The sequence below is a fragment of the Mytilus californianus genome, unplaced genomic scaffold (assembly GCF_021869535.1).
Source record: "Mytilus californianus isolate M0D057914Y unplaced genomic scaffold, xbMytCali1.0.p SCAF_1, whole genome shotgun sequence".
Classification (NCBI taxonomy): Eukaryota; Metazoa; Mollusca; class Bivalvia; order Mytilida; family Mytilidae; genus Mytilus; species Mytilus californianus.
The window spans coordinates 71,575,971-71,648,059 of NW_026262581.1; the positions used below are offsets into that span (position 1 = coordinate 71,575,971).

At 32.2% G+C, this 72,089-nt stretch overlaps 1 protein-coding gene across 1 annotated transcript; it reads left to right on the plus strand.

The window, feature by feature from the left end:
• The first annotated feature begins 44,087 nt into the window (after positions 1-44,087).
• On the plus strand, positions 44,088-59,901 carry LOC127723534 (metabotropic glutamate receptor 4-like). The gene is made up of 6 exons (XM_052230184.1): positions 44,088-44,389; positions 45,256-45,543; positions 46,586-46,888; positions 49,415-49,541; positions 56,811-57,747; positions 59,142-59,901. The coding sequence occupies exons 1-6, from the start codon at positions 44,278-44,280 to the stop codon at positions 59,493-59,495; spliced, it is 2,121 nt and encodes a 706-aa protein (XP_052086144.1). The 5' UTR covers positions 44,088-44,277; the 3' UTR covers positions 59,496-59,901.
• Positions 59,902-72,089: the final 12,188 nt, after the last annotated feature.

The window sequence follows — 72,089 nt, forward strand, 5'->3', positions numbered from 1 at the left end:
GACATGGTCAGTTTATCTAAAAAATAAATAAGAAAGATAATGTGATCCTCCATCTTTTACATCTACACACTTCAGTATTATTGAAATCGTACCAAAAACGTCGAAGTTATTATAACTAAAAGTACATATTGTACTACAAAACTTTTATAGAACTGTATTTGTACTGCAATTCTGTACATCTATATGTTTAAAACTATGTATTTGCTAGTTCTCTTTTTCAGTCCTGTTTTTGTTTTCCAAAAATAAAAAGCACCGAAGTACAAAATCTGTTTTGAAATCATAGCAATAATCCTATTGCTTGAGTTATATACAGTTTGCAGAGATGGTACATTAATGTTTAAACAATACGATTCATTATCAGTATCATGATGAAATCCATTTTTGGAGTGTATGGGTTAAGGATTATGCAATATTTTGTTCTCAATAATAAGGGTGAAATCATTAATTTCTATTAAGACAGGAGATTACACTATTGATCTTTTGTGATCATTAATGAATAATAATGAGGAGTTCCGGACAGCAAATATGGCAACTATGCAACCATTAGTGCCAAAAAGGTTCAATCTGTATGCTAAACCATTCGTTACAATTAACATTGGTTTATCTTTTGTAACTTATTGATGTTGGTCAGTTTTGATGGAAAATGTTAACAAATTTTCGTAAGCATTTTGTTCTTTTTGCTAGTGTGAAAACAGTATTTGTATTTTGGATTAGATAACTATCGTTAATCTCTCTTTAAAATAAAGTAGATATTTTGCTTTGATATACGTACCTACAAGTGTTAGTAAATTGCACAAAAGTCAAAACCACAATCCTGCCCTTTATACTTATTTTTGCTGTTGTTACGACAATTTCTAGCATTTTTGGATTAATTGACAGCTGTTGTAACGACAGTTTCTTGTATTTTTGGATTAATTAACTATCACTAATCTCGCTATATTGTTAAGAAGAGATTTCACTACTTGACACGTGTACATGTAGGTGTTTGCACAAAAGTAATAACTACAATTCTGTCCTTTCATACCCTTTTATCAAATCGCAAAATAAGACATACCATCGGGTTTTGTACCTCCCACGAACAACACGACAAGTCAGTAGGAACTGCTCACCGTTTCGGGGCACTTGATTTCAACAGTTATAGGTGGCAGCCATGATGCTTGATCTGTTGTTTTCTGTGCAGTGTATTGGTAAAACTTCTTTTTACTTTTCTCCTTTTGGTCGTTGCAATGTTTGTCTTTTTCGAAGAGCTACAGGTTTTCTATTTCCTGTTACCTTTTCTTCTAAAATTTCGGATATAACCATTATTCAATTAGTACTTTTGTTGCTGACCAGAAAAAAATAAATCAAAATGCATTCTGTCTTTGTTGAAGTGTGTTCATTCTTGACCTTTTGGATTTTCAATTTTTCTCTTCACGAATCCCCGCACAATATGACTCTAATAAAATATCTTTCAATCACAAATTGCTGTCATAAAAAACTGCCTTCATGTTATAACATTGTCGTTTACCTGTTACTGGCTATGTGCTTTTAAATAATAAAGCTTTTGTTTCTTGGAAATATTGTAATGCAGTTGATGTTTGGTAAATCTCAATGAAACCGCAACTTAAAAAATATTATATGATTTCTGTACACGCAACTTGTGTTTCGTAATTCGTTATCTACGACTCTTTTCACAAAAATATCTTACGATTAAAAGTTATACTTAAATGTTCATGACTTACGAGTATTTTTACTCGTAAGATTTTTTGTGAAAAGAGCCTCAGGTTTGTATGTTCAAATCGGATTTAGGAGTTTTGAACATCGGTAAACGATTACTGTCTCTTATTTAAGTATCGGCTCTGGTGCGTGTAATTCAAATATTCCTTCTCATTTTTTACATGTTATTCTACAATATTTTTTAAATAGTATATTGCTTTTGTTTTCACTATCGGTTTATTATATATCAGTTTATTTGATATATATATAAAAAACCAGTGGATTATAATTCTATTTGTGTTATTTGTATTACAAATTACTGTTTTTCTTCAAGCGGAAACAAATGAATTGAATATGTAAACTAAGAATAATCTAATGTTTTGTTTCTCTTCAATGGCACTTATAATATTTGTTTTACTGATTCCTTGTTTTAATTTGCAATACACAATATATTTGAATGCAGGAGAATTGTTATGTTAAGCAACCCTTTTGTTTACTATATTTGAATTAGGAATTTCATGTCAGCTTGCTTGCGTTGAGTGCAGGAGTTCATGGTTAGATCTATGAATCAGATAAAACTGTCTCTGTTTGATATTTGCTGCTTCTCCTTCAAGCATGCGGCTGGCATTCATAAGTAAGATAAACAATGATGCAAGTCAGGAAAATATTCCCGTCTATGAATAATGTGTCTGGGTAAGGAGACATATCTTCCTATGGACAGTTTTCTTGTGATAAACCTTCACATAAGAAACCCTGTGATAAACCTTGACATAAGAAACGTAATAAAAAAGAATTATCGATAACTGGTCGAAAAGACTTGTTGATTTTAATGCGAAGAAAACAAAAGCCCTTATTGGCATGTGGTATACATGTATATGTAAATAATATAATGAGAGGACTAATTTACGTTTACTGTTCATCTGCAATACAATGTTATGCTGCGTTCACACGTAATTCGAATTCGATTCGCATTAACTAATTCGAATTAGTTTAATTCGCCGTGATTCGAAACGTTTAACGTCCAAACGTAAATTCTAATTCGAATTGCAATGCGCGTCAAATTCGCTTTACTGTCCTAACGACGTTAACTTTTAATTTGTATTAACAAAAACGCATTTCTAATGCGAATTGGATAATGCGATTTAGCCAATTCGAATCAATTCGAATTAAAAAAAGAAGAGTGTGTGAACGCGATTAGCGAATTCGATTCGCATTCAATTCGAATTAAATGTACGTGTGAACGAGGCATTATTAAACTAAGTTACCATGTGATCTTCCCATTTAAAAATAAGAAGATGTGGTATGATAGCCATCAACTATGATCAAACCCCATAGCGCATAGCAAGCTATCTATGGCCCCGACATGACAAATGTAAAACATGCAATTAAAACGAGAGAACTATCGAACTGATTTATGTACAAAATAATAAATAAACGGAAAACAAACATGATATACAGCAACTGAATAACAGTCTCCAGATTTGGGACATACAGAATGTTGTGGGATCCAACCCTCCTCCTAATTGAGGGCAACCCTTGTCAACCTGTTTTTCAAGTATTTATTGAAAACGAGTACCTTGATTTCTGGTTACCTAACATGCTATTGTCCTGAATATGCATGTTGTGGTAGGTCAACTCATTACTCTTTTTTTCATAATTAAATCTTATGGAATATTTAAAATAATCAAATGTAAATATTAAAGGATGGAATACTTAATCCGATACACACTCACTCACACTTGTGCTCCGTAGTTCCTGAAATATGAAAAAAAAACTTCAGTAATTCAATATAAAATATAAGAAATCATTTATAACTTATACTACCTGTATTTATATTTCCACTAGGCTAAGCCCCCCAAAAAGAAAGCCTCGATAAACTCATATTAAATGTCGAGATATGCATACATATGACAAAAAGGGTCCCCTCATCCCCCGTCAAATAATCTCGTATGTAATGCATGTTTTGATCTTCGTAACTGTCAGACAAACCCTAAGTAATCTGATATACGGAATCAAGATATTTTGCATAGAGCATTGAAAAATCAATGTAAAAATGTCGGGATAATTTTTACCATTATGTTGGTGAAATTGTCATTGATACATGTACTATACAAGGATTTAATGTCCTTTTGAGGCATGAAAAACATTACAAAAATCCTATTTGCATATACAAAGAAAGATTTGTTTATCCCTAAAGTAAGGTGAACATCTTTGTAACAGCCATATCTTTATAGCAATAAATAAATTCAAACTTTCAATAATCCCATATAAAATGTAATATGATGTCTATTGACTAGCCAATAAGGATTTGTATTCTGAAATAAATGTTATCTTCAACAATTATTGCTCACAGTTGATGCACAAATAGTCCTATCTAGAAAACATATTACAACTTAATTATCAGCTGGCTAATAAAACGATCGCTTCTTTATATTGATTTGTTTTAATATCGGCTTATTAATTGTTCAATAACGTTTAGTGCACGCTTTGTTCACGAAAAGATACATTCTATAAACGTCAAGTAATAAGTGAATAAAGTGTGCCATTACCGTGTGACTCGATTGCTTGTAATTTGCAATTTACAATGCACGGTAAAATTATGTTGAACAACGGCGACCGTTTCGGATTTTCATACCATACATGCGTAATTTGGCGTCATTGTTGCTAATACAAAGATCTTTCAATACTGATATGAATTCAGGGAAAGTATACTAAGATCAAGTGATCAGATATTTCTGCTAAATTACATTGATTTGTATTAGATTTTTACGTGGAGTGTTATAAAATCTTTCATCTTGAAAAGAACAAAGTTAAATCTGTTTTTATCATGTATGTACATCGTGATACAAATTGCATTGAATTCTCTACGTGATACAGGTCAGAACCGTCGTATTTTAACACGTGAAATGATCACATTCCTTTCTCTAATCGCCATTTGCATTGCATTAGTTTCCTTTTTCAGATTGCCGTTTACTCAACAGTACAAACTCTTGGCAAGTTAACTATGTAGATGAAGAACTACCTTTAATAATATGTAACTTATTTTGAGTTTGCTTGTCAAAGAAAAACCATCTATTGTATATTGAAAAATTCTGTCTAATTATGTTATGTATCTCAAGACAGGCAACCAGTAGTTTGTACTATTCAGATATCACTTTGACGTTGATAATTTTTCAGCGGCAAACACTTCATGCATGTTCAGGAGGAGACAATCCAATAATCAGTTTATGTAGAGTGGTCGGAACGAGATGAAGTGCAGGACATTTGGGTGGTTACTGGAAAACAGGGCATGTTGGAAAGGTGCAAAAAAAAATCATTGCGGATGACCATTTGCGGACTCCTAAAACAGTTGTTTTACGGTTCTTTAACATGCAGAGAGCGTGACAGTCTCTCATGCACGAGCCGTCAGATCAAAAGACCCAATTGTGATCGTACGTGATTGCGTATTTATACATCCCATACAGAGAAGCGGACACCCCTCATTTACATACAGGTGATAGGAGTCCAGATGACTGGATCTCTATTCCTTATTCAACTTTGGGTTAAATAGATATTTGAAATGGTTTCAAATCCCAAAACAGATGTAAACTTTGTTAATATTTAGCTGGTAACAGTTTGAGTTACCGTTCTTAACTTTTGATATTTCGGATTTCAAATAATTGATTTCGAGCACTTCCGTCGAGAAATACATATCTGGAAATACGAATATAGTATATCAAACTAATATCCGTATTTAGTATATGATACAATGATACAATCTATGTTCTATCTTATGTATTGTGCTGCTACTGACAAGGTTCAATAGTTTTCTTTTTTTAACGAAGTTGCACTTCTTTTATCCCTCGATTTATAAATATGCTCGCACAATTGTTTGCCTTTCGAATACGACGCATCCTAAACTCGTGGGCTATGTTGTATACATGTGGCAAAAACAAACTAAGCCAGTAGCGTATTTACGTAATTCTGCTCGACTTCACTGTAATAGAATTACTCCCTGAACAGTGATCATGCAATGATTTGTTTCGGGATTGGTATTCTAATATCAGTCTATGGTACTCTTGAGATATTGAGATCACTTAAAGATAATTTAGGTCGATGGATAAATCATATGCAGAACACGATAAAAATACATTTATTTCGTGGTAAAATAGACGATCATCATTCGTAATATTGAGACAAATTATCGTGAAAGAATAACTAAAGGGGGTCAAGTATTGCAATCGAATTGTGAAAGATCTGGTATTGGATCGCGAACGAAATTTTATCGAGAACACAAAAGTCATTGAACTGTAAAAACGAAGATGTCTTATAAAGTCGTTCAACATTATGCTTAGTATCTGAGAAAAATGAAAGTATAACCATAGATTTCACCGTTCGTGAATAAAGGTATAATGCTGTAAAAAAATCACCGTTCGTGATGTTTTTTTTAAATTTTGCACTCGAAAACATTTTTAAAAAATTGACAAGCTACACGATCAGACTTAGGTGTCTGTGATGTGATATAAATCACTACAAAATTTATAGTAATTGTACCCTAATGTTTCATTTCAGTCTGAAGTTATTTGTGTTTTAAGATCAATGTGTCATGTCCATAGTGTTTACTATATAATTAATTACCTGTGCATTGATTTCAGATGGTATTACTTGATGCGGTAATGACTTCAGAAAGGTCACATTCTTCGTAGACCTCATGAATAACATTGTCTATCAAATAATTATTACTTTCGATTTTTGTGCGTGTTTTTTTTTTTATAATTATTTACCTTGGTTGACGGTGGAAAATACTAGTAAGCGAATAGAAAAATAGATGTGATAAAAAAAAAATGGAAATTATTTAATAAATCAAATGTTGTGTAAACTGAATTCCCTGTACAGAGCATGACAATTTATAGGCTTTCAATTATTAATTTTTATTCCATATATAAATTCTGTTTTAATGCAATGGCTGAAAGATTTTTGTCATATACTTTTAATTAGTGTTCTTGAATTGTCAATTTGTTTTTATATTCTTTGAAAGGAAAATAATAGATGTTTTTCTTATGAATTTTAAGGATTTGCTTTTTTCTTCATATTTTAAAAATTATTGCAAATTTGTATCTGTGTAGGAAATGCTAGCACTATAACTAAAGCATTACATATGTAAACACGGGGGAACTCTTTCATCTTCCATCAGGAAGCTAAGGGCCACAGAAAGAAGAAGCTTGAAGGACCTTTCTTCCGGTTTTCTGACAATTTTAAATTCGTACTAGCATCTCACAAATACTGTCAATTTCAATAGTATTTTTAACAATAATAAAGTATTAAAAATCTCATTCCGCTTCCCATGTGCCTGTTCCTACCTGCAATTTCTTCATTTCGTGATTTGTTTTCCAGTTATGTAGTATAAATGGTGCTTACACATTAACATAATACCTCATAAGTTTTATTCATAAAAAACATTGCGAGCAGCAAAACTAAAGAAAGGCTGTAGCTTGAATACAGTTGTTTTACACCAGAAGAAAATGAAAATGACTTTATAAATTTGGTGCGTCTGAATCAACTGAGAATCTCAGAAAGGCATGGTACAAATGATGTCAGTACCGAAGCACAGAAAACTGAGCTGATGATACTCTCGGGGAGTCCACCACTAAGCAGCGACACACAGCTAGAAACTGAGCTGATGATACTCTCGGGGAGTCCACCACTAAGCAGCGACACACAGCTAGAAACTGAGCTGATGATACTCTCGGGGAGTCCACCACTAAGCAGCGACACACAGCTAGAAACTGAGCTGATGATACTCTCGGGGAGTCCACCACTAAGCAGCGACACACAGCTAGAAATGGAAATAACAATTTATAGATTTGATGCGTCCGACGCACTTTTCTGGATTTACCTTCATCAGGAACGCTCAAACTAAAAACTTGGATATCTAAGTTCTTGATTACGTGAGGAGTTATATGATGACCAAAAGGGAACATGGTTACAAAGTATAAGTATTTCAATGCTTAGATTAAATGGTACATCTTTTTCTGTTTTCTAATCATCTCAAAACGAAAGTCTCAATTGGTTATAGAACATAAGTTAATCGGAAACCGCTTTTGATTATTACAAGTCAAAACAATAGGAATTTTACACTGTTGTCTATGCAAAACCTTGAAATCTTAGACCCCCAAGGGTAAGATTTTACTTGTAATGTTTGTTTGAGTCAGACAAGATTTAATCTCACTCGAATGTGGTTAAGGAATACGTTTTGTACTTTTAGCTGTATTCATTTCCAATTTCATAAAAAGTTCGCGTCAAAATAAAGGCAGGTAACGTCAAGATAGTGTTAGGTAAAATATCCCCATGCTATTTGAACACGTCCGTATATCTTTTCCATAGCATAAAGTAACTTTATTATCATCCATTTATCTCGCTGATATATTGTATGCTTTTCTATGTAAATGCCCCTAGGAGGCGATATATATCATTTTGTTTGTGAAATATTATCTTGTATCGTAATAAATTCGTTTTTAAGTGAGAATACGCATGATATTTGATAACATTCGCATATATATAAGAAATAGAAAGCCTGTGTTTACTAAACAAGTATAAATTGATTACATTTTTGTAGCAAGTTATTTAACCAAATGTAATCAATTCCTAACAATTAGACATGTTTGATTGATAAACGTTTTTGCATTCATTATTTCATTACATAAATGACAACGTAGTACTACGTTAACTATGGAATAGCAGATCTCGAATTTTTATTTAATGAACTCGTTTTGTCTGAATTTGGATAAGTAACCGTTTTGTCATATAGTTTTAGAGATTCATCAAACATTGAAACCGTATTTGAATATTCTCTAACTTAAAATTTGTTCTTATATTTATTTTCTTCTTTGATTGGTTTTGTTACACTGTTTCTCATTTTAAATACTGATTATTTAAAGAACGGGGTTTGATTTTTTTTTTTTTTTTTTTTTTTTGCGACATTATTATATGAGTGCTTTTACCTTAGTTTATTTATTTTATATTTACATTGTACCTTTGTTAGTCTAGTATGTTTTTAATTTTAGTTCATTTATATGTTTTGGAGTTTAGTGTGACGTCCAGTTTCACTGAACTAGCACACAATTTTATTTAGGGGCCAGCTGAGGACCACCTCCGGGTGCGCGATTTTCTCGCTGCATTGAAGACCCATTGGTGGCCTTCGGCTGTTGTCTGCTCTATGGTCGGGTTGTTGTCTCTTTGACATATTCCCCATTTCCATTCTCAATTTTATCGTAGATTAAATTTATTTGTTCAGTGTATGTTCACTGGTGTTAATATGTCTTTTGATTGAGTTAAGCCATTTCAATTGATATTTTATAGTGTGTATTTCTATGTTGTGATGTTACACTATTGTTTCAGATAAGGGTGAAGGTTTGGTACCATTAAAACGTTTAAACCCGCTGCAATTGTTTGCACCTGTCCTAAGTCAGGAATAAAGTGTTTCTCGTTTCTCGTTTTTTTTTATATAGATTAGACCGTTGGTTTTCCTTTTTGAATGGTTTAACACTAGTAATTTTGGGGGCCCTTTATAGCTTGCTGTTCGGTGTGAGCCAAGGCTCCGTGTTGAAGACTGTACATTGACCTATAATGGTTTACTTTTATAGATTTTGACTTGGATGGAGAGTTGTCTCATTGGCACTCATACCACATCTTCTTATATCTATTTTGTCCATAAAACATTTAAATGTAACTTGTTGTGGAACTTCCTACTGGATATTTGTGAATTGAATACTTTTTCAAAGTTTTATTTTGGGTTTACAAGTATTGGGGTTAAGTATTAACCTGCGGAAGTTTACATGTAAAAAATGCTTAATTAGAGGTAATTTACCGGATGGTCTAATCATAAATCCATTAAACAGATGCATATCAAGGTTAAAAAAATGAAGGAATTGCATGAACTCCTAAAAGTGTTAGACTGGTTGCGTTGACACAGTTATGGTCTCCTGCTATACATGCATCGTCCGCTATACGAATCCACAATTAGTCAAAATTCCACCATCGGAAATAAAGCATAATTGGTAAATTTCTGTTATCTACATGTAAAACTTATGTAGTGTCGATTTCAGTTTTTTTCTCGCATAACTCTGTTTGAGCAGATTGTGTGTCAGAAGCACATCCGTAAATCAAGTCCGTGTTACATGCATAAGCGTAACTTATTAATTGAGATATGTATACACTATACGATGGGGCATCTAGTGTATCTTACTGCCGAGAAATAGGAATTTAACAATTGGAAAGTTGAAATCATAGAGTCTACCACAATTTAAAGGTTTTAAACAAGAAAATGACATTCAAGTTAAATCGAGCTTTTTGCTTGTTTTAATTTGAATATTCATTCGTAGGGTTCAAACATAGGCATGTAGAGCTCGTGCATTCGTTGATGTTTCGTTTTATTGGGATATACACAATCGCATCAGAAAACCAAATGATTGTTGTCTGCCAATAAATGTGACGCAACCCTTATGAATCAACTACCTTATATAGTAATTATTGTAAATATGTGATTGCTTGATGAGTGATCTATGCATAGCAATAGATCTAATCCTGTCGATGCATCTGATCTCACACCATTTACACATTTCCCACTACTCCATTCCCATGTTTGTCTCTTTTTGCCTACACAGGGAAATTTCACTCTCATGTAAAATTCACACGTGAATTTCACCTCAAACGAGCTTAAACGTGAATCTTACGTGAACTGGTTTTTACATGAGTTTCACTTGAATCTAATGTAAAACTCACGTGAAAATCACATGAACTTTTTTCAAGTGAAATTCCCATGTTTGTCTTTTTGTGCCTACACAGAAAAATTTCTCGCGTGATTTTCATATGTAATTCACGTGCAATTCACCTCAAACGAGCTTATACGTGAAACTCATGTGATAATTTTCACATGAATTTCACGTGACTTGAGCTACACATGAATATTATGTGAAAATTTTCACATGAATTTCAAATGAAAATTACAAAAACGAGCTTATACGTGAAACTCAAACGAGCATGAGATTCATGTAAATTTTCGAAATATAGTTATTCAAATAACATCTAAATTTTCAAATTTGATTAACAACACGAAAACATAACGACCTAATACGATATATATGGGGTCAGTAAATTCCATATGGGGTGAGAGCGAAGCTCGAATACCCATATGGAATTTACTGACCCCATATATATCGTATTAGGTCACTAGCACACTATGTAACGAATTTATCTTACCGACTATCTTAACATATGGTATTTAGACAAGTGGCCTATCAAAGTGATCAAGTCTTCATTACCGTTAGTATTAAGAACCTACTTCCATTGGTCTATACAAAAACAAATGCCAACAATAACAACTTGTTAGCTTTAAATGTGTTTTATGAATTTATTTCAATCGTTCATCATCAATTTCTTCGACTGTTGAAACCTTTAAGAATTTTCCTCAACACCGTGTTCTTTTTATAAAGGGACGTAACACCACAACTAACCGTGTATTGAACTAACTCAAGCCCCGTCTACTAACCCAACATGGAATATACACGGTCTCCACGCGATTGCTTTTAATCAATCATACTCCTAGAAATGTATAGGAGGTAAGATAAACTATTTTCGATTTTGCTGTACCATCTGGTGATTTATTCATTGGTACGTTTTTAACCCAGTCTTGTATAAAGTGTAGACTAAAACGTTTTGATTATTAATCGACACTTCGTCCCAAAGAACAAATTATCAAGATGTGTTGACTTTTATCGTTACAATTTTTGTTTATTGTCATATTTTAAATAACTTCTGAACTAAAAGTAGTAAAAATAGTGAAAAGAGATACCCTTTTAGTGTTTTTCAGTTCAGCTGGAACCGTTTGTTGTTTGTTGAACACATATTGCAGTCGATTTGCGGCTTAAATAAGGGAAAACTATAAAAGAAACAATTAGTTTGTGTGTATACTATTAACAAGATGATATTTTTTTGTGGTTTTAAACGAATTTTTATATAGATAATAATTTAAATTTAAATACTTAGTATAGATACAAGGCTTAGTACACAGTCTTACCATTGAATACTGACATTTGAGTGCGTAAAAGATATGAACTGTAAACCTTGCAAAAACAATGGACCAGATATATTAAGAACAATTGCTTAAGATATGGCAAGGTATCATAATAATGGATGATATATTAACAAAATATTATACGGATTTTAAAATGAAAAGGTTGTAGACATCTAACAGGTACACACAACAAGACTTACTTCTGTTCCATTTATTCTAATAGAGTAACTTTATTCATCAGCTTGAAATTTGAAGAAACAACCGAGGTATGAAACTAATTTCCGTGCGTTTGACTCGTGTTTATAGAATTCACTTTATCGGGTACACTCGAAACCAAATGTTGTGAATTAAGAAAAAAATCTGATTGAAGTATAGATGTTGTGATCTGGCAACCTTCCGTTGTACTTTCTGTTGTGGTCATTATTACATCAACAAATGAAATTTCAGCCTTCAAATTTTTGAAGCTGTGTATTATTACGTCAAAGCCAGATGATCTCGAAAGGTTATTAAAGAGCCATTGTCAGATCCATGTAAGCGAAGCGTGGAATCAGGATTTATTCCAGTCAGATTGAAAAAATCCAACGTTAAATGTTCACTTAAAATATGAAATAAGGATTTTTTAATTAAAACCTATAAGTATATTTCTTATCATCTTGCAATTCTTTATTTGCTTAACCCATATCAAAATTTAAAATCAATCATTGATGTAGTAATATGCTTCAGCACAATAATCACACATTCCGTATCTTTCTGCTGAGAACACAAACGACAAAACAACTTATTCTTATCATGAACGAAATTCAAAAATACCATTCTACAGGGAAATTTTCTGTTGCAATTTAAATACTTTAGGTAACAGAAATGTAATTAATTTTGTTATGTACTAACTCCATTTGAAAACTCACTGCATTTAATTTAATTTGATATATCGAAAATGCTGATGGAGATATATTTGGAAATAAATCGTTGAAAGATTACTCTCTAGACTTCATATGACTTGGTAAAATAAATGTTCTTTGCGATATATCATTCTAAAGACTATATAAAAAAAAATGTAATTAAAATGTACATTTATCAGTAGGTTTGGAAATTGCAATTGTAAAAACAAAGAAACATTGGTGCTGTCAAGTTTATCTTCATGCTAATTTCTAGCTTGATTTTGGATGGGTAATTGCAAAATACAGCATTAGAGCTATCAATAAGATTAATGAGGAGACGTCGTATGATTGGCAATGAGACAACTATCCACCAGGGACCAAATGACGAGGATGTAAACAACTATAGGTCGCCGTACGGCCTTCAACAATGAGAAAACATACTGTAACGTAAGCCATAAAAGGCCTGACATGACAAAGTAAACAGTGCAAAACAGAAAACCAACGGCGTGTATTATGCTTAAATCTGTAAACCAAACACAACTATGGCAGACAGCAGTCAACGACAACCACCGACTTACAAGATCCTTACGTTTAATAACTTCCACTGGGTCGGTGCTGCTCCTTGTGATCTCTCTGTCCACTATGTGACTGGACAGCAGTATTTTTGTATATTTATGATTGAAATCGTGCTTTCTTACTCTTTCTATTTTCTTAGACAAAGTTGACACTAGACGGTTTTGGATTCACTTTTTGATTTGTGGAAGAAAAAAAAAAAAAAAAAAACGTTTTATGTGTTCAGCTTATCAATTGAAAGTATAGAAACAGGTGCCGTACCTGATGAAGTCAGTTTAATAATTTTTTTAATAATTACATTGAAAACAATGTATAAAAAGGCCTCAAGCGAATAGCTTAAGCCGTTTTATGAATGGACTTCCATTTTTTTTTTTTTTTTGTGTAATAAAAAGTATATTATCCAACACGAATTTATATTATATATTTCATTCTGGTGTACAGAAGTACTGAAAAATTGATTGTAGATATCTTTAGACGGGTTTTATAGAATTTGTCTTGCCCAATTTTTAAATTTGAGTAATTGAGGAACAAATGTTGCTTTTCTTTTCTTTCTCTTTCTCTTAGCCATGGTGTTTTCTGTCCATCTTTTCGGTTTTTGTTGCCCTTTATTTATCAGTTTGACAAAGCTTTAATTTGTGTTCTTTGTAAATCATTGAAAATTAAATCCAAATGGAGGAATTTAATTAAGTATTGAGGATGTACCCTTTCTAAATTCAGAATGATTTTCATCAAACAAGCAGAAGTTGTATACCTCAACAAAATTATTGGAAAGCATTCCTGTGTGTTTTTGAAATATATCAAATTCTATTACTCAAAACTATTGACACAAAAATGATTTTTGCATATGAAAATGTGGAAAATGTATGTAAAAAATAATAAAAATGTTGAAGTATAAATAAGAATTTAAAAACAATTGCCAGTAGTGTATTTGAGATTTGTTTTTTTAATAATTAAATATCTTTTGAACAACAAAGGAATCAAAATAGAATAAAGAGACGTCTTATTGTCGCATTGAAATCGCATTTTTGGATAATATTGTCATCAGGAAAACCTAGAAAAGGCTAAGGAAGTCATAAAAGAGGAATTTTGGAGACGTTTAACCATAGCGGCATAAAATAGCGAAACCATTTATCTATTCCTTTGCTTGCGTGAGTTATAAACTTTTTTGTTTAAACCTACATGTTTCATCAATATTGCATTATGCAATGTCGGGCATTAAATACAGTGCGAAGAATAAACACTGGGACTAACAGCCCACCATCGGTGGCATGGGACAAGTAGTAGTAATCAAAAGTAAAACATCATGCATTCAACAGAAATGTTTTGACCCTAAAGTTTGGGTCTTCAAAGAGAAATAGAATTAATACAAGGGCAAACACTTCAAACTCATTGCTTCCGTTTCTGAAATCATAGTGATTCCAGTATGTAAGACATAAATAGAAAATATGAGTGCCTTGTGCAAAGGGTATCCATAAACTTGAGTTCCATATTTATACAATTGACATGCGTTCCATTTTATCCACAACTGAATATTTTACGAATATGAGTTAGGTTTTCATTGCTTAATTAACTAATTATGCAGCTTTGCTTAAAAATTAAAAAAAGACAGGCTGTTATTGCTTTTTATATGCACTTCATAAATAGGAATTACAAACCTGAACATTTAGTTTGGCCAATATATAACCTCATTTTAATACATCTTGACTGATGAAATGTTATTCTTTTTATTTGCTGTGATTGTTTTCTCGTGTTTTGAAACTAAATGTGATAAAATTGCATTCAATAAAGAACATGTAATTCACTTCTGTTATGAAATTTCAAAAGTAATGTTGCCTCTCGTAACATAATGGTTCTATAAGAATAAATTGGAAAATTTCAAAATGCCAAAGGTTCAATAAATTCTCGACATCTAATGGGTAATACTACTTCTGTCTTAAGTAATGTTACCATTTAAGGTCAAAGTATAGTGTTTCATTTGAAATAAATCAAGATACATTGTATTTTTTAAAGCTTGAAGTAGAGTCTTGCTGATGCATCGACCTGCTCCATGAAACATTTAATTCAGAGTACAACTATGTCATTGATAGAACGATATAAAATCCAAATTAAGTCGAAATATCGTATTGCAGTTTAAAGACGGGTTTGCCTGGAAATTAAGGGATTTATTGCATATTTCTGCAATGAAGATTCATGACATTGTACGAAGACGTGGATAACCTTTTGTTTAAAGGCAAACATGTTCTGAAGCATAACTAGAAAATGGAATTACTGTCGAGTTTGTTCGGTTTATCTTCTGCTAAATTTAACATAAGTGTATGGCGGAGATGTTAATTTTCAAGTTCGTGTTCCAGTGTTTGCTGGACTGACAAATATTCTACATTTCCATAGCTAATTAATTGATTTTACTAGTTTTTTTAAAAAGTTCATTTCAAATTAGATATGCACACCACTTGACTCAAACATGTAAATTAGTTTTTATAAACGCCTGTGAAAATTATATTTGTTTCTTATTGCAGTAAAAATATATCAGCTTAATTCAGACGTTTTAGTCCGCAAGTTATTCTATAATTTCAATTGAAAATATATTTTACGAAAACTAAACAAATAATGAAAATGTAAAGAACAATAGACAAAATGTTTGGCCTGAGATTTTTCGAAATAAGATTTTCGACCACTTGTAACTAGACACCATTGCCATAACTTGATATCGAGGCTCAGATGCATACGTACAGAATTCCGAAAATTAGAGTAGTATACATTTAATGTTGTTATCAATTAAAAAACTCCTGTTGATCATAATATACATTATTGAATTATGCTATCAAGGAATCTTTCTGATTGGTCCAACTTCTGGTCAAATGACGTTGACATTTGCGAGGTTTTCTTTGACACCTTCGCCTACCAATGGAGACAATAGTATAACTGAAATTCTATACAAATTTTAATCTAATTAGAAAGAATTTAATCAGTGATATTTCAGTAACTTAAAGAGATAAATGCATTATTTTTTCGATTATCAGTATAGTTCAACTAGTTGTATGCCAAAATTTACCAAAATCTTAGACTTAGCCCATTTACTGTTCCTTGACCTTAATACCCTCGTGACGACAAACTTAAATTTTCTTCAGCAGGTGATTACAGGAAGCAATCTTATTAGAATTTGTTCTCCGCACTTGCTCCTCATTTTCGTTCGGTTGTTTATATGTCGGGCGTGGGAGCTCCAACGAGCGACATATTAAAAATGAGGACCAATTGCGGAGAACTAATTTTAATTAGATTGTACAGGAAGTCATCTTAATTCATTTGAAAATTCAATATCAATTGTTTGCTTGTCTCCTTCGTAATATATCTCGTATCAATTGCACATGTCTGATAGTTGTCGTATTCCTCCTGGTTGCTTCTCAGATTTTCAGAAAATATAATGTTTTTTTTCTCGATTAAATAAACAATTACGGCCGTCTTAGTCGACGGACATCAAGAATTGACCATTTGTGAGAGTTGACAATTCTGGGTGTTTACCTCCTAAAGACGGTGAAGTTCGTTTAGTCTCATTTTACATGTCCATATCCCCTAACTATATTATATAATGCACAAATAATTTGTTGAACCATCCTACTGTTCTACCATTGTAACAGATTAGAGATGTTTATAAATGTGTTTAACCTCACCATATACTTGCTATGCAAACATCATGTAATTTGGTTGATGTAGATTATTTGTCTTCATGTTGTATTTGTGTTTTTTTTTTTTTTTTTATTTTAATGGTGCTGGTGGTTGTCTCTTGACTTGAATATTTCAATTTCTGTGTTTCCGTAATGATTACCTATCGGCATCGATATGTGTCCAATGTGGAAGGCCTTGCATCTACATTTAGAAGTGGAGGAACTCGTACTCTTTATTTTGTTCTCAAGTTAATAGTTTTCGGTGTCTTATTTGTAGTCATACAAAATATCCTAATTATTAATTTGTGTTCAGAAGAACCGATGCAGGTTAAACTCTTTTGGAGTTGAAATGCCCGTTTTACGTAAATCCACACAGAGAAAGATTTACTCATTCCAATGAACTACTTTGACTGTTAATATACGTTACCACTCCAAGGGAAGATTTTCATTGATATTCCACCAGACAATTCAAACATAAAATTACTACAATAATGAACACTTAATCAATTTTCCACAATAACAGACTTTGAAAATGCGAATTTTTACGATACGTCAGTATATATCTGTTTACATTCACATTATTTTCCAGACAAAAAAACATATTTCAAGTTTATCCTACGAAAATGCCTACCAAGTTTTCTTGTATGAAACTCTTCTTGGACTATCAGTGTTTCATAAGGTATTGGAAGGAATGGCATAATAAAAGTTGGTACTTCAGGAAACACAAAAAACTTCCAGAGATACTTTCTAGTACGTACAATGTATGAAATTTAACGCGATTATTTGTTTTCTAACAGTGGTTATTGACTCATATTCTTGTTTTCAGTTGAAAAAACTAAAGGTTGATAAACAGGGCGTGTTGGGATCATTAGTTTATAGAAAATTATGATCTGTTCATATATATTTTTAATTGTGTTAATCGGTGATTATTGGAACTGTTAAGCTAAGTTTTTCAGCAAGTTAACAATTTACCGAGGAAACTTCTGTAAAATATATCATTATCTTAAAGGTCAAAACGAGTCCTTAGCAATAAAGATGGATGTATGTAACGAGCTAAACGGTAATAAATGCTATCGACTTGTCTCTCAGACAAAGTAGAAGAACCAAGATTTCTTACTTTTCTTAATAAACTTCAATTATCTGCTTGGCTAAAGGTTTCAGTCCTGTAGACAGTATAGAGATATGATAACGGTAGAAATAAAAAAAAAAGATCTAAATTAAAGCAACTCGTTTTTGTAAAATTGGAAAAGAGGTAGGGTCAATATTTCCTCTGTATTTGTTCACTAACAGGGTCAAAATGAAAAGTTATCGTATTCTCCTGAAAATTGAATATTTTTGGAGTTTATATCATAAACTTAAAATATGTTTTAACAACATTACTTATTTCATAAATTCAAAATGCTTCTCAGCGCTTCATGTTGCTGTTAATGGAATTTTGAAACAAAGTTGCAAAAGAGGGACGAAAAAAAGAGCAAATTATACAAATTATTTATTCACAGAAACATTTTATTTACAGAAAATCCAATTCTTTAAAGACACGAGAATTGAACATACGCCAAATAATAAAAAAATTGACCCATGTGATTTGATAGACTTAATTACAATATTGTTAAAAAAGAAATGTATGGTGTCAGAAGATCAGTCAGAACTTAATAGTAGTATAATTGCTATAGAAGCTTATGCAAAAAACTTATAAAAGATACCATGATTAAAATTGTGTACGCCGGATGCGCTTTACGTCTACAAAGGACTCATCAGTGACGCTCGAATCAAAAAAGTAAAAAAGGCCAAAAAAAGTACGAAGTTGAATAGCATTGAGGACCCAAAATTTCAAAAGGTTTTGCAAAATACATAATGTGATACATTCCTGGGGTAGAAAATCCTTAGTACTTCGAAAAATTCAAAGATTTATAAACAGTTCATTTATAATTATGACCATATCAATGATAATTCATGTCAACACAGAAGTGCTGACTACTGGGCAGAAACCTCCACCAGCAAAGCGGCATTTATCGAAGTTTGTGTAATATTGATCAGTTTATAGTAGTGACACATTGATTTTGACATGACGTTTTAAAATGTTCAGTTTCGACTGAAGGTTGTGTTCACATTGAGCTAAAGTCGGTGTGGTGTTGGTTCTCTCAATACTTAAACTAAACCCTACTGCGTTCTCATTGATAAAAATTTAGTTGAAAACTAGATAGAGCTACACTATTCTAACCCTTGATAGAAGTCCGTTGAGAACTATTTCTCAATATGATATTTACGTCTATTTCATTGAAGACAATAACCAATAAAACACGATATTAGATTTGTTAAACGTTTTGCTGCTTTCGGAGCACTTAATTTGGTATGTACAATATATCTCTTATAAGACAAAAGACCAATGCTTAACGACTGTATAATGCCAACTTAAGGATCATTAAAGGACGACTATTAGTTGAACACAAATGTGACCATTTAAAAAATATAAATGACTATAAACACCAGGAACGAAAAACTTGGAACATAAGGTGATATTAAAATGACTTTGTAATGACACGATTCCAAAGATGCAAGTTAATCACAGCAATCATGCTGAAGCTTTAAAAAGAAATTAAAACGAATCAATCTGATTCTTTCAAAACAAGACGTCAACAAATCAATAATGTTTATTACCTTTTTAAGAGATTTACAGTTGAGTTTACAAATTTTTCGATCTTTGTCACCCAAATTATAAAAAATGAATCCAAGAAGAAATGCATATAAAAAAAGCATAAAATTGTAAACGCTTAAAACTTTATAAATTAAGAATCCGTAATGTTATGATTTTCGATTTATCATGAAACTTTAACCCGGCATTCTTCTGTTATTACACAAACACAGATTTTTATCATTGTTTTTAATACCAGAGGTTTCTTGATTCAATAGAGAAGTAATAAGTTGTTTACTTAAGGCTAAAGAAACTTAGAAGGGTGTTAAATTAAATGATTTTTTTAATACACATTCCATCCGATATCCTTATTCATGCTCAGAACACGTACACGTATGTAGAATCAGTATGAAGACCAATAAACAGAGATACTGAATTATATATATTTGAAACTCTCATACAGATTGTATATCTCCAAAATTATTCACGTATCCACAGAGAAAGATATACTTAGTAGTTCCAATGAATTCCTTTGATAGTTAATAGCGAAACCCCTTGTCTACAAATATGCCAACTATTTAGTACCACTTCAAAGGGAAGTTGGTTCTTAAATCAATCATATTTTGTTATGAAAACAGTATAAATATCATATAGCATAGATGTGCTTGAAAAGAATGTTCTTTTACACGTATGAAGTCACATACATTCATGTTTTCAGAAATTTACCATATGGCTTGGTTAACAATATAAAAAAAAAGAAGATGTGGAATGATTACCAATGAAACAACTCTCCACAAGGGACCAAATGACGTAGAAATTAACAATTATAGGTCGCCGTACGACATTTTTCAACAATGAGCTAAACCCATACCGTGTAGTAAGCCATAAAAGGCCCCGAAATGACAAGTGTTCAGTACTGCATACGTTACTTAGTGATGAATTGTCACACCCCAAGAGCTTCATCTGCCAAGGATCAAATTCACTGTACTGACCGGATATAAATGATTAATTTTACTCTGAATGAGAATTTACAATGTGTAAATTATTTCCTTGCAATTATCAGATACAAAACAATTTTGATAACCATGTCGAATGACCTATATAAAAATCAGTAGCTGTTACTTTTTTTTATTTGGATAATAGTGCTTTTACATAAAAAGTCAAGCGGGGGTTTACACGGGAACACGTTAATAGATAAAAACTCTCTTACTCATAAAATTGTTTTATGATATGCAAATTTATAATAGTATAAAAAGTTGGTTTTTTTTAAATGGTAAAATTTTGTTAATTTCAAAGTACCAAAACGTCCATGGTCATCCATACTATCCTCATTTTTTTAAGCTGAACAAAAAGGTAAAGCGTGGACCTTAATTAAAATCTTGCTATTGAGAAGGACTGATCATTTAATTGTCTATGTCAGATGGTTTTTGATCCCTGAATAACGTTAAAATCTTTCATGAAAGAACTACTTCTAATTTAATTCAAAAAACAAATATTCAGTGAAGATTTAATTTCGGAGATGATTGCTGTTAGCATTTTCATTTTGTTGCATCAATCCTCATGTAATTGTTTTAGTTTGTTTGCATAGACGCTGATAATTCAATTCAAAATTGAACTTTTATTCAAAGATTTTTGCTTTTACTTTAGATAAACAATTCTGTGTAAATATTCGTACATCAAAAGAGATTGAAAGTGAAAAACTAAACGTTCTATATTTAAACATGGATCCTGAACTGCTTACTCTTCTGTGGTACCCCAGTTCACTCTTGTCTTTTTGTGGGATTCTTATTGCTCTATATTAAGTGTTATGTGTAGTGTCAATATGTGAACTTTGCTTTTGTCAGTTCCTCTTTCTTTTTCTTTTTGCGTTGGTGTTGACGCATCTCTTTCTCCGACTAACGGTATTAGATACACCTTATCGCATTTTGGGAATCTGCGCCACTTGATCCGAGAATCTGCGCCACTTGACTTATTTACGTCATACAACAATCACTTTTCCTTTGTGGCGTCAGACATTTTCCATTATAACGTCAAAATTTTACGGGAACCTTTGTGATGTCCAGCAATGGCGGACAAATAGCGATAAGTTGTATTGCTTCCTGGGTTACGTTTTCCCTTTTGATAAAATATATTGTTTGGATATTTAAGTTTTGTCATAATTTAAGGATTAACCAAATTAGCTTTCGTATTTTTCATTCATAATACGTTATGTTTGTTTGTCATTTTGTGTGATCTAAAAGAATACATTGATTGTAACTGGGTTCATAAAAAAAGAAATAAATCGTCATGAAAAACAGTCTTTAAATTAAGTTTTGAGATTAAATATATTTGAGGAACTGTATATTCCCCTAGCGAAGATAAAACCATATTTTATTCTGATTTTACATAATTAGAGCAAATAACTGACCTGTATAGTTGTACAAGTTATTAAAATGAAAATGTGTGTATAAATAAAATCTAAGGATGATGATGATGAATTATAGCTGTATTAACGTCCAGTGGCAAATTAAATGCATATCTAGAAAGAAAACATATATGTGATGTGAAAATTTAACTTAACCTAATTGATAATTGTGAATTATTATTATTATTGTTATTGACTATTTCCTCTCAATGGAGGATTGCATCATATCATAAAGAAAACATTAGCAACAATAACAAAAATATTAGGGCATTTCATTTTCCAGTGGCAGTTCAAATTTCCACGACCTTCATCAGGACGGCCTTTATTACAATACCTACCTTTTGTATTTATTGTTAATTTGTTCTCGTCCTGGACATGCCTGTAATATTTGCCACTGGACATTAAGCAAGCAACCACAATCAATTATTATAAAGACATTTCAAGTTCAGATATGCTATTTTAATTGTTGTCTAGACATTATTCCAACAACTTTCAAAGAGTTTAAAAAGTGTAAAAGTTAACGTTTTAACTTTGCACATCGTTTAATTTTTGCAACATCATTTTTTTTTGTTTTTTTTGCTTTTTACATCAACTTTGTTATACGATTGGAACAAGTGCATGTGATGCATTAGGCAAACAACAACGTAATTCTTTATAATACTGCATGATAAATCAATAGGCTGAGCTCCTTCAATGATAGATGGGCCGCTTCTACTTTTTAATTACAAGGTTTGCAATAAAGGCTTAACTGATTTGTTACCCTTCCATCTATATTACATTCAACATTGTTTGATTAATGCGATGTTTTAATCAGGAACTAATACATTGAGGACAGTATAGATACAGAATTCTTTACCAGACAAAACAAGAAAACGACAAGATTTTCATGTATTTCAAATGATTTCTGTCGACACTTTTATAATAAACTACAATGTTTATAGTTATTCTTAAATTTATTGACTGTCGACTTTTCAACAAAAGGTTTTCTTCCTTCAACGATTTCTGTCCACGGAAAGCAAACAATGACACAGTCTGAAGGGTCTTTACAAGGTTTATAATGCCTACGCAAAATCATTTCTTAAGTACAATTGATTGGTACTATGAATATATTGAATGTGATAAGGGTGCACTTTCCAGACATGTTTCTAAAAAATGCATCATGCCAGAGATATGAATAGAATAAACACTCATAAAGTACAATTCTGTATCTGGAAGAGCCGAACATATCTTGCATTGAAACTGATATATTCAACAGCCTATATACTAGTTTGAATTGAAAATCTGAGTTTTAGAGACTTCAAGAGAATCTGTCATCTTACAATAAATATTTGGTCAAAAGAGAGGTCTCTTACAATGATTATGTGACCCAAAGACATTCTAGTGTCGCTAACAATAGTTGGTTAGTCCTAAGACATTCTAGTGTCTATTACAACGGGTGTGTGGTATATAGACAGCCTTCTGTCTCTTGTATTATAGTTATGTTGTCCAAAAATAGTCATCTGTCCTTTTCAACGATGATTTTTTTCCAAGGATAGCCATTGTCTCTTACAATTGTAATATCGTTCAAAGACAGCATAGTGCCTCTAACAATGGTTATTTGGTTCAAAGATGGCCTAGTGTCTCTTAAAATAGAAAATTGGTCCAAATGACATCAAAGTATATATTGCAAGGGTAATTTGGTACGAAGTGGTTGTTTTGTGAAAAAATAATACATTGTCTACCAATAGTTATTTGGTCAATAGACAGTCTATTTATATAATGTCTCTATTCGATTCAATTCAAAATATTTTATTGTTCAAATATCAAAAGTACATTTAAACAAAGGGATTGGACAAAAGGCAATGCCTATACAGATCCTTTCCCATACAAGATGGATTGAATAATCTGATAGTATATACTATATATAAAATATTAATAAATTTATTTGCAAAATAGATGCTAACACAATTGTTTGTTTTTTGTGTTAGATGTTAGGTTTGTTTTTAATTAAGACTAAAGAGTGGTACACTGTGGTTATAGACTAATTTTAAACAGTTATATTATTACATCAAATATTATAAAAATCTTCTAGTTTCATGAATATATTGTTGGACATGTGTAAATATCTCTGTGTTTTCATCAATATTTAAATCTGAGCAACCCTGTAGTAGGACATCAAGATTGACATTATTAAATATCCCCAGTTTTCGAAAGAGCTCATATCTCTGATAAATGTAAAAATGGACAAACATAAAAGAAGTGAAAATTATCTTCTATCGGGTGTCCACAGGCACACACAGAGCTGTCCGAAAATGATCACAGAAGAGGTAATGTTTTAGGTTACTAGCCTCATTTCTTAACTGGCAATGGATTATATTAACTTTTCGTGAACCGGTGGAAAAGAAAACTGGACATGGACTTATATCCTCATTCAGCTTTCTTTTGAATCCTGTAAAGTTTAAAATATTTTTAACTTCTCTATTAAGTGAATTCCACTTTCCAAGAGTATGTGGAATAAAACTGTTCTTATAGGCTGTGGTTCGACACTGAGGAGTTGTAAATTCCCTTTTATTTTCAGACCATACTGGACATTGGTTTTTGCATACGACAAGACATCAGCAGCAGCAATGTAATTAGGAATATCTCCAGAAATAGTTTTATGAAGAAACACTAATTTGTTTTTCTGTCGCCTATTAAAGTCTCTAACAATGATCATGGGTCACTAGACAGACTAGTGACTCTTACAATAGTAATCTTAAAAAAACAACCCCTCCCTCACCCAGTGTCTCTAACAATGAGTATGTGGTCCAAAGACAGACTAGTGTCCCTAACAATGGTTATGTGGTCCAAAGACAGACTAGTGTCTTTTTTAATTAACCCATTTAGGAAACATAGCCAACTAATTGACGGTTCATGACATTTATCAAAAATGCAACTCATAAGAAAACTATGTATATAAGGACATTTTAATCGGCTCTTTAAGCGAATAAGCAAACGAATAGATGATTTATATCTGCAGTGCCGACAATTGTATCAATTAGTACCCAAATATACTTCAGGATTTGTTTTTTTCTTCCTTCATTTTTATCTCTTGAACTTATAGAAACCATCAACTAGTGGAAGAATGTCAACCTGTTTGCCTACATTGCCATCAATTTCTTCAAAGAAGAAGACATGAAATATTTGAAGAATTGAACTTTAAGCATGTGAACGCAAATAGATTGAAACTTAGTGTTGAAATGTGGCATTCCGACGTAAAAGATTACTCCCTTTATTGATTTGATATTGGTAATCTCGTCACTCATTTGAAGTTTCCAAAAAGAGTAAACTATATTCTTTTAATTTCCCGATCAATATAGTCTAGGTATAACTAATTACGTAGATATTATTAGCTGACCTACCTATATTAAAAGGATAATGAATCCATAGTATAACAAATGTTAAAATAAGATAAAATAACCCCTAATGTCTGAAAAATACGGTTATTTAGAAAAATATACCGATTCTTTTTCAGAAAGAAAAGGTCTACTTATTAGATTCAATAAACTATGAAACTTCTTATTAAATTTGTTTGTGTGACGCTGGATGTTAAGCAATCAACGATTGCTAAATGATGTAATATAAAAATTAATCCTACCAAACTAGTGTTTTGTACGAAAGCCTATTAGGGTCACAAAAAAAAATATTTATCTCGTAATTACGAGATAAATATCTCGTAACTACGAGATAAGAAGTTTTTAATCTCGTAATTACGAGATAATTATCGCGTAATTACGAGATAATTATCGCGTAATTACGAGAAAACTATCTCGTAATTAAAAGATAATCATTTTTTTTTTATCTCGTAATTACGAGATAATCATCGCGTAATTACGAGAAAACTATCGCGTAATTACGAAATAAAATAAACTGCTTCGCTGAGCGCAGCTATATACGCCCGAAGAGGTCCAACCCTGAACAGTTGGGGCAAAAATTGACACAATATTCAAGCTTGATACAGGTCTGAATTTGGATTGTAATTAAATATTTGACATATTATAGGTTTCTGAATAAATATAGTCAAAGAACTTGAAATTGGTTATATGAATTGAATTTATATTCAATTAAAGATTTCTTGCTGTTGTGCAATACGCTGTGCTGTTGCGCAATACTTAGTAAATCTGTTGTCAGACTATAAACAAATAAAGTTCAATTAATTCTCAATGTCATATTAGAAATTTATGAAAATGTAAAGGGAGCTTACATCAATAGATATAAACTATTCACCAAAGTTTCATGAGAATTGCTGACAGCATTTTTGAGTTATTGTCCGAAAACTGGAAAATCACCCCTTTTTTAATGAAGAAAACCCAATAACTCAGTAATGATAAATGAAAAATTCATAAAATTCTAAACAGAGCTTACATCAATAGAAATAAACAATTCACCAAAGTTTTATAAGATCTGCTGAAAGCATTTTTTGATTTTTTGTCCGAAAACTGGAAAATCCCCGTTTTTTATGAATAAAACCCCATAACTCGGAAACGTAAAATCTAAAATTTATAAAAAACGAAAGAGACATAAACAATTCACCAAAGTTTTATGCAAATTAGTTAGAGCGTTTTTTAGTTAATGTCCGATATGTTGACAACGGACAGACAGACGGACAGACGGACAACGGTATACCATAATACTTCCCCTAAACGGGCGTATACAAATGATTATCTCGTAATTACGCGATAATTATCTCGTAATTACGAGATAAAAAACTTCTTATCTCGTAATTAGGCGATAGTTTTTTCATAATTACGCGATGATGATCTCGTAATTACGAGATAAAAAACTCCTTATCTCGTAATTAAGCGATAGTTTTCTCCTAATTACGCGATAATGATCTCGTAATTATTATCTCGTAATTACGTGATAGTTATCTCGTAATTACGCGATAGTTTTCTCGTAATTACGCGATAATTATCTCGTAATTACACGATAGTTTTCTCGTAATTACGAGATATTTATTTTTTTTTGTGACCCTAATAGGCTTTCGTAGTTTTGTGCGTTCCTTGTAAACTAGATTCAGACAAAATCCTACCAAACTAGTGTCTTTTTGCGATCCTTGTAAACTAAATTCAGACAAAATCCTACCAAACTAGTGTCTTAGTGCGATCCTTGTAGGATAAGAAGTTAGCAATATCCTTTAACTTTACGTTCCGTTATATAGATGATGTTCTCTCACTAAATAATACAAAATTTGGTGACTATGTTGAACGAATCTATCCCATCGAACTGAAGGATACTACAGATACAGTTAAGTCTGCCTCATATCTTGACTTACATCTAGAAATTGACAATGAGGGTCGGTTGAAAACAAAACTTTACGACAAAAGAGATGATTTCAGCTTCCCAATTGTGAACTTTCCATTTCTATGTAGCAACATTCCAGCAGCGCCTGCATACGGAGTATATATTTTCCAATTGATACAATATTCCCGGGCTTGTATTTCCTATCATGATTTCCTTGATAGAGGATTGCTGCTCACAAGGAAGCTATTAAACCAAGAGTTCCAAATGGTGAAGTTGAAATCATCCCTTCGTAAATTTTACGGACGCCATCACGAGTTGGTTGACCGTTATGGAATAACCGTTTTACAGATGATATCGGATATGTTCCTTATGTCGTAACTACAATACCCTTCCCTTTTCACGAATGTGACCTACCGAATTAGACTATTTACCGGATTTGTAATAACATAAGCAACACGACGGGTGCCACATATGGAGCAGGATCTGCTTACCCTTCCAGAGCACCTGAGATCACCCCAGTTTTTGGTGGGGCTCGTGTTGCTTAGTCTTTAGTTTTCTATGTTGTGTCATCTGTACTATTATTTGTCTGTTTGTCTTTTTATTTTTGGCCATGGCGTTGTCAGTTTATTTTCGATCTATGAGTTTGACTGTCCCTCTGGTATCTTTCGTCCCTCTTTTGTAAACTAAATTTAGACAAAATCCTACCAAACAAGTGTCTTTTTGCGATCCTTGTAAACTAAATTCAGACAAAATCCTACCGAACTAGTGTCTGTGCGATCCTTGTAAACTAAATTCAGATAGAGGATACACTAGACACAAATACACGAGTAACACAAAGACGAAAAATTATATTAAATAGATATAAGATGTGGTATGAGTGCCAATGATACAACTCTCCATCCAAGTCACAATTTATAAAAGTAAACTATTATAGGTCAAAGTACGGTCTTCAATACAGAGCCTTGGCTCACACCGAACAGCAAGCCATAAAGGGCCCCAAAAATTACTAGTGTAAAACCATTCAAACGGGAAAACCAACTTTAAAGACTTTTTTGAAGCCCATATGATCGAAAATCAAAAAGTAAAAACAATAAAATCGTATATAGGTAACCGTTACTAAACATTTAGGATATAAGTAGTCTCTATAATTGCTTTGTCAGAAAATATAAACTGTATTGAACTCGTTACGAAACTGGAAAAGCTTGACAGGGTCTCAATTTTCTCTGTGTTTCTAAAGCTCGTTCAAATGATGGATATGTTTTCAAAAACTGTACGTATATTGTATATATTTATCTCATTTATACCTGTATTCCCTACCAAGCACATGGCAAATCAAAGAAGATACTAAAAATTCTTGTCTCGACATTGTTTTCTGCACGAATTATTTCTCGTGATTTCCATTTGTAAGAAAATTAGTAAACTTGTGGCTGTCAAAATTACATTTTCTACTGATTATCACAGCCCGAACAAATAATCCACAGAGACAATTGTGTTACATGTTCAACTCACGCGGAAACTTCTATATACTATTATCTCATTTATAAAGACAAAACAGAAATTGGATTATTTAAACCACGTGTCTGTAACAAATAACACCGATGCCATTATTATTTATTAGATCAACCTTTTTCTTGCCATTCACAATAGTGCAGTCGAAACCATTAGCTCCCATTGATTTTCTTTTTTCTTTGTATCTTTTTACAATCAAGTACTCGAAATGTCAAATTACAAGATACTGAGGTACCGGGATAGCTTATATTCGATCACTGTAGGCTAGTGCATATAGTCTATCATTAAAATCAGTTAAACATTTTCTACCTTAAAGTATACAGAAACTGATGATGTTATTTTTGACAAGACTGTTTTAATGATACATGTACATGAATCAATGTTTTGTAAAAAATTCAAATAACGTATCATGCATAAAGAAACTAATTATGTAATTGTGTTTTGTTCATTTTTATTGATCTTTGATGAAGAAGTAAGCATGAGTATCGAACAATCAACTGAAACAAATTCCTTTGAAATTCGTTGTTATCATTGTCAGTCGATGATTTTGGCAATGCATTAATGGTACGGATCTTAAATTTTACTCCCAATATTTTGTGTTTCGTCTTTTTATCTGGTGAACTAGTTACTATTATGATATTCCATGGTTACAGATAAACTCCTCTGTAGTTAACATAATACCGTATTTATTTCCTTTTAACTCATTGATGTGCTGAAATAATTTGTAAGCAAGCTGTAAAGTTTCACTGTCAAGAAATACAAATTTGTTATTTCGGTCAAACGACATAATCTGAAGTCATTTGATGTACTTACAAGAAAAATAACAAGCTAGGAAAACTAAACCATTACAATATGTCGACATATATCGGACAGCCTTGCCAATTATAGTCAAACCAGTACTCATTACTTGTCATCTGTGGCAGCCATTAGGTGTCACGTGCAATGGTCATTTAACGTCTGCTCGTAAATTGAAGTTATTGTCGTCCGGAAATCGTTCTGTCTTGAAGTACCAAAATGGCGATTGCTTGTTCGTTAATTTCATTTGCTACCAAAGAAATGAATAGAACACTCTCAACAAAAAAATAAATTGCATCATCTTAAATATTAACAGAAATGGAAAATAAAACGAATTAATTAATTGAAAAATATAAGAAAGTAATTTTCAATAATCAATCAAGAACCAATAAGCACAAATTTGATAATATTCTTACAAAGTTGGATAAATTGAAGCTGATTATTTGAGATATGTATATAAGATCATAAGAAGATCTTAAGCCATAGCGGTTCTGAATAACACAAATCCTAACAACATTCTTTCAACTACTACTTCATCCAACTCGAGATATTAGTACAGCTTTTTAAATCGTGTTATCGGATTGCTTAACACGTCAATCATCACACATTGTATGTTTTCTATTTTAGTAAAGAGCATATTTAATACATCAAAATAACAGAATGAAATCACCAACCTGAAAGATTATTGGCATTTTAATGTTACATGTAAAATTAACAGAAAATCTCTTCATATACGATTCAATCATTGCTGGGCAGAACGTTTGATCGTTCTGATATAATCAGAATGCTTTAAACAGACATCGGTTATGGTTTTCTATCATCCAATTTGACAACGTAAGCTTTAAATATTTTTCATCACAAAGCATACTTGTCAATTTAGAATACTTTTTATAAAGTTCGTCTGAAATGCACTATAAGAAGGTCTTATAGGATATCAAGATTTTTGCCCATAAAGCAATCAGTATAATACAATATTAGTATAAAGGATAAAAAAAACCCGGTGGTTTATTAGCATTTGATTTTGTATTTATCCATACAATTTCAGTGAAAAAAGCACATTATTTCGTAGCAAATGTTACAAAATATCAAAGATTGAAGAGCCATATATAAGTACATACAAGAGGTGATAATGTTGTCAAATAATAGAGCACAGAAGGTACAAAGAGGCTATTTAAAACATATTGATATAAATCGACGAAAAAACACACAATACCATGGCCAAAAGAAAAATACGAACAGCAAGCACTAACAGAGAACTAAAGATTAAGCATCAAAGCCCCGATGAAAAACAACAAGTGAACTCTAATTCTTAGGAAGGTTAAGCAGTTCCTGCGTTACTGGGGCTTCCGTCGTGTTGCTAAGATCTGAAGTGTTCAATTGCATTGTGAACCTCTAGATATTTTTTTAGGGATTTCCTTTGCAAACAATACTCTTGCCAGGTATATTAATGATAGAAGGCATATTCCTACCGCAAATCCTACCATGACCTGTCAAATGTGTTTTGATTGGTGTGTACTGTTTTTATATGTTGTTGCTTTTGCAGTAAGTTATTTACGCCTTTTCGTGATAGCTTTAGGTTACGAATTTACTTTTTAAATGGATTTAAATGGGTTTGCTGTGTCGCCGTAATATTAATAGTTTTATTACACTGTAATCCGTAGGTTCTAGGAGCCTCCTTAATATTAGAGGATGTTTTTCATATCTTATATTAAAAACTTATGGATTTTGTCTTTAGAAGGAGTCTTATGTCTCGGTTTTTTTTATAATTTTCTTTTTATCTTGGGCACATAAAGTACCCATACTGCTAGATATACATTCGTTCACATTTAATAAAACTGAGTGAGTAAAGTACATTTGGGCAACGAACTACTACATCTCACATTCGGATTAAACACTGAAACCTTATATAGAAAACAAGGAAAATACAATACGAAGCGTTTGACTAAAGTGCAAACTGCAATAATGCTTGTTAAGAGTCTTCGAGAGAATGCAGAGTAGTGTTATTTGTATCCTTATATCAAAATTAAATTTGAAAGATTTGTTTTCTTTCAATCGATTTAGAAACAATATTTGATGACATTTGCAAGCTGTGTATAGAAAGGAAATATGTTTCTTTTATTACGCTTTGAAGAGCCTTCAAGGTTTTTCAGATATTAATATCCGTTCCTGGAGTTTACTGGTATTTTTCAAATTTTAAGTTTGCCGTTGGCGATATCGATATAGAAGAAGGTGTGAACAATTTAGTTTCCATTGAGTTTTAGATTAAATAAAAAATTCCAGTTTTGGATATTTCCTTCAAATGTAGAATTACTGTCGATATGTCTTTAATTTGTGTTTTAAACATAAGTAAGCTGGTCGCCACAGTGTGTGAACCAAACTTTTGGGCATTTGTGTTGAAGAAAAATCAAGAGATGCTTATAACTATACTTAAATGCAATATCACTAGGTCCATATCAATGCTTCTGGGCTTCAAATCCTTGAGGAGTTTTATCCGCCAAATATTCAATATGTCAATACTGACCATGATTTATTATATGCTTATTTGTTTCTCAGATATAGTAACGTTTAGAAAATAAAGGAGCCTCGGTGGTCGAGTGGTCTAAGTATTTCATCTACTGTATCACTAGCTTGTCAACACTGAGGTTTTGAGTTCGAACCCCGCACGTGGCAGGTGAGTTTGAATCCAGTTTTAATTGACTAGAACTGCCAGGTTTCCTTTCTTAGGTTGGTGGTTCTCTCTGGCTTCCTTCACCAATGGAAAACTGGTCGCCACGATTAAACCAAAAGTGATGATAAACAACTTCAGGCAAAGCTGACCTTCTAGGACTATTATAAAACTACTTTCTTTTTGCGATAGAACTCTTCGTGCACTTTTACATCTTTTGCTTTCTCAATTTTTAGCTCTTGCGTGTGTCTCATTATGGTATAACAGGAAATTTCACTTTGATGTGCCGTATTTTGCCTTTTTACCTCTCTGTCGCTCCGTTGGATAATTATTGATTTTTTTTTTTGCTACTATGGCTATAAAAATATGTTTATCTTCTATCAAACAAAGTAATATTTATGATGAATCTTGACACTTATCTTAAACCATGAATTACTAAACGGTTCACAGACCTATTTTTTTATATAGTTTCTCGATACTAAATAATGGCAACATTTTGTAATCTCAAATCTGATTATGCAACTATCATTAGTAATGCGCAATAATGTCACAAAATTACGTGTTATCATGCTATAAGAATGCAAACTTTATTGAAATTGAGAACAACAAAGCACATTATCTACATCGTACAATACCAAGAAAGGAATTTATTGCCGCATGGGTATCAATTCATCTTAACGCAGAAGATATCTTACAGTTGACAAACCATACGTCCGTTACAATAACTATTACAAGGTTATGTCATTCTGATTTTACTATATCAAAAGGAAAGGAAAATGAAATAAATTTTTGCTTGAGGGAAACTTGACATGTGATCGTATTTTGTATTAGTTGTTTCTTTTTATATTTTACGTTGTTTGGTTGCTGTGTTACTTGTGTATTCCCCACATCTCTTTTATTCATGTGTAATACGAATGCACTTTTTATAAAGGAGTTATTCTAAAAGGAGTAAGTTCACGAAGGGAACAAATTGGCCCTAAGATTTTGATGTTTTTTTTTAAACAGGCCAAAATACTACAAATTTCACATAGAATAGTTGTGATATAACTATTAATACAAAATATCTTCTTTTTGGCACTTCACATTAAAAATGACGAAGTGATGACCTCTTAAGTATGCATTATTTGAGGGATTCAATATCACAGTGAACAACTTTTGGTTACAGAACATTTTGGATCCTAGGTTGCGGCCAATTGTTTCCTCAACCTTTTAGATCCGAAAAATGCATAAAATCATCGTTTTTTGACAATATATTCAAAATGTGCTGACTTTGAAGCATAAAATGTACTTTAAAGAAGACATTTGTTTAACCTAGTAGTTAGGGTTTTGAAATAGGTCCATTTGCGAACCAAATTATGGCCATTTGGAAATGTTAGGATAAAGTTGAAATTTTAGGCCATATTTGGCCTAAAATGAACCTTGTCCTTTGACATTACAACTAGCCTAAACATATTTAAAAAACACTTTATAAATTACATGTGTCCGAAGCGCTTTTCTTGAACGCTCGAAGCCGAATATTTGAAAGCCAAGGATATATAAGAACCGAAACGGTTAAAGAGCTATATGACCACAAAGGGCCTTTATAAATAATAACCAAACACATCTAAGGGCTTGCTCATAACATGTCAATTAAAAATTGACAGATGCACAGAGAAATGATAAATTTTAAATCAAATGTCAGTATATAAGAAACATAACTGGTAGAGGCTAGATACAGACCATCAACTCGCAATTTCCATCTTATGTGATTCAGCCTAGCTTTCCAAATTTTTAATCATGGGGACAGAGGCAATCCTCTTTCTTTAAAATTTAGACGGGAGATGAGTATTCTGAAAAAGTGCTTGTTTGGATTTCAAAGTGAAAATTGTATTTGAAATTTTAATCATGACATTTCTTGTAAAGTTTTTTTGTTTTTTTTTTACTAAAGAAATGAAAAGATATGCACGAGTATCATTATATGTATTATTATTTGTTTATTTAAGGAATGACTGTAATATTTTTTCTGTCTATGAAGAAATAACATCAAAAATGTGGTGCACACTGAATAACCCGCGTAGTGGGTTATTTTAAAGTGTGCACCACATTTTTTATGTTATTTCGAATAGACAGAAAAAATATTACAGTCATTTCTTATAATTTAATTCTAAATTCCATTTTAAACCGGAGTAAACCATGAAAAAACGTTGATGACGTCACGGTCACATGACAAAATTATGTCTATGAGCTGATAAACAAAACAACGTCAGCCAATCAGAAGACGCGTTACATCCAAAATTTAATTATTGTTTTATGTTAAACGTTCTGACGTTTCAATTTTGAAATTTCCAATCTTAACTGAAGTAAATTCTAGTAGACCTTGTCATTCATTGTTTGTTTTTATATGGAAGTTGTTGTCTCGATGAGGTTTGCCCTACGTCTCGTTATATTCCTAAGAATCTACTCCTAATGGAAGTTGTTGTCTCGATGAGGTTTACCCTACGTCTCGTTATATTCCTAAGAATCTACTCCTAATGGAAGTTGTTGTCTCGATGAGGTTTACCCTACGTCTCGTTATATTCCTAAGAATCTACTCCTAATGGAAGTTGTTGTCTCGATGAGGTTTACCCTACGTCTCGTTATATTCATAAGAATCTACTCCTAATGGAAGTTGTTGTCTCGATGAGGTTTACCCTACGTCTCGTTATATTCATAAGAATCTACTCCTAATGGAAGTTGTTGTCTCGATGAGGTTTACCCTACGTCTCGTTATATTCATAAGAATCTACTCCTAATGGAAGTTGTTGTCTCGATGAGGTTTACCCTACGTCTCGTTATATTCATAAGAATCTACTCTTAATGGAAGTTGTTGTCTCGATGAGGTTTACCCTACGTCTCGTTATATTCATAAGAATCTACTCCTAATGGAAGTTGTTGTCTCGATGAGGTTTACCCTACGTCACGTTATATTCATAAGAATCTACTCCTAATGGAAGTTGTTGTCTCGATGAGGTTTACCCTACGTCTCGTTATATTCCTAAGAATCTACTCCTAATGGAAGTTGTTGTCTCGATGAAGTTTACCCTACGTCTCGTTATATTCATAAGAATCTACTCTTAATGGAAGTTGTTGTCTCGATGAGGTTTACCCTACATCTCGTTATATTCATAAGAATCTACTCCTAATGGAAGTTTTTTAAGAACATTTAAAATAAAACAGACGCAATCGAGAAAAAAAATAAAGATGTTAATAAATACGAGCGAGGAAAAGTTTTCTCAAATGCATAACAATAAAATTAAGCACATTTGATAGAGAAAAAAGAACGAATACAGAAAGTAAGAAACTCATAAGTCGAAGTCAAACTGACAACAAGATGGCAAAAAACTAAAAAAAAAACAACCAAAAGATAAACAACAGTACACAAAACACAACATAGAAAACTAAAGACTGAGCAACACGACCCCAACCAAAAACCAGGTGTGATCTAAGGTGCCTCAAAAGTGTGAACAATTGAGTTTTGCTTTGAAATTGTCCAACATTTGGTGCCTTAATTTGAATCAAAATTATGTGAGCTAAATATAGATCAAAATAACAGACGAACTTGGGATCAAAACCTGTTACAAGCGGAAAATTCTCTTTTCCGATTGTCTTCGTTATTTATTCATCAATTTCGTCTTTGGGTTTAAGATACAAAGGCTGTCTTGATGATCTGAAGTATTGCCTTGTCAAACCAAGTTACTGTAATCAAAGGATTAAGAAACTGTTTTCTATTTACTCGACCATTGACTTACTTAATGAATATGTTGACTTTGGTATATTGTTATGTGTAAAGAAATAAAGAGATAGGAATCTACCAAACACTATTTCAACTATTAATTGTAGAATCTTAAGATGCATGTTATTCCCTACAAATCAATTATTCTATTTATATTGAAAGTGTGTTTTTTTTTTTATTTGTACAGGATTCAGATGTAAAATATTTCAATTACTTTGGCTTAATTCAGTAGCATATTAAGTGTATGCAATATTGGAAAATATATTTTTTTTTTCTTCTTTTGTGAACTTTTTGATATAAAAATAAGGAGATGTGGTATGATTGCCAATGAGACAACTATCCACCAAAGTTCAAATGAAGTAGATGTAAGCGACTGTTTGACTACAATTCATATAGTAATTGGCTTATTGTTTATGGAATATATTTCAGCCGCTTCATTATAGAAAAAAAAAGAGGAGATGGAAAAAAAAAATGAAATTGTTTCAAACAAAGTTTGGAAGACGACTTACTATATCCTTTATTCTTATTTTAAGTTTTAAATTAACGTATTTATATCTTAAGAACTGGACACTTACATGTACAGGCTATTTTGAAAATTTCTAATAATAAGACTATCATTAATTTGTTCTCCCGTTTTTCTCCCTCTTCTTTACTGTATTTCAGAACTAGGTGTTGAAGGCAGATCTTTTATACTTTTTATTTTTTCTTTATTCACTTTGAGACAGTGGACAATTTAAAGTTTGCCATTTTTGTTACGATCTATAGTTAAAGACTGTACGTTGGCCTCTAGATTAATTTTGTTTTTGTGTCGATTGGTTTCTGTCTCATTGATGCATACACAACATCTCTGTTTATTCATATGCAATGTACATTTCAGCTCCTTCATATCGTTTTAGTTTTTTATGGTTAATAAATGAATAACATGTATATATAAATAATAGGAATTCGGGGTATACGTCTTTGAGACAGCAACCATGATGATATGTGTTAGCATTTTTCAACTATCTTCTTGACATTACAAAACAACGATACTGTCACCTAATCAGACTGCATCTCTGATAGTTTCTGTATTAATGTTGAATGGAATAATTCGGTATGCAGATATAAAGATTCGAATAAGGATACAGGCAGTTAATAAACAATACATATAGTACAAAAGTACATACATTAAGGTCATCGGTCAACAAAATAACAAACACAAAAATATATACCATTTTGGTACAGGTATACAGTTTAAAAGATATGTAATTGAAAGAATTGATTTTTATGTCTACTTCTTCACTAAAAAATCAAAAATTGTCTGATTGATAGACTTATATAAAATCTGTGTTCAGGACATTCCAGATATTAAATTATCTCTTGTCAATAGGTTCTTTTCTTTCTGTTGTAAAATAATAACATAACATTGCATACAACATTCATGATATTCCCGAAATACCACTTTTAAATAACCTACAAAATTCGCCTTATGAAATATAGTGATATTCATCTCTTACGGCATCCGCACAACAAACGTGTGACGATGCCGATACAAGTTGGCTTTTTTCTGGGATAATTTTCATCAGGTATGTTTGAAAACAAAGATCTAGAAGTCATTTGCATAAAAAGCTATGAATCATCAAAGCCAATAAGCCAGAACGTATCTTAGGTTAACTCTGCAACATTTGTTTTAGTACAATTACATAATTTATAAGCTTACAATGTACGATCAAGATGTATTATTTAAATCATGTCATTCCAAAAGTAGCAGCTAATGGACCAATGATGCCCTTGGGACTGATATTCCGTCATTAGTCGAATTGACAGAGTGGTGGTAAAATGAACACATGATAAACTTATTATCAGTATGTTTTACCATCCATATATTCTGTAGGAAGTCTATGACGGATTATTATTAACTTATAAAACTCAAAAATCATAAAATTTCAATTGTCTAACCTCCTTACTCAAATAATTTAAAATAAAATGTCCTGTTTTTTTTCGATGCTGAAGTTTGCAACCCAAAATTCATACGCAACAAGTCTTTTGATTTATATTAATACGTAAATATATGACTGTTTCATGTATTATACCTTATTCGGCAATATCATTCGTGATAGTGTTTTCATTGTTCTCAACATACAAAACACCTTGTTTTACTTCTTGTCTTTCGTTTACTTTCTTTCAAAGGAGGGGATGTAAAACATTGTCCTTTGACAAAGGTCAAAAAATAAAAATCTTCTCAATTGATGGTTGATTATTGTGCTAAATAAAGTTCAATTTTCCAACAAAAAGCTCTTCAGCCATTCCAAACACAATTGCATGAGCTAGAACGATTTTATAGCAAATAACGATCCGACGCCATCGTAAGAACTATCGTTGAATTATAATTTGTTTTATATATAAAATACTATTTTCTTTAAACTACTTTGGAGTGAACCGAGAAAACTAGTCTAAAATAATTTGTGCCTTTTGCTTATATATTGGCGAGTTTTAGAAGCGTCTTTGGGCCATTTGATATCCTCGGAAACAAGATTCTCGGAACGTCTCGAAAATTTTCGATCATTTATACAGGTAGTTATCTATGTCTTTGATAGGTCCCTTTATTGATATGTTACCACGTGACATTGTATTAATATTTCGACAACCAATTTAAAGTTCATTTGTAGATCGGAAAATAAAAAAATAAAGAATAGATTGCAGTAAGAAAGCCATTTATATATTACAACCTATTTGCTTTTGACAGCATATGCGTTTTTATTTGAAAGTGCCTATAATTCATGTTTTGAGATGGTCCCTGTACGCATTGTTTGTGTAGTATTTAATATACTACGTGCTATTGTCCATTGTGACAATACACTTGGGAATAGTATGTCCCAAAATAAACTGATTATTTCTGAACATTTAATATGTCATATTTGTAATTCCACCATAGCCTGAGAATGTCGGAATACAAGAAGAAAATGAACAAAACGATATTACTGTTAAAAATATTTATCTTAGGTTGGAAAACAGAAAGATAATTAAACAAAACGGTATTGTGTCTAAAATAGTTATTTTCATTAATAGATACTAACAGACCAAGGAAACATTCATTGAAATTATTAAAGTTTAAAATGAAACTTAATTTATCGTTAATAGAATATAATTAGTGTTATATTATCAACCCGCGGTTTTAACAGTGAATACATTTATGAAAATCATATGCAACATATGAGTACCAATTATCATGAATGAACACAAATAAATGAGTATCTAATGTTTAAACTGTAGGACATGAAAAAAAATAGTTGCATGGTTATAATTCACAAGAATTTTGAATCCTTGCATTTCACAATAAACGTAATTAATATTTTACATTAATCATAATTACTACGTATACGTTACTAATTTTATACCGTTTACGTATGGTTTGATAAGTCTCTGCTTATATTTTGTATAGAAATAAAATAGAAAGTTAGACTTGAAGAAGAGATTGATTTGATAAAAAAATTGCCATTAGTAAATACTTTACGTTTGTGTTTATTGATAGTATACTTTAAATTTCTGGAAAAGATTTATTAACAATTAGGAATGTATGTTAATTGAATTTTAATTCTTTTTTTGTTTGTAATAGTTCAAACTTATAGCATCTAAATCTTTGCAATGCTTGTGCGATTTTGAAAATTGTATGCATTGTGTTGACCACCTACCCTACATATGTCTTGCCGTTTATTTACATAATATTACTTTATTATTACACCCTCAATAAAATCGGATTTAAAATCTGGTTTGACAACAATATTGGTTTGCGTTGACACAAATTCCGGATTTAATGGCAAAGAATCCGGAGTCAAACCACTTGAGGTAGTATGACACCCGAATTCAACTAACATTAGATTTGAACCTAGAATAAATATACGTGATACGCAAATCCATAAGTTATCCAGAATATCAGTGCGTGTGCTTGCCATTTACTATTTCTTGCGCAAGAAAGCTACGTGCATGCGTAAACATTGATTTCACACGTAGTCACTGTAGGTGATTTTTTACATTTCTTATCTAAATCTAGGACACGGCAATAAGAGCTTAACGTGATTTTGAAGCATGCTCATCATTGAGGTACTCCGACATCTAGTTGTTTTTCTAATATTTTTCTTTCTTTTTGAGTGACTGTCCTATTATAAATTGAAATTTTCGAAATACTAAGGATAACCCGAGGAATAGATTACCTTCGCTGTATTTGGCAAAACTTTTCGGAATTTTGGGTCCTCAATGCTCCTAAACTTTGTTCTATATTTGGCCTTTTTAAATGTTGTGTAGTCGTAACGCGCGTCTGGCGTACAAAACTTTTATCCTGACCACGTGTCCATGATGAGTTTATTGACTTTTACCAAATATAAATTGGTTCTTTTGAGTGCCTGTTCGGGTATTCACAATACTTATGAAAACAAGATATTTTTCAAAACTAAGTCTTCCTGTCGAATTTTTGAATTGATTTAAGTTACTTCAGGAAATCCTTAAAATTTGAGATGTTTTATCTGACCAAATAATTGTACGTATATAAGAGGTCCTATAAAAGCTGGCGTGTTACTCTCAAGAACATCATACGAAATATTTTTATAATTTGTGTCACAGAGTTACACTTCATATGGAAATTGGACTTTCAATTTCTCTATACAACCTATTCCATGAGTACAGACAGCTTCAATGAGTATAAGAATAATTTAAAGCATCCAGGATACAAAATATGAAGATATGAAAAATAAAATAAACGCATCCAGATTATGAAGCAAACTGAGTGCTGAACTTTATATCTTGATCGGTCTGTGCAATTTGCTTTAGACATCCGGTTTGCAGAAATTGAGAATTGCAATAGGATTAGGTCTTTGTACATAAAACACGGAGAAAAAATGTTGTACACTCCAAAGTAATAAATAAAATAGTCAAGCCTTAACAGATAATTTCAAATGGTAGCAGTATACAATTTTCTATTTACAACTAAAGTCCAACAGTGCTTTTAATTGACTTGTGCAAGAATCTACACACAATAACATATTTTCAAAAAAGGTGTTTTAATATATTCATTACCCCATTCTATTACCAGTCAATATTTCAAATGAAAAGCAAAAATAAATTCAGCAAAACATATTTGGTGACCAGTCAGCGGTCTTGGGTTCACGTATTGCTTTTCTTTTTTTTTAAAGAAAGCAACTTGTTTCATAGTGTAAACATTAATTGCTTGACAATGTGTTCAGAAGACTTTGTACAGTTTATGTCTTTTTAGTTAAATTATACAGAATGTATTTCGAATACAAGTGGATAATCTAGAGCGACTTTAAGCATAACGATCGATCGATCTTATCGTTAACAATTTTTTTTTATATAAACGACTACATGTATTTTCATTTAAACTTAATATACGGAGTAAACCGAGTAAGCTAAAAAAAAACTTGCTTTTATAATATATTGCTTGACAATGAAATATGTTCAATGTGTTTAGAAGACTTTCTACAGTTTTTGACAATCTACATAGTTTAATTCAAATATGACCTAATTAAGCTGTTTCACCGGCAGGTTCAGTTAGCAATGAGAGTATAGTTTTATCCTCTAGCAAGACCTTTATCTCCAAACTATTATACTAACACCATAATGCGCAATGGGCATCAATGAAAGAGAACCAGTCATAGATGGTTTCATTGTAAAATCATATCGGAGTGAATGCGTGTATTTTTTTTAAACATCACTTAAATACCTTTCATTTAGCCTCTGTAAGACCGAAAGCAGATACGGAAGCTGAACCATTCTTAAAGACAAGATTCTTTAATTGTATTCCATTTCAATTGCAACTTGACAGTAAAATACATAGTTCTAGTTTAATAGTCAATTATTTTTATAGTCTAGAGTTTCCTGGAAGACCCTAGTGCGTGTTAGTTACTGCCCCGTCTCCATCTGATCTTCTTTTGTTACCATTTTTATCTACGTAATTATAATCTATCTTTCAACAGTTGAAATTATTTCAATCACTTTCTACATGTGAATAATTCATTAGGCTCATTTGATGGTTGGCGATCAATAACAATCATGTCCTTCTTCGCACTTGTAAAGTTCTAATTTGCTTCCTTCTTACTCAGAATAAGATTACTTTAAAACGTTCTACGTGTAAATTGCAATAGTTGAAATAATTCAATATGTCACTGGATACATATACATTGTAGTACTGTAACTGTTCATCATCATTGGTTCACAATTTTTGAATAAAAAGTTGAAATTTTCCAGTCTAAGATTTGAAAAATGATCAACAGTGTTCTAATTTGCACAGATGTTATATGATTGCCAATGGGACGAGGAGGTAAACAACTGCATGTCACCGTACGGCCTACACTAACTTTTACGATCTTTGATATATGTGGATAAATGTGAAAAAGCATCTTAATGATTGCTACGCTCTGTACAAATATATCAACTTATTTTACGCTTCGGATGGACGGAGAGCACGCAAGGGATTATTATAACGTTAATTTTATATAGGTGTCAGACCACCAATTCACCCACTCCAATTTAGAACAAATGTAAAAGTTGACCTTCCCTGACAAAAAAATAGTGCTTTTGATGTCATTGTTTACTGAAACTAACCAACAAATTTGCAGAAATGAATTTTTTGGTGAAAAAGAAATATATTTAGACTATTTTGAGCTAAAATGTACTTGTCCATGAGTCTGCATTAAAAATTTAGGATAAATGCACTCCATTGTAATCTTATTTAAGATTTCCAGAAAACCAGGGGTTATTTTAGATGTAGTTACCTTCCGAACGCTCGTGTTTCATTACAAGATTTTATACATTGGTTGAAAATTGGCACGTAGAAAGGTGATACATGTACAATTCAAGATATACCTCCATTATATGAAATTAAACTTAAGGCAAAATAGTTAGAAAACTGTAGAAATTGAAAAAAATGGTTGACAAGATAGAGATTTTGAATTGGTGTTCTAACACCTATATGTATGTGTGTGTGTGGTTATTTCCTAACAAATATAAGCCTCTGATGTGTTGTATGTATTTATGCCCGTCTGATGTGTTGTATGTATTTATGCCCGTTTGATGTGTTGTATGTATTTATGCCCGTTTTATTAAAGTTATCCAAAGTCTGCAATATGCAATGCCAAAAGAAAATAAAAAGTGAGAGTAATTTTATTTCAATGAATGTTTATGTTCAAACATTTTTTAACACTTTTCAAAAGCCAAGCTTTCTTATGAGAAAGCTTTGTTTACCAATGAATTTTTTTTTACATAAATAATCCGCAAAAGTACTCTGTGCAAACTGGCGAAACTTTGGGATGCTTGGTCTTTCAGGTGGAGCATTACCTGATTGTCAAAATGTATAAAGGTAGCATCAGCATAATGCCAATATTACGCAAAAGAGTCTTTCTAGTAGTGAGAGTATAATCAGTTCAATAGTCAATATTCACTGAACAGGTATCTGATAATTTGAGATAATATCGGACTAAAAGCCTGCAAAAAACTGCAGTACATTTTAAATAAATTATACTAATACATTATAAAGTATTTCTTTTGTAAATTGAAACTAATAGATCGAAGTATAATAGCGAAACTATGGAATGTTTGGTTCTTCAGGTGTACGCAATACTTGATTGTCAAAATGTATAATATTAGCATCAGCATAATTGTGTTAATATTACACAACAAGTTTTTTTCGTGGTGAGTTCAGTAGCCAATGTTCACTGGTATCTGATAATTTTGATAAAATCGGACTAAAAACCTGCACAAAGTTGCAGTACATTTTAATTAAGTTATACTAATGCATTATAAGTACTCCTTTTGCAAATCTTAAAACTAATGGATCGAAGTGTAATCAATTTTTGTCTTCGAAAAATGATCATGGAATCATCAACCTTAATAAACCACACGTTATACCATACTAATACAATTACACTAAAACAAGTTAAGGCAGCTGTAATGATTGCTTGGGTTTAATTGAAGCTTCAGTGATTCCTAATTTTAATATTTCATACAGGTTTTTGACTTGATCATGTTCACATATCTTATATTTTTCCAGTGTTAATATCGGTCGGATTTCCATACAAAAATTACCATTAACCTGATAAATCATGTTTCAATTCTGAAATTTAATCTAAATTTAATCAATAAATCACCAGAGTAAAACACACGATCTTAAGATGATATTTCAAACTGAGCGAGCATTAGACTACATGGACTGTATCATATTTATTAATTTTCATCAGAAGAGAATATCTTTTATACATTTCTTGATGTATTAAGTTAACTTCAATTAAATACTTTTTTCTTTTTCAGATACCGCAAATAAGTTATGCTTCTACTAGTATTGATCTAAGCGATAAAAGCAGATATGAATACTTTTCTAGAGTTGTTCCCCCTGATTCGTATCAAGCACAAGCTATGGTTGATATTGCTGAATATTTTGGTTGGAACTATGTTATAACTATTCAAGATGAAGGCAACTATGGAGACAAAGGAATTGGTGCTTTTAAGGAAAGGGCAACTTTTTCAGGTACTTTCAATAATTTATATAGGAAAGTGCAACTCGGAGGGCATTTCTCATAAATGAGTCCTCTCGCAGATAAAATCAATGTATAACAACGTTTTTGTCAGTTTAATGGTTAAGGATAGAACCAAAAGATTGCATATAGAATGAAAATATCAATATGATCGTTTATATTTGATATTAACACCAAAAAAAATTCAACACAAATTCACATCGTACCAATTTATAGTTTATTAATAGGCACCAAAATGATGGAAAATAAAATTATCGATGTTTGTAACTCAGACTGTTAGATCCGCATCTATGTTCGACATTCAGAAAAACAAAATTGCTTAATCCGGTAATAGAGCCCATCTGAACTTATACTGAGGTGTGAGCTTTTGATCCGTTGAAAAACACTCATTTCACAATCACATGAAGATCAGGAATAAAATTGCTGTTTAAAAAAAAACCAAAAAAACTGTACGGTGTCCACTATATATCTATATTTCGGAAATGTTTTATAAATTGAGAATGAAAATGGGGAATGTGTCAAAGACACAACAACCCGACCAAAGAGCAGTAAACAGCCAAAGGCCACAATTAAATGGGTCTTCAACACAGCGAGAAAATCTTGCACCCGGAGGCGGGCTTCATTTCCTGTATGTGTTGCTGATACATTATAATTAAGTAATACTTTACACATTCTCCCCTTTATCAACGGAATTACATAATATATGTCGTACTACCAAAGCATTAACTATCAAAGTGCCAGTCAGAACACTGATATTTGAATTTAATAAAACTAATCTAGTTTTGACGTTATTTTCACATATGTGAAATCACTTTAAGTTAAAAAAAAATGAAGTAATGATTTTAATTTACTTTTCCAGGAATATGCATCGCCAAATCATTTGTGATATCACGCGACCCGACGAAAGATTTATTTAAAGAGACAGTTGATGACCTATTCAAAATTAAAAAAGCAAAAGTGATAGTAATGTTTGTGAACGAAGATAATGCAAAACATCTTCTAGAGGCAGTCATGCATGCAAACAAAACGTCTGAACTCTGGTTCCTTGCTAGTGATAGCTGGGGAGCTAAGGTACATCCGGTTGTGGGCCAGGAACAAGCGGCAGAAGGAGCAATTACTTTACTTCCAAAAAGATCCGATATTAAAGGTAATCTCAAAGTTTAATATCAGATGTCAACAATGTCTTACCATTGTCAGGAACTGAATAATTGCAATTAATTCATTTATAGCAATGGGCTGAATATACACAAATTTTAAAATATTATAGAAATCTTGAAAAGAATATACCCTATACAACCTTATTTCTCAAAATATCCAATGAGATGCATTGCAAGGTCAAATTGACCATCAAAATATACAGTAATAAGTAACACTTTATTATTCGAGACGTCTTGTATGTTTCGAAATTTATGTACAATTAACACAGTTATTCCACATGATCTCTTTAAATTCTGACTTTAAAAATTCAATTAATATTAAGATAGCTATTATGCATTTTCTATTAACTAGTATTTTGTAAACAAATGGTGTTTTCATGAAAATGGAAATTAAATAAGGAAATCCGAGTGTTTATAGACGAGACAAAACAATAATTTTAGTTTTTTTTTTAATAAAGTCTTACGCAATAAATGGAAGGCTATACATTGCAGGGCGCAATAATGAAACTACTAGGTCAAATACAGTACAGTAATCAGAGCAAAGGCTGGTTATGGATTGTTCGATTATGGAAGTAAAAATCAACAGAAGAAAATTATACGAAATAACATTAATGGGATCTATGTCATATATGTTCACTTGATCTTCGTCTCAAATATAAGATTGACATACATTGACAAATATTGTAAAATAGAATTTCTTTAAAACCTACTATTGTAAGTTTGCAATAGCAGGACGTGACCATCTTGAACACCTTGAAAAGTGACAAAATCCTTAACTTTGAATAGCCTTATGTTCAGTGGCAAATACTTCATGCATATTCAGGCCGATTTTGCGATTGGTAATACAAAATTAAAAGATGACGTTTTACTTATTTATATGTTCATGAGATACGACAGAAAAGAAAAAAATGCCCAACATCCTGCTATTTGATCAAATATACTTTAACCAGTCCATACTTCATCGTCGTGTTATTAAAATAATTGAAAGTTTTGTTACAAGAACTTTGACGACACATTTGTTTCTCTTTTCAGAATTTGATGACTACTTCTCAAATCTGACATTAAAAAATAATAAACAGAATTTATGGTTCCAAGAATACTGGGGAGAAGTTTATAACTGTTCAAAAGGGAATATAAAGCTACACAATTGTACAAAACATAAATATGAACAAGAAGGACTGGTACAATTTGTCATTGATTCGGTATATGCCTTAGCTCATGCGCTCCATAATTATTTACAAAGTAAATGTACAACAGTTATGAAACATTGTCCTTTACTGAACTCACCAAATAGACAAGAGTTGTTGGAGTTTATCCGTAATGTATCTTTTACAGGTAGGTACACTATTTATTTGTTTTTAAAAAGTTTACATACGCATGTCGCAAGAAATCTCTTTTTCAATTTTGAAAATTGTTTGAGCTCTCGCACCAGCGTTGTGAAACTTGAACCGTCCGATTTAAGGCAATGTTGTTCGTATCGCGCACCGACTTTATATCATATATACCGAAATAAGAAAATCACTTAGTGTTGAAGTGCTTAACTAAACTTCACTACCCGTGACCGTATCTATAGAACATCATACAATTTCCCATGAAAACTACACAGATGACAACTAGAGTATAGTGATGGGAGCCATTACTGAGGGCCCCGCTCGAGGTGATGCAAATCAGATCTATCCTTAAAAGTAATCAGTGTATTTCGAATTTAACCTAGCTGTTACCCACGGAAGGCAGAAATTTTTCGATTCACCACTATTTTTCATCCCCAAACCACAAAGGGGTTTTAATGTTAAAAAGCTGAAACAATTTTTGTACATGTATACACTAGGATGGCTCAGTTTTTTACCTGACATTTAAGTGTACGGTTTTCATCCTTGTACATGATACCCCTTCTATAGTAATTGTGAATAATCATGCTTAGTTTCATTACCCAATTCCAAAGTGTTCGAAAGTCAAAGAGCGGAAATTCTGTACATATGCATAGGGGCGACTATGTTTAACTAAGTTTAATGACTATGACTTTCACTGTATGGTTTTGATTTCTTGTACACGAACCACGTTCTAATAGTGGTGAACAATCATGCCAAATTGCATTACCCTTCTCGGAGGGGTTTGAAAGTAAGAGAGCAGAAACTATTTGTGACGGATGGACGTCGGGCGGACAAGCTGATTCATCGGTGGGGTACTAATAATGCAAATGCATATATAAATGTACAAGCTAATCGAGAGACCTCCAGACCATCTGTTTAGACAAGCTCCGGTTTTCTCGGAAGGGTAAACAATTCCTTATCTTTTTAAAAGTGATTTCAATATGCTTGTCACGTGTGTCTGAAATAAACAATTCCAGATACGCTCGAGAACCAAAATGAGTCGGAGGTTATGTTGAAACATTAGTTTTTTGGACTATTACATAGTTCACACCCTGTGTTGTCAAGAGATAGATACCCGGTCGTGTCAAACCAATGATTTTATAACGGGCTGATGGTTGTTCGCCAAGCACGCGATATTGATAAGACCAAAGACTTGTCGGCTCGGAGTTTCGAGTATGGTGACATATTTTTCTGTTTGAGCTAGCATATTAATAATCTTATACTCAAACAAACAAGGTGTGCGTGTCTCAAGCAAAAAGTCAACGAGTGTTTGTCATTGTTTTCTGTCTGCTATTCTTGTTTTAGTGTATTATTGCTGTAGTTTATTTTCTTTTTTGAATTGTTTCACATGTTAAGCCTGGTATCTATGATGAGTTTTTTTTACATCACGAGGCCTTTTACAGCTTTGTATACGATATTGGTTTTGTTCATTGTTGAAGGCCATACAGTGACATGATAATTTATATTAGATAGCTGTATCGTTAGCAATCATACCACATTTCCTCATCTGCATGTATAAGGATAAATTCAAATGAGACTAAAATTGAGAATGGAAATGGGGAATGTGTCAAAGAGACAACAACCCGACCACAGAACAGACAACAGCAGAAGGCCACCAACAGTTCTTCAATGCAGCGAGAAATTCCCGCACCCGGAGGCGTCCTTCAGCTGGCCCCTAAACAAATATATATACTAGTTCAGTGATAATGAACACCATACTAAACTCCAAATTGTACACAAGAAACTAAAATTAAAAATAATACAAGACTAACAAAGGCTAGAGGCTCCTGACTTGGGACAGGCGCAAAAATGCGGCGGGGTTAAACATGTTTATGAGATTATAATACGTTATCGGCCTATATATGCATGTAACATTTGAATATGAAAACGTAAATCAATCAGTTATGCTATATATTTGGAAACAGACTGTATCATTTACATGATTAGCGTTTTTTTTTATATAAAAATAGTTTAACGTTCAAAAGATAGTGCGCTATGGTTAATTCTGGGTTAAATTTGGCTACTTCAAAAGGGACTCATCCGTGAATAAGTCGAAAGATACTCTCAAAAAGATATAACAATCACATGTCTAGTTGATTTACACGATAGTGAAAACAGTGGGCATATATGCAGTTTTTTTTTTAACTTTCTATTGACTTTTGACAAGATGCATGATGCCGATTTGTGGAATAATAAGTCATCAGCATAGATATAAAAATAAGGAAATTTTTTTTGAATGTCAAAGAGACAACTATACACCACAGGTTAAATTATGTGGGTACAAACAACTATACGGCCTTCAACAATGATAAAATCCGAAAAGCAAAACACTATAAAACTTACGTGAGGATAAAACCAAAAACCTATTTAAAGGGTGTTTTTAAAAAAAATCATAGATACTATAATAGAATCATGGTGCTTAGCGGTACATTTGTATTAGAAAACAAAATATTTTTTTTTAAATTTACGAAATCTTTAATTACATATTCAGGAATTGCTGGTGATGTAGTGGAGTTTAATAGTCAAGGTGATGGAATGGGTCGTTATGATGTCTATCAATATCAGAAATTATCAACAGACGGGTATGGCTATGTCAAGATAGGAGAGTGGATTGACAGGTTTGTTAACTAACATTTAAACGCGTTATTAAACAAACATTTGTGCGCGTGCAACATGGAATAATTATTTATATAACATTTGTGCGCGTGCAACATTGAATTATCATTTAACTAACATTTGATCGCGTGCAACATGGAATAATTATTTATTAACATTATAACTAACATTTGTGCGCATGCAACATGGTATCATCAGTGAAATTTTTCTAGTGCATTGATGTAACGACATCAGGAAAATAAAATGTCCTAGCAATGATATTAAATACAAATAGCACATTATATATCAAGTACATGTAATACAACTCTAAAAACAACCAATGTGTTTGACGAAGGGAGAAACCCGTCCTTTTATAAACGATAAGTTAAGAGGTTTAATGAACTGGTCAGTTGTCATTGTATAACACAAACATTACTTTTTTTTGTTCAGTTATATACAGTGGGATATCCAGTGAACGAAAACAAAAGAAAATTCACTCTTCTTATGATAGAGTCGAGAAAGTCAATAATAAAACAATACCGGTGACGATACTGATCAAAAGTTATTTCTAAATAATAATTGTACATTTTAAAGACATTATTTGTAAAACTGTGTTATTAGAAATATACATGCAAATACGCGATGTTTTATGTTTAGTATTTATCGAGATAATTGCTTAAGAAGCTTGTGAAACTGAAATGTAAAAACTGCCAATCTTTACTGCATATTGATAAAATAAATTGGAAAAAATTATATACATACAAAATCGAAATATCTCTTTCGGGTCACCAATTTTCTGCGTGTTCCGAAAAGTCCTAAGAATGTTACAATATCCCAAAGAATGCTTATTTTTTCTACATCTAAGTTATCGAGCACACCGGTCTGCTCTTGTCACATGTACATTCAATAGAGAACTATTGTCTGTTCGTGAATATAGACATTTAAAAGTCTGTCTGTGCAGGTTAAAAATAAAAGATAACTATTTTTATAAAGTATGTATCTTTCTACTATTTTGTATACAATTTTAAGAAAGGGTCGTCTCGAGTTTTGTACAAGTATTTGCGGTCTTCTCGAATTATTCACATTCAAATGTTTACATGAGATAAGGTCTGTTTGATTTTGCTTAGTAACATAATTTCAAAAGTGCCAATCTTTGCTGCATATCAATCGATTCCTTTGGAATTTTTTCCCTGACTTTCTCTGAACTAGCTGTATATACACACAAATAATTAGCATGTTCCAAAAAGGCATACAAACAGTAAAAAAATAAATTGAAGTTGGTACTCTAGGAATTTATTCGCATAGCAACATTTTAAACCAATTTTACTCAAAGCATCTATAGCCTGCTGTACTCGTTCTTTGCTACTTAAAGAGAAAAATGATAACATTGAGTGAAAGTTTGGTTTTTATTTCAATTTATTTCAATTTTTACTATTTACCAGAACATTTTTCCGTTAATCCATAATTGATAGCGTCTTTGCTAAAATGGGACCAACATTGAGAAGATCTAGTTTTCAGTATTTACAGGGGAGGTAATATTTTGTCACTAGATTTCCCACTGTATATATTAATACTTGATAGTGAAACGGTGTTATATTATAGTATCAAATCAAAGAACATGTACAGGGAATGTTAACGTTAAACATATGAGAAGATATTTTCCAGCACATACATAACAGTATAACACTGATCGTTTTAAATTAACAAAAATACACCCAAATATCGATATACTAAAACATCAGATTAAGTCTGGAGATATATTAGAAAGATGTGAAAATGAAACTAAAACATGTACAACAGAATATGTGGGGTTTATGTCATCGGGACAACAAGCCGACGACAAAAATAATAAATTAAGACATCTAAAAGGTAACATACAGTCTATTGTAATACAAAACTAATTCAAAGTTTTTTGGATCAAATGCAAAGAGTGAATAGAATCAAAGAGCTTAGCAGTGGCGGATCCAGAACTTTTTATAAGGGGGGGGCACTGCCTGCCATAAGAGGGGGACTCTACAGTCATGCTTCAGTGATTCCTTATATAATCAACCAAATTTTTATCATGCCCCTCCCCCTGGATCCGCCTATGCTTAGCGGTATGACACCGGGTTTCCCGATCCGAAATCCGCGAAGGGATCCGAATCATAAAAAGTAAAATAACAAAAACTCCAAGGAAAGTTCAAAACGAAAAGTCTCTTATCAGATGGCAAAATCAAAAGGCATTTCTTTTGTAGAAAATAGTAAATTAAATCTGGTTTTATAGCTAGCTAAACCTCTCACTTGTATGACAGTCGCGTAGAATTCCATTATATCGACAACAATGTGTTCTCTAAATATACTACCGAAATTTACCCAAAGGAACTTCGAATACTTTAAATAAATCTAGCATAAACAGACGTTCCTTTTGGCTCCATCATACGGTGTTTATATATCCCAACTCGTTCGTTATGCCCGTGTGTGTAGTGATGTCATAGATTTTAGCGAACGTTATCAATGCATCACTGGTAAATTATTAAGTCAGGGATTTCGTTACCATAAATTACTTAAAACTTTTACTAAATTCTTTCATAGATACAAAGATTTGATTACTAAATTTGGTTGTACCAGTAGAAAATTTATTAAAAACGGTATTCCACATCCTAAATTTTACGGTAATATTGTACTTAAAGCACGGAAATCACTATGTGATCCGTGTAAACTCATCGAACCTTTAAACAAACTTATTAGTAAAGGTTATCTTACCAATGTTGTAATTAGATCTTTGAATATAGTTTACATTGGCACAAATATCGATTTTGTCATCTGCAAATTAAAACATAACTAAATTTGTATTCTTTTCAAGCGGTTTGTTTCGGGGTGTATAAATAAACATTCACGTTCGTTTTCTATATAGTGATTACTCTATCTATATATTACATTAATTGTCGAAATCCGGATATGGTGTACAAAAACCTTTGCACCTTTTGTTTGTGGTATACCATCTTTTCCGCAAGTTTATGGTTTTCTGTTTAGTATTAAATTTATAATTAAGATCCATTTATTACATCGGTGATCCGTTTATTTGGCAATCGCAAATGGCAGTCAGCAGGATTTAAGAACATTTGTTGTTCGACCTGTAAGTCAAATGCGTTTTGTTAAAATATACTTTTTCACTTTTTTGGTCTTTTGGAAAATGTTGTTTGTGCTGTATTTAGACCCCTCTAACAAGAAATTTGTTTTGCATGCACACGTATAAAAATTACGGTTTTTATCCAACGCAATCATAGGTTTGAACGTTGTTTTCAATTTTGACTTGTTTATATTTTTTCGTTTAGGCTTGTATTATATTTGCCTTCGGGTTTATATGATCCGTTCATCTTATTTTGACTCCTCAAAATTCAAGAGTCTATCCTAAATTGAGGTAAATTGTATGGCTTTCCAAATACCGTTTCGATTCCTAACATCACTGAAGAGACATTAATTGTGGAAATCCGGATATGGTGTACAAAAACCTTTGCACCTTTTGTTTGCGGTATACCATCTTTTCCGCAAGTTTGTTGTTTTCTGTTTAGTATTAAATTTATAATTAAGATCCATTTATTACATCGGTGATTCGTTTATTTGGCAATCGCCAATGGCAGTCAGCAGGATTTAAGAACAGTTGTTGTTCGACCTGTTAGTCAAATGCGTTTTGTTAAAATATACTTTTTCACTTTTTTGGTCTTTTGGAAAATGTTGTTTGTGCTGTATTTAGACTCCTCTAACAAGAAATTTGTTTTGCATGCACATGTATAAAAATTGCGGTTTTTATCCAACGCAATCATAGGTTTGAAAGTTGTTTTCAATTTAGACTTGTATATATTACATTATACATATTTATTAACAGGTTAACTCCTTACTATCATACTGCCTGTCGATACTTTTATTTTGGCATTGCACAAGTCATGTCTTCTTTGACTGTCCATGACGTTAAAACACTAAATCCATGGGATGTGTTTTAGTTGATTTTAGTCTCTGATGCATGATTTTTTATTATTAACTGTTTTTGGCTTTTTTTTTAAAACTAGCTCTCAAATCGTACTTTCGTGCTTATTTGGCCTGTTGATACAATTTGTAATGTATTTTTGTTATTAAATGTTTACATATTTAGTGTTATAGCTAGTCTCATTATTTTTAATATATACCACCTTTGATAAGTGTTTAGTATGACGATAAATTTTCACTTTTGTTCTCGTACTAGGAACAACAAAATTATTTCCGTACCCCATGTATACCTTACAACAAAATTATTTTATTTACCTGTGTACGTTATTTTATTTGGCGACATTCTGTCCAAGGTTATGGTTGTCTTTCTGATATTGTTTTAAATCTAACCCCCTTGTTTTATTAATTTTGTATTTATATTGTGTCATATATCCAATTTATTCGTTCAGTGTATGTTCACTTGTTTTTGTTAATATGTCTTTTGATTGATTTAACCCATTTCAATTGACATTTTATAGTGTGTCTTTCTATGTTGTGATGTTACACTTTTGTTTCAGGTAGGGTGAAGATTGGCGCCGAATAAAACGTTTAAACGCGCTGCATTTGTTTGCACCTGTCCTAAGTCAGGAACCTGATATTCAGTGGTTGTCGTTTGTTGATTTTGTTCATAAGTGTATCTCGTTTTTAGCTCACTTGGCCCAATGGGCCAAGTGAGCTTTTCTCATCAGTTGGCGTCCGTCGTCCGTTAACTTTAACAAAAATCTTCTCCTCTGAAACTACTGGGCCCAATTTAACCAAACTTGGCCATAATCATCATTAGGGTATCTAGTTTAAAAAATGTGTCCGATGACCCCGCTTGCCAACCAACATGGCCGACATGGCTAAAAATAGAACATAGCGGTAAAATGCAGTTTTTGGCTTATATCTCTGAAACTAAAGCATTTAGAGCAAATCTGACGTGGGTTAAAATGTTTATCAGGTTGAGATCTGTCCTCCCTGAAATTTTCAGACGAATCAGACAACCCGTTGTTGGGTTGCAGCCCCTGAATTGGTAATTTTAAGGAAATTTTGCATGTTTTGGTTATTATCTTGAATATTATTATAGATAGAAATAAACTGTAAAGAGCAATTATGTTCAGCAAAGTAAGATCTACAAATAATTCAACATGACCAAAATTGTCAATTGACCCCTTAAGGAGTTATTGCCCTTTATAGACAATTTTTAACAATTTTTCGTTAATTTTTGTCATCTTTTACAAAAATCTTCTCCTCTGAAACTACTGAGACAAATTTAACCTAACTTGGCCATAATAATCATATGGGTATCTAGTTTAAAAAAATATGTCCGCTGACCCCGCCTGCCAACCAACATGGCCGACATGGCTAAAAATAGAACATAGGGGTAAAATGCAGTTTTTGGCTTATATCCCTGAAACTTAAGCATTTAGAGCAAATCTGACATGGGATAAAAATATTCATCAGGTTTATACGAATCAGACAAGCCGTTGTTGGGTTGCTGCCCATGAATTGGTAATTTTAAGGAAATTTTGCAGTTTTTGGTTATTATCTTAAATATTATTATAGATAGAGATGAACTGTAAACAGCAATAATTTTCAGCAAAGTTAGATCTACAAATAAGTCAATATGACCAAAATTGTCAATTGACCCCTGAAGGAGTAATTGCCCTTTATAGTCAATTTTTCTTAAATTTTTGTAATCTTTTACACAAATCTTCTCCACTTAATCTACTGGGCAAAATATAATTAAACTTAGCCACAATTTTCAATAGAGTATCTTGATTGAAAATGTATCCGATTACCCTGTCATCCAACCAACATGGCCGCCATGACTTAAAAAAGAACATAGGGGTTTACTATAGAAGTCTAAGGAAAAATTGAAAAAAAATCAATTTCAAATGGTCACAACTTGAAAACTAATTTAAATAATGATAAGGGGTCTTCAGTAACTATTGTAAGACTAAAATAGGATGACCTGCTTTTAATTTAACAACTGGGCCAAATTAAACCAAACTTGGCCTCAATCATGATTAGGGTATCTAATACTATTTATTATGATTTTATCCTTGTTTTACATGATTTCCAAAAACACAGTAGATACAGGTGTGCGACACAGTTTCTTGAGAACCTCTAGTTTATATAGATTAGACCGTTGGTTTTCCTGTTTGAATGGTTTTACACTAGTCATTTTGGGGGCTCTTTATAGCTTGCTGTTCGTTGTGAGCCAAGGCTCCGTGTTGAAAGCCGTACTTTGACCTGTAATGGTTTACTTTTACAAATTGTGACTTGGATGGAGAGTTGTCTCATTGGCACTCATACCACATCTTCTTATATCTATATATGAAATGTTGAAACTGTAAAAGTAGTTTTTTGTAATGAACTGTTAAAACCGCTATATACCAAACATTTCAATAATGCTTTTAGTAAGCAACACTCGTAACATGATGTAAAAGATGTGCAGCAATGAAAACCAAGAAAGAATGCTGACTAGTTAATAGAAATTAGAAGTTGAGTTTAAAATGAATTATGGTAATCCACAATTCACATGTAACATGCGTGTCAAGGTTGTTGGTAATCCACAATTCATATGTTACATGCGTGTCAAGGTTGTTAGTAATCCACAATTCATATGTAACATGCGTGTCAAGGTTGTTATTAATCCACAATTCATATATAACATGCGTGTCAAGGTTGTTAGTAATCCACAATTCATATGTAACATGCGTGTCAAGGTTGTTAGTAATCCACAATTCATATGTAACATGCGTGTCAAGGTTGTTAATAATCCACAATTCATATGTAACATGCGTGTCAAGGTTGTTAGTAATCCACAATTCATATGTAACATGCGTGTCAAGGTTGTTAGTAATCCAAAATTCATATGTAACATGTGTGTCAAGGTTGTTAGTAATCCACAATCCATATGTAACATGCGAGTCAAGGTTGTTAGTAATCCACGATTCATATGTAACATATACTCTACTTTTGGAAATTCATATATTAGTCAATTATAATATGAATTGTCATATTTTTGGACTCATTATATATAATAATTCTTACATTCTTATCAACTGGAATAAATTTGGTATTACACTAACCCGCCCTTCTGTTCCTACAAGGCCGACTTTACATGATTTATGTGTTTCGTCGTCTTGAATCACAACGTCTTACAATGACATTTGGATCATTTTTACATGATTTATATGTTTCGTCGTCTTGAATCACAACGTTTAGGTGTACACTTTAGAAAATATTACTAAGAATGCAGTTAATTCGAAAATGATGAATTTCTGAGATTTGTATACTTTCAGATTGAAGATCAACAGCAGCTTTCTGAACTGGAAAGAGGCAGAACATAATGAGGTCCCAAATTCTGTGTGTAGTGAGCCGTGTACATTTGGGCATAAAAAAGAAAAGGTAGAAAGGGAACACGCAGCTTGCTGTTGGATTTGTATTCCATGTGGACCAAACCAATATTTAGTCGATGAAAAGACATGTAAAGACTGTGATGATGGCTTCCGACCAAGTGACAACGTAACATCCTGTAAACCATTGCCATTATTGACATTAGAATGGAATAGTTTATGGGTCATACTGCCTATTGCATTCTCTAGCTTCGGAATCGTTAGCACCATACTTACCATAGCTGTTTTTATAAAGTTCAATAACACACCAATTATTATGGCATCTGGGAGGGAGCTTTGCTATGTTTTACTTGTTGGTATTTTAATGGCATATGGTACTTCTTTAATTATGCTTGCAACACCGAGTATAATCCTTTGTACAATCATTCGACTGGGACTTGGAGTTTCCTTATGTTTAATATATGCTGCGATGTTGACAAAGACTAACAGAATTTATCGAATTTTCAACAACGGAATTAAAGCAATGGTTAAGCGACCGAGCTATACTAGTCCAAAGTCACAAATAATCATCTGCATGGCTCTTGTATCCGTTCAGATTGTTGGCGGATTAACGTGGCTTGGATTTGAAAAACCGGATACTATTCATACGCGACAACATACCGAATTTCAAGTTCTAAAATGTAAAGCAAGCCAGATTGCAATTATTGCATCGTTGACATACAATATTGTTTTAATCATACTGTGTACCATATATGGTATAAAAACGAGGAAAATTCCTCAAAACTTCAATGAAGCCAAATGTATAGCATTTACAATGTACAGCACTTGTATAGTTTGGCTTGCGTTTGGTGCAATCTACTTTGGTGCTAGCAGTGATTTTAAGGTAAGTGTGTACGTGTAATTTAACACCTTATGTACTATTTACAGAACTAAGCAACGTATTTCTACGGTTTTGTCTTTTTTTCTTCTAAATTTCACATGTTTGAATTGTTATGGCAGTCTTGAAATAGAAAACTCATCGAAGATATATAGAAATATGATGTAACTGATTTGAATATAAATATTACTATGTTTAAGCAAATATATAAAAATAAAAAAAGTAAGCCTTAATTCATTGACATTCACCTTCGTGTCATGTCGATGATGCGTAACAAATGTAAGAACATAATCAACATGACACGGATATAAATGTAAACTTTTCATTTATTGGTTTTTAGTTTTTTTTAAGAGTAATATTAATATAACAGACCCTTACGTAATCTGTTTAGACTTTCGGGTTTTTAAATTAAAGTTAACAATAAAAGAAATTCAATGTTAAATATGTTAATTGTGAATAAGTATAATCCAGTCACTTTAAATCCTGGTTAGACCTGGTAGACAATGTAGAATATATAAGAGTGCTATTAACTCTGTCACACCGAGAAGCGCAATAAAATACTAGTTGAACTTTAGAAATTACGATTCTTCATAGCCATGTTTGAGCAATTTTTAATTAAGACCACAGCTTGGTTTAATCTCCATAAAGAGAACATTCATTAGTGTGGTATAAGCTGATAAGAACTGTGGGCTTGCTTTCATTAACCTCGAGAATTCATGGTCACTATTTTTTCGTTTGTATTTTGTTATTTTGTTCACGTTTATCGCATTTTCTGAAATGATTTTTAATGCTGCTTCTTTTTTATACTTTTGTGTTGTTCCACAGATCGGAATTTAGAGTGGGAAAGGGTTTACATCTAAACACTCAAACATCACAACATATACATGTCAGTGATTGTTTAATTAATTATTACATGTATGTATATTTATACGTTAACTATATTATAATAGTTTTGTCATTTAGGGAATTGCAATGTTGATGGCATATTTTTTATAGTTTCTGTTAAATATTCATAACCTTTCTCGACTCATTTTTAAAGCTTGGCATATTGTATAGACATTTGTCTATCGTTGACCTCTTTTTAGGCCGGCCGTATTAATCTTGATATATAATGTTTTTCACTGCCGTCTTAGACAATAAACTGATGTCCTCCCAGACTGGGACAACATCAGCTTATTGTTAAAGACATACCAGCATCTAAATAAAAACACACACTTATCGTTAATACAGTATGTCCTAATATTTCGCTAAATTGTTGATTCGTATATAGCCATTTTATATCATATTTCTAGTCTATTAATTTGAATTGAAACTACCATAATTTTAAAATCATTTGTACCTCATGGATTATCATAACAATAACAATTATGATATTGTATTTATATTTTTGTTTCTTTCAGATTGAGGTTACATCCTTGTGCATGTGTGTTAGTATCAGTGCTACAGTTGCCCTTGTTTGTGTTTTTGTTCCGAAGTTATATATTGTTTTGCTACAGCCTCATAAAAATGTCAGACAAGGCGCCTCGATGTACAACAATTCTTACAAGTCCGGACGCCAAAACTCATTCGGAAGTTTTCCTCTTCCGTGCCCTAATGGAAACCTATTTAATAACCTTAATGCAAACACTCAGATAACGCAGACTACTTATAATGACGTCTTTTCAGACGATATGGATGATTTGTCATGTGACGAGGATGCTAATGTAAATAATAACAGTACTCAAACAGGAAATCCAGAGAATCATTCCGAATGAATAGAATGTTTTATTATCGGTCAGAACAGAAACTTTTATACTTGCATCAAGCGTCTGGATAGAAGCGATAGTAAAAGATATGTTCGTCGTTAAATTGAACAGAATTTATGGTAATTTCGAAAATGCATTTCCACCATATTCAATTAATATTCACATAAGCGTTTTTGATTTGGGCTGACGTTATAATCAATTTGTGTTTAATCCACAAACTTCATAACCCTTATAAATGTAAATGGAATTTTCTAAGAAAGTCTCAAGAGGGCTTGTTGTAATATGACACGTGTCACTCAAGAAAGAAATTAATAACCGGTATGGACATATACATATCTTATATTTCAAGAATCATAAATGGATAAGGTTGTCCTCATTTGTACAATAATAAAATATCACGAAATACAATCAAAAATATTAGATCATGTCTTTGATATCAAGTTCTTTTGTAATAAGAAGAATTGGATGTGTAGGTGGTGCTATGGTACACTTGATCTGTCATATTTGAGCTATGATCTTTCAACTTTTTCCATAGATACTACTACTTTGAAATGCAAAAGGAGAATACATTGCGTTGCATAATCTCTTAGAAAATACATCTTTCGTTGATTTTCCTTAATGCATCTTAATTAAAATTCCTCATATTTTCCCATGTATCGCATCTTCTTGAAACAGCTTATGACATTATAAAGCTCTGCAATAATACAATTCTAAAGATACATATCATTAGTGAAGCGTTATGTCAGCTAATATTCCAAAACCGCATTACTCTTCAGAAAATCTGAAATCTTATAACAGGACAGAAAAATAAATATCATTTTGGCCAATTGTAAAATTGAGAATGGGAATGGGGAATGTGTCAAAGAGACAACAACCCGACCAAAGAGCAGAAAACAGTCGAAGGCCATCAATGGGTCTTCAACACAGCGAGAAAATCCCGCACCCGGAGACGGGCCTCAGCCGTCTTCTAAATAAAAATGTGTACTAGTTCAGTGAAATTGGACGTCACACTAAACTCCAAAACATATAAATGAACTAAAATTAAAAATAAAATTGAGAATGGAAATGGGGAATGTGACAAAGAGACAACAACCCGACCAAAGAGCAGATAACAGCCGAAGGCCACCAATGAGTCTTCAACAAATCGAGAAAATCCCGCACCAGGAGGCGGGCTTCAGCTGGCCCCTAAACAACAATGTGCACTAGTTCAGTGAAAATGGACATCATACTGAACTCCAAAACATATAAATGAACTAAAATAAAAAATCATACAAGACTAACAAAGGCCAGAGGCTCCTGACTTGCGACAGGCGCAAAAATGCGGCTGGGTTAAACATGTTTTGTGAGATCTCAACCCCCCTATACCTCTAGCCAATGTAGAATAAACAAACACACAGCAATACGCACAGTAAAACTCAGTTTAAATGAAGTCCGAGTCCGATGTCAGAATAGGTAACAAAAGACACTAAGCAAAATGACAATGATACATAAATTAACAAAGGACTACTAGCAGTTACTGACATGCCAGCTCCAGACCTCAATTAAACTGATTGAAAGATTACGTCTTCATCATATGAAAATCAAGCACAATCCCTCCCGTTAGGGGTTTAGTATCATACCATCATAAAATATATGAGAAGAACATAACCCGTATCATGCCAACAACTGGTTTTAGAATAAATGTGTTTATTTCCGATGCAAAGACCCAATGAGTGAATCAATATTAATACCAAAATATGCCATCTTTAATGACCTGCCAACAGTATCGTAACTATATCCCTTCTGAATAAGTCTGTTTAAAGGTTTGGTTAGCTTTTGAGGTGAGTGCCGACATTTTTGTGCTTTGTATAGAATATTACCATAAAAGAATGGATGTGAAATACCTGAACGTATAAGATGTCAGCATATTGATTTATATTTACGAATGACGTCCTTGCACCGATGATAAAATTTAGTAAATGTTTTGACTAGTTTGTGATATCGAAAACCCTGGTGTAATATAATTTTTCAGTAATACAGAGATTTCTTTCGTTAAAATCAAATACGTTGTTACATACACGAGCGAATCGAACAAGTTGAGATATATAAACACCCTAAGATGGTGACAAGGAACATGTTTAGATGTCTTCCATATATAATTTATATTTCCTCCAATCTTTTGATCTCACGTGTATACGATGAAGGTTTTTCTTCCAAATCAAAAGGAGAGTTGTCTCATTGGCACTTATACCACATCTTATTTATACAAACCCCTATATAAAAAGTGGTGTCTCGTGTTGATACGGAAATGATATTGAAAAAATTAAGTTTTCATTGAATCAGATTTCCAACTTCACTGAACATGGATATGTAAAAGTTTGAGCAGGGTATTGTGTCATATGGACACATTTTCTTGTTTGTTACTAGGTGGATGTGTATATGTGTGTGCTTTGTTAGGCATACATATGATTTGTGTAAATAATTAATTGTAACACGACATGCGCAGGAGCAGAAACTACTTTCTTTTCCGACATACATGATTTCAATTGGTGGGGTTTGTGTTGCCCAATCGTAAGTTTTCTATGAAAAGGTTTGTGGTTGTTGGTCTGTTCGTCGTTCTTTGCGTTTTTTGCCAAAGTGAAAAACCTGCTAAAACTGGTTCCTATTGAGATGTTCCGTGTTATAAGTATATGTCAATAACAGCTTTATTCACAAGATACATTATGATGTCTTTTAAAACGATAGCAGTGAATGAAATATCTTTATAGGTAAGACTGCTGATAATTTTATGAATCATGTACTAGACATAATGCTGACTGGTAACTGAGTCAAACTAGAGGTTCTAAAGAGCCTGTTTCCCTCACCTTGTTCTATGTACATATTCAACAAAGGACACTCTCCAACATTGTAGACGAGAATAGAATTCATGACAAAAGTCTGTTTTGTTGATCTTTTATTGCTGATTATTTTTGTCTGTTTAGTTTCTTTCTATCTTCTTTAAGTTTTTGCTCAAAACACAAAAGAGGGTAAAAAAATCCTCATTTAAGAATAATAACTCTTATAAAGAGTGACAGTCTACTAACTGTATCGGCAAAATTTGACTTGTTAGTAGATCTTTCCTTGCTAATCATATTTGTGATTTAAAGTGTCTATTAATCTAACCTATTTTTAGCATTTAAGGCAAAATGTAAAAAAAAGGGTAAAAATCGTCATTAAATGGCAATAACTACAATAAGGAGTCGACCATGTAAACTTATTTGTAGAACTTGTCTTGATGATCTTTTTGCAATTTAAAGTTTCTCTCTATCTATTATAGTTTTCAAGATAATAGGCAAAAATGAAAAAAAGGTAAAATTTGTAATTTAAGGGCAATCACTCCTATAAGAAGTCGTCCGACAGTTTTAACATAATTATATAGACAATTGGTAGAGCTCATCATTCTGTACATTTTTGCTCGTGTCATATTTTCTCTTTTTATAATGGTTTTCAAAATAATATACAAAACTTGCATTTTACCCCCTATGTTCTATTTTTAGCCACGTCGGACATCTTGGATGGCAAGCGGGGTCATTGGACACATTTTTAAAACTAAATACCCCAATGATGATTGTAACCAAGTTTGGTTAAATTTGGTCCAGTAAATTCAGAGGAAAAGATTTTTGTAAACGTTAACGGACGACGACGACTAACGCCAAGTGATGAGAAAAGCCCACCTGGCCCAAAGGGCCCAGGTTAGCTAAAAATAATTCTGAAACTGCAATTGATTTATTGGACAGATTAAGAATGCTTTTATTTTCAAATTGGTGAAATATGAAATTGAAGGTGATTTAAGATATTAAGTCTTCTACAGAAAGAAAATTTTAAACAGGAAACAAAAACAAGATTGTAGTCTTCAATGCTATTCTCGTCAATTTATCGATCAAGGTGCGATAACCAAATATACAGCGAGGAACAAGTTTCAGTTTATATCATTTTCTAACTGTCCCGCCTTTCATTCCGCTCAATAGTTGTCACAATAAGCGTTTTCGCAATGGATGACAATAAAAAATAATAAAATTTAGAAAAAATGAAAGCAGGATATGATAAGCTCTGCAAAAATTTGGCCCTATAAGGTGAATACCATCTTTTGAAAGAAGCGTGATATTTAACTTTTGACCGTCTACTTCTGGATACCCTAGTTATTGTAAATAGATTGAATTTAGATATTTTTGTTTTAGAAAAGTGCAATTTAATAGAGCTGCAAAAAAATCTGTTAGCTGCTTTATTCACAAGCTATATGCTGGTTACTACAAAAACAGTCATTTCAAGCACCTTGTGTTCTGTTTGGCGCTTTACACCAGCATCGAAGCAAATGTAGGTTGGTAAACATCATTTGAAACTATATAACCTAAAGTAATATAACATTTTACGGTCTCAAATTCTTTATTTTTTAAACAATGAATGTTGAACCTGTCGATATTTTGGTAATGACAAGTAATTTACCTTTAAAGACATATATATGTATGAATGATATAACATGTGAATGCTGTAAACTTGAATTTGTAATGTTACAATTTACATTATATAATGTTGAAATGCATTTCCTGTTGAAAGTGATCGTCGGGATTGGAATGAGGATTATTGAAGTGATAACTTCGTAATCGATCCTTGTTGTTTGCACATGATTCATAAGAGAACATATTAATATGCATCCTTCAGGTAATTCCGTCATCGCTGTTTTCATGATCAGTAAATAACGTATTATCTGTATAGCACTTTATTCCATTCTAGCTGTGTAATGATAAATGCGATTATTAAATGATATGAGTAAATGATGGATAGTACGGATAAATCGTTAGTTTTCAGCCAGGTCCGATACAGAAAAAAGCCGTATTAGCCCATTTGCAATTTTTCATTGTGGTTTCATCACTCTGCTCAACCATTGCGTATATCCATAGATGTGCGGATTCGGAGTCTCAGATTTCCACTTACGCCAAATACCCACTTCAGGCGGTTCGACCCTTTAACAATGCGCATATTTTAACGCCGAGCGCGTGCATTTGAAATCAGAAACATTGGCTGCCAGGGGTCGTCTCAATGGACGCTTTTATACAAAGTTCAAAGAAAAGCTATCGGTTGAAACAAAAGATAAAGAACAGTTGTAAGAATAACTGTTGGGACAAGAATTGTAGATCTAGATTTATCTAAAGTTGGTACCAAACACCTTGACTAAAATAATTTGGCTAGGTTAATTTTCATAAAATTAGACAAAATATTTACTTTGACCCTTTGATAAAAATTTCAAAAAACTTGAACCACACACTTTATTGGAAAAATTTCATTGGATATATAGCAGTTTGACAAACACTAATTTTGATCATTGAGAAGCTTAATATTTCCTTAACAATAGAACGTGATTAAAACGTTCAGCTCAGTGTTTTTTACAGAGGTATCTCCCTGTAGTGTTATGTACCACCTTAATACCTTTATACCATTCAACACAACAACTCAACAACAAAATGTGTTCAGTCAAGCGTACTGGAGGTAAAGGATTTTCACGATAACTGTTCTTCTACTAGCAAATGTAACTTCATTTTGGGAAATCTTGTCAGTATTGTTATTTTGTATTTATGTACTGCAACACATATTCTATTATCTAACTCCAAATCATCTCCTTTTACAAACCCTTTTATATTTCCACAAAAGTCACTTAATATATGTCACTTAAACATAAATCATATATTGCCAAAGTTTTCTGAAATTAAATATTTGCTATCAAAATCTAACACAGATGTGCTGTGTTTAAGGGAAACATATTTGTCAAATTCTGACCAAAATAAAGAAATAGATATTAAGGGTTATGATACAAACGGAAAAGACAGAATTGGAAAATCTGGGGGTGGGTTTTTAATTTATATTTCTAACATGTTAACCACAATTAGACGATATGATTTGGAAAATGATGATATAGAATCAATTTGGGTCGAAATTATTTTTGTTGATCAAAAACCTATATTACTTGGTAATATATATAGACCACCAAATAGTAATGCAGAGTGGATTACAAAATTTGAATCAATGTTAACAAATGTTGATATTGAAGATAAAGAAATAATTATTTTGGGTGACTTTAATATTGATTTGGCGAAAAATTCCAGCTAAATGGTCCCATTTGAAAAACATTTTTAACTTGTCTCAAATAGTCTCAGTTCCCACTCGAGTCACACAAACATCTTCCACTTTGGTAGACCATATTTATAGTAATGAACCAGATAATATTCATTTTTTTTCTGTTCCAAAGTATTCTATCAGTGATCATTATCCAGTATGCATTTCTCACAAAAGAGGGTTAAAATCGAAAAAGAAAATTCATGAATATATTACGTTCAGATCTACTTAAACATTTTAATGAAAATGATTTTATCAATCACATATCACAGTGTTCATTTGATAGTGTATTAGAAATTGATGACCCCGAAGAAGCATTGTTGTCATTTTTAAAAATTTTCCTGAAGTATTAAATCATCATGCTCCACTCATTAAAAAGAGAGTAAAACGTTTGTATCAAAATGAGTGGATGAATGATGAAATTCTAGATAGCATGAGAAAACGTGATTTTTATCATAAGAAAAAAGATATGTATAGTTAAAGACTCTGGAGAAACAAAGTCAAATATCTCATCGAAAACTCTAAACAAAATGATTATACCAATATCATAGAACACAAAAAGGGCAACAGTAGTAAATTATGGAAGCACCTACATACTGTCAGCGGAACTGACAATCATCCCAGTATTAAAATCATAAGTGATTGTAACAAAAAGGAAATTTTAGAACCGAAAAGCGTTGCTGATGTATTTAATGCTTATTTCACAAATATCACAGATAATCTTAATATAAATCAAAACAGCAACAATAGTTCTTTTAACAAACTTGATGATTTCATATCGGGTCATGTACCAGATAATGTGTATTTTTCTATACCACTTATGAGTAATGATTTTGTGTGTTTACAACTAAAAGCACTAGATGAATCAAAAGCAACAGGTCTTGATAACATAAGTGCAAAGTTTTTAAAGATGTCTTCTCGTGTTATTTCACTACCACTTTGTCACATTTTTAACTTAAGTATTAAAAAATGTATTTTTCCATTTTCATTTAAACTGGCAAAAGTCATACCACTTTATAAGAACAAAGGTTCAAAACAGGATGTTTTTAATTACAGACCAATTGTAATTTTACCACTCATTTCTAAAATCCTCGAAAAACATGTGAAAACACACTTAGTAAAGTATCTTAATAAATACAACTTATTGTATAGAATGCAGTCAGGCTTTCGCGCAAACCATTCTTGTCAAACTGCGTTAACAGCTTTATTGGATAAATGGCATTGATGATGGCGATCTTGTTGGGGCAGTGTTTCTAGATCTAGCAAAAGCCTTTGATCTTCTCAATTATGAACTGCTTATTCAAAAATTAAACAAATACAAGTTTGCTTATACTTCGCTACGATAGTTTACATCATATTTGGCTGACAGATATCAGATGGTATCTATTTCAAATACATTTTCAGACTTTCAAAAACAAAAAACGGGTGTACCTCAAGGATCCGTTTTAGGACCTGTGTTGTTTTTAATTTTTATAAATGATCTTCCTATGTCTAATCCTAATCATAACACCGATTTCTTTGCTGATGATAGCACCATATCAGTCATTGGACAAAACAAAAGTTGTATCAGTCATAAACTTAATACGGTTTTACAAGATATTTTTAGCTGGTGTGATGACAATAAAATGGCTGTAAATGTATCTAAAACGAAGGCTATATGTACAGAAGTTTTCAGCTACATCAAATGAAAACATTAATATTGCTATTGTGAAAAGGTTCTAGGTATTTTTGTTGATGCATCTCTATCTTGGTCTTCTCATATTGATTATATCATACAAAGGGTTAACTCTTCTTTAGCTTTACTAAAAAGGATAAAGAAATATTTAAATCACAAAGCTAGACAAATAGTCTATAACGCTTACGTTTTACCTCACTTAGATTATTGTTGTTCAATATGGGGAAACTATAATAACTTTCTATTAGATAGTTTACTAAAACTGCAAAAGAGGGCAGCAAGAATAATTTTAGACGAACATGATTACACCAAACCTTCAAGCGAATTATTTCACGAATGTAACATTGTGCCGATTACACAAAGAATACATTATCATAAATCATTACTAATGTATAAGGCATTTTTAGCTCCAGAATATATGTCCAGTCTTATTTTATCAGCTTCTGCAAACCAAAAATACAATACGAGATTTTCGTCCTCAGATAATTTTATAATTCCAAAACCAAATACAGAGTTGTATAAGTCTAGTTTCTCGTACAATGGACCAAAAGTATGGAATGCTCTTCCTGGTTCAAATAAAAAATCAAACACAGTATTAGAATTTAAACATAACTACAAATCTATATACTTTTAACATTACCATGATATTTGTACTCTAATGCCATATATAATAATTGTTTATTGTATTTAAGTTGTATTACATCTTTATTTATCATTATTATTGAATACGTATTGTTTATTTTTAATGTAATTTTTATTGTATTAAGAGAGCCTTATTGAAAATTGGTGTAATCCAAATGAGTTACTCTCTCTAAATAAAGATATTATTATTATTATTATTATTAATTGAACTCGCCGTGTTGTTTTCGTGGAGAGCCGGTCCTCTTGCAAAATATAGTGTCGGCGAGATCAAACACGGTGCTGCTTCTGAAATATTTTAAGATGCAACGCTTGCGGGGAGGAAATAAGAAAATAACAAAAATATAATATCAATACAAGAATAGTATTAGTATTAGGTAAGTATTGCTTTTGCCCACTTTTATAAAAAGATGAGATAAACTCCATACAAGAAATTGTTTTCCTGTCAAAATGTTAATCTCTCCCTGCTTTGATTAAAAAAAAACGGACAATAATTAAACAGAAAAACAAAGATGTGTAAACAAAACATACTAAACAAACATTTTAGGTGCCTAAAAATGTTCTAAATACCCATCAGTTTAATATAATCGTTTTTTTTTAAAATCTTATCGGGAAATTTCTAAACAATGTTGATTTGTTTGATAATTTTGGTAGAAAACAAACGTGAAAATGGGACATTTTGAAGTTTTTCAGGCTCATAAGTATCATATTCAAGAAATAACTGTTGAAAAAAGTTGTTATATTCTAAACATACATCTTATTGAAGGAAGTTGTCTATATCGGTCAGTTATACTCTTTTTTTAAATACGCTGTAGCACACTCAATATTTATACACGAAATTTTGCAAATTAAGCCCCATAATGCACATTTCAAGGCACTCTAGCGAAAAAAACTAGCATGTTGACCCCCTTTTCTCTTTGCATTTTGAATTCAGCACAGGAAAATCTACAAAATATGTGAAACAAAAAATTCTATCGGCGATCCTTATTGGGGTGAGCCACCTTAAGGAAATATATTTGTGGGGGGAAATTACTAACCTCATGATCTTCATAATGTTATAAGTACTAGCAACATGCGCATTATATGATTCGTAAGAATGTGGGAGACGTATAAAGGTGTGATTTACACACAGCCAACATTATCGATGCAAGTATTTATCAGACAATTAACAACGTTAAAACTAAATGTACTGCGCAAAAGACTCCCTGGAATAAGGAGGAAATAAGAATAGCGGTTTTTAACATTTTTAAGTCGAAGAGACAATTCTTCTGCAATGTGAGGGAAAATAGATTACGAAACAGTGCGGTCAACAGATACTAAAACGGATTTTATCAAATCACTTGAAAAATCCGTTCCTAATTAAAGTTTCGGTCAATAACTTAGATATTTAACTTTCTTTATCCTGATTCTGTATATATCGACAAACAAAATCAGTTTAGTTTCATATACAACCCTTAACACATGTTAAACACCAAAACATAAAATGTGTATTGTTACGAAAGTTGTTACTGACCACTATGACGTAGATTCATTATTTCCTGTTGACAGAGGTCCATGTCAATATCAGGAATAGTCGCGAGTTAACACCGACGCTGGACGTAGAATAAACATTGTTTCGAAATCAAGTGACAGTGACATTACTTTTTAAAAGACAACTTTTTGGGCTTAAAGAACATGTAAATCTTGTCTGATTACAAAACCATGCATTAAAAGATCTCAAGGATAATCTTCGTCGTCATCATATGATAGTGCACATCATCTTCGCTAGCTATGTATTAAGATCTAACACCTCCTCTTTAACCTTTGACAGACAAAGTTAAAATTTCAAATCACCGAGGTAATGATTTCCGCTGATCACAGCTGTAACTTGCTGTATCCAATCAAATAGCGACTTAAAGATGATCACTTGTAAATGGAATAGGATCCCAGTTACGGCAACCAGTCCGGTACCCACGAATGTAGTTCTTAAAAAAATATATATAACTTTTATTTAAAATGGTGTAGTTTTATTATTACACAAGTTCTGTAACTGAATGTAGATTTATTTGAAAGGGTAGGCTTTCTAGCTTGAATTTCTGTAAAAATTTTGATTGATTTAAATGTAATCAGGCGTCGGTACATAGAGTAAATTGCCTAAATTCTAGCCTTTATTGTTCCCCGGAAGTAGATGGACCTACCCTGTTGTCAATCGAAACAAAATTTTGCAACGGAATGCCGGTCATGGGGCACTGAGATTGTACTTAGAAACTTCGAAACAAATGCCTAACATGAAACAGAAGTCCCAAGGTGGCTATCAAAATTATTTATTGGACAGCACCCCATTTATTTACTATGATTTTCAATGCGTTTCAATGGGGGAAATAACTGGGTCCCCGTTCCAAATGTAGAAAACAGAAATAAACAATACACGTGCAGATTGTGGCTTGAGTCTTTACCCCCAAAACATGGGACGATATGTAGGGTCACTTATAAGGTTCTTAATCAATAATTGAAGTTCTTGGATATGTTCCTCGTGCCAATGTTGGAATTAATGACAACGCATATTTTTGGTTTCTGCTTCAGGAAATTTGTAAATACTGGACACAGCCATTTTCACACCTCCGAACTAAAGAGGGTACAAATATTTGTCGCTAGATGGCACAAAACTGTATACACAAATTAATTCTTAATCTGCCACGTTTGAAGATGAGGGGGTCCGGATCGGAACCCTTGGCTAACGAGGATGTGTGCTGATATATGTTGACAAGCATTTCAATTGTAAGGCAGCTTATGAGGTCTAGTCTTAATATTTCAATTATTGCTATGTCAGTTTGCACCCTGTGGTTGTTTATCACAAAGTCGAAGAAACATTACATCATAATTTTTTTTTCAATGACTTAAGCCACAACGCATCTTTCGTTTCAGCTCCGATCTATATACTACTCTACCCTTATCACTGCCTTCGGCTATTTTTGTATCTCCGATCTTCAAGCTTTTGACCCGGATTGACCTTTCCTTGCTACTGAAGCCAATATGGCTGAAAATGAGTGAATGAGCCAACTTTACCAGTATTTTTCAAAAAACAATTTATCGTAAGCTAAAAAAAATGCATACAATCCAAATAATATATTAATAAATATTTTTCTTTTAACTTTGTAAAAAATTCTTCGTCACAGTATGCAGTAGAAAATCACATGTAATTTTTTTGACGTTTGTCGTCTGCACGATACGTGCAGCTGAAATAAATAAATAAACAAGAATTTATATGAAATTGATAAAAAAAATTGGCTGTGTTGTCGTAATTTTAAAACTAAAACCAATTTCAAAATGCCTATAGTGTCACCAGATAACACTTATAAGATTCCAAAGGAAATTACGGATTTAAGAGATTCTTCTGAAATAAGTCAATTATCATTATGTGGTTTATTTTCAAGCACATTTAAGAAAACAAATATGAAAACTCACACATGGAGACATATACAGGGTGAAGTTAACATTTTGCACAAACATAATAAACATTACTATGGGATGCTTACTACCTTACTTCACAGTGAAAAAGTAAAAACAGAGAACAAAGATGGTGCATCAAATCGGATTGGTAAAGCTTTAAAATTTTTAAAGGCTAACAATCATCTGTATGTTATTTTTTTTGCCAAGTATGAGACATTATTTAGATTTACAAATGTTTTAACATCACTTTCAACAGCAACAGATTTAAGTGATAAATATGACAATCCATTAACATGTTACTTAGGACAAGAACAGATTGGTGCACTAACACCAACAGATGTACCATATAAAATACCTCAGATATACCCAAATGAAGATGTAGTTGGAACTCAAAATCCCAAATCATGTTCTGTTAATAAAACTGCTGAAGAAATAAAGAAGATTGTAAATGTCTCATATTCAGATGAACATTTGGAAGCAAAAGCAATGCCTCATTTGTTTCCGTTTGGTATTGGAAGTTGGAAGTATGAATAGGGAAAGATGACAATGTCTGTGTATTATAAAGGTAGAATCCTTAATTATGACAACAGATGGCGTCAAGATCCACACTGGAGCTTTTTTTGGTTTGATCGTCACATGAAATCAACTTTATATCAGTACAATATTTCCCAAAAAATCCAGGTTACAAATAGAACAGACAAATTGACAAAAAAGAAGCTGTCAACAAATTCTTC

Excerpts from the sequence above, each read along its gene's own strand:
- LOC127723534 (XM_052230184.1), top strand. The coding sequence starts at position 44,278 with ATGGTTGATATTGCTGAATATTTTGGTTGGAACTATGTTATAACTATT. Across the intron at positions 49,542-56,810 it reads ATAGGAGAGTGGATTGACAG|ATTGAAGATCAACAGCAGCT; the intron begins GTTTGTTAACTA and ends GTATACTTTCAG. Across the intron at positions 57,748-59,141 it reads GTGCTAGCAGTGATTTTAAG|ATTGAGGTTACATCCTTGTG; the intron begins GTAAGTGTGTAC and ends TGTTTCTTTCAG.